A 72,089-nucleotide genomic window follows, 5' to 3' on the forward strand; every position below is an offset into this window, starting at 1 on the left:
TGTGAAGTTTTAGCAAATGAACTAAATAACTTAAGCATGTTTAGTCTGAAATTTTAGCAAATAAAATAAATAACTTAAGCATGTTTAGTGTGAAGTTTTAGCAAATGAATTAAAAAACTTAAGCATGTTTAATATGAAGTTTTAGCAAATGAACTAAATATTTAAGCATGTTTAGTCTGAAATTTTAGCAAATGAACTTAAATAACTTCAGCATGCATTAGCAAAAACTCATTAGAAAATTACAAACTGCAAGACAAAAACTTAAGCATGTTTAGTCTGAAATTTTAGCAAATGAACTAAAAAGCTTAAGCATGCTTAGTATGAAGTTTTCGCAAATGAACTAAATAACTTCAGCATGTTTAAACTGAAGTTTTAGCAAATGAACTAAATAACTTCAGCATGTTTAGACTGAAGTTTCGGATAAAACTCATGATAAAACTGTAGACTGCAGGATAAATAACTTTAGCATGCAGTGGCATGGAGTTTTAGCTTCAGTGTGAAACAACTTCATGCTATATTAGCATGGAGTTTTAGGTTCAACATGAAACAACTTCATGTTACATTAGCATGAAGTTTTAGCTTCAAGGTGAAACAACTTCATGCAAGTGTGATTCTGAAGATGAATCTGGACAAGTTTATATTTTTTTTGATAAAGCTGGTGAGAGGAGAGGAGGAGATCTTTTTTCACGAATGAGGTTGCAGATCACGCGATTAATCTTTTGTCAGGGGTGTAATTATCATATTATTACGAATTTTTTGTCAGCTGTCTACCAAATCAATAATTTTAAAAAATAAGGTACAGGTTAAAAGGTGACATAAATATAGGGTACGACTGCAAATGCCCCTTCATATTGGATGAGATTAGAAAGAAATCTGCCAAAGATGGGCTGAAAACTTTTGGAGATGGGCTGTGCTTTGGAGTCGTTTTTATAATTTGGGCCTGGGCTTACCATTGAGACAGTTGTTCTCCGCAGTGAGCCCATTTAACATGTTCAATAGTTGGGCCTGGTCTTAATCTGTCTTTTCTCTGGTAGCTCTTTTTACTTGGGCCTGTATTCTTTTATGCTTATTTCCATATTTTTGAGGTTCCCACTTTGTGCATGCATGTACTAAATAAAAAAGAAGAATTAACTCAAATCAGATACCACTTTACGTGCTAAAAACTCTAAGCTCTCTTTAAAAACTTTCTCAATTTCTTTTTTGACCAAATTATAATTCATGTATAATATGTAAATAATTTATGTATACCGGCTAGAAAAAATAAACATTAAATCTGACCGGCTATTTGTGTAGCAATCCCTGAAAGCGTGTGAAATTTGTTGCTTTTCTTTTAATTGTCTCAAACTTTAAATGGTTTTGTTTTATATATATATAAATTATGCATTTTGCCGGCTATTATTTTTTGGAGCAGTTACCGTGTAGTTTTTCCGATAAAATATGGCTAGAACTCATCAATCTAGAAATTGTTCACTATCTCCGGACATATTATTATATGTAATAAATTAACGTCAGTATTAGCTCTCTTGATTAGTATATTAAATAGTACTTTATTCATTCTTTATTAAAGCCAATACAATTTACACCACACAATGAACTTGATATAGTTTAAAAGTTCAGTGAAAGATTAGGTTAGCACTTTGACCACAAATTGAAGGACGATAATATGTGTATTCTAATTATTTTTGTCGCATCTAATTAAAATCTTTTTAATTTGCAGGCCTAATAACAAAAAATATATTAGATGGAAAAGCTAATTGAAAAGGCACCAACTCACCTTATTATATATGGTTTTCAAAGGCACAGTCTAGACCAGTGTAATTCCAAGTCCATAAATAATTTGAATTTATGCTATAGAAAACAAAGGGTATCGATCAAGTAATATATGCCTAATTAAAATTTTGTTTGATTAATGAATTCATTCTTTCTATCTAAGTAATTAAACCAGACATAATTAATATACCTAACTAAACATTAATTTGTAGAGAAGCTTGATAAGATTCCAAGTGTGACTATAGTATATTCCAAGTTGTGACTAGAGAAATATAGCTTTCTAAGAGCATATCTGAGTTATGCAATTAATAGTATACATAATTTTTACACCATTATTATTTGACGTATAATCAAAGGTAATTTTTCATAACATGCTTAATATGGTAGTCTTAAAAATAGTCTTTAAATTATATGTATCGCCAGTATAAATAATCATTTACATTATCAGATTATCCAAAAAATATGTATAGGTAAGTTTCCTTAAATTATGATACGTGTAATATTGAAAATAAAACGTATTACATGCTACAACAAGTAAAGGTGATATGTATATAATTTAAATCTAAAAATAAAGTAATAATAAACCTAGTCAATTAAAATTAATTACTGATAGGGTAAAAATTCTTTACGCTATTTATATATATATATATAACTTCAATCTTAGTTATTATGAATTGATAGTGTAACAAAATTTATATCATATGTATAATTTAATATAAAAATTATTATTTTTATATATTACCGATCAATGCTTGTTAAATATGATTACTTGTAATTATTTTTAAGTGATTTGATGGTACAAGTATAACTTATACCATAAAACGCAAGCGCGTAAAACATAAACTCTTTTAAATAATGGGAGTATTTAACGCTAAAATAATTGAAAAACTGACTGACAAAGTAATGAAAAGCTAGATTAACTTATCTATATGAAGAACAGCCTTCTAAAACAAGGGATATGAAAGATCTTGTCCCTCCTTCCCAAGTACATGTCTTCCACATGACATATTCACATGTATGAAGTCATTTTTTTCAATATTAGTTTTGGTATTTCGATTAATTTAAATTTATATTATGTAAAATTTATTAAAAGAAAAAATATTTCTTATTATAATATTATCTCTCTCTCTCTCTCTCTCTCTCTCTCTCTCTCTCTCTCTCTCTCTCTCTCTCTCTCTCTCTCTCTATCTCTTTCTCTCTTCGAGCAAAATAGGTCGAATCCTCTAGGGTTACTACAATTGAATCTCTCAGCTTCGTCGATCCTCTTAAGTTTCTTATCCTGTTGAAGGCTTATGAATACACTGAAATATAACAAAATATACGGAATACAACAATAATAATATATTTTAGGAATAACTAAAATACTATTAATACAAATACATTTGAATACACTGAATATAAAGTAGTGAATACAGTAAATACAAACATTGAATTTAGTGAATGCAACAGTAAAAAAAAAAGTTGAAACACACTAAATACAAAAGTAAAATACAACAGTTATATACAACTCAAAAATCTTTCTAATTAATTATGTTGATAATGAGCATGTTAGAATTGATTTTGTTGAGTTATATTAGGAGTGTATCACGTTAATTGATATTATTTTCGTTATTAGACAACTGGACAGACCTATTTTTAAGGTGATTGTCGTTACTGTATTCATGAATACATGCGCATATAGCTGGACTACCCTGATTTTAGGCGCTTTTTGCTACTGTATTCATGAATACAAAGACACGAATACAACTAATACACTGCCGTAACAACTGAATAGTAGCTATACATAGTAATTATGTATATGATAGCTATAGAAAGTTAATAGTCACTAAACAACAGTGGTTTCTGAAAATTTCTCTTAATAATTAGCCAGCCCCTATTAAATATGTCTATGGGTGCTAGAAGATTCACTTAATTTATAAGAGTGGTCAACTATAATCAGTTCTTTGCATCCAAATCTAAGGTTAATAAGGCGGTGGAAATAGGGGATCCATCTACCACGTGAGAATTGCCAACAACTGGTAATTCGAGTCGAATTGTTGTAAATGATCCGCTTCTGGTCGAATTGCTACGGATAATCTGCTTCCGATCAAATTACTATTTGATGGTTCGTCCGCTAAGAGGATATGGTGTAAGTCCTTTTACTAGTTTTATTACACCTATAAAATAAGAAATCCCAAAAAAATAATGGGTAAAGATCACCTTTAACCCACACCCAAAATTATTTATATTTGGTAGCCACAAAAGTATATATATATATATATATATATATATATTTTTTTGTATTGTATATAGCATAAAAATTATGTGTGTGTGTATATATATATATATATATATACGGTCGAAATAGATTTCGGCATTCGCACGTCTGCTCAAGTTCGAACGATAATCGATCGAAGTGAGACTTCGAGATGGTTTTCGAAGATGGAGCAAACAAGTCTCGAACCCGAGGGGCCGATCAATGTCGAGTTTGATATTGTTACTGAACTCGAATCCAAATCGGACTATGATGCAGAGTAAAGCTATCAAGCTTATGAGCCAGAGACCAACCAACATTGACCTCGAATCAATTGAAGGGTCCGAGTCAGAATCGAGCCTAAGCCAAAGATCGAGAGCTCGAGTTAGAATCGGGCTCAAGCCGAGATCAAAGCCCGAGTCAAATCGGACTCACAGACATAAGCCGTTGCAATCCCACTAGATGAGAGAATCTTAGCAAGAATTGTGTAAAAGCTGATTTATCATGGATCTCCCACTAAGTATTTTTTAATTATATTTAAAGTAAGGTCCCTCTACTATAGGAGGGGGGGAGGGGTGGGGGTATTGGAGGCTCACATTGTAATTGAAGTACCATATTCTCTTATATTCGAGAGTTATTTTTTTAAGCCTCATAAACTGATTCATTTTACTTAATCCCAAAAAATCACTTTCGTTACAACTGTGTTTATTTTGTCTTCTCTGCGGTCTATATTTGATATTTCCTTCTATCCTTACAGTTTGTATTGAGCTATATCACATATCCTTAGAACTACGAATTAATTCAACTATATCCGTTTTTCGGGTAAACAGTTTGGCGCCCACCGTGAGGCTAAGGATAACAATGGTTATTTGATACGAATCTGAAAAAATACGCTATTGTGTTTTACAAAAATATCTTGAATTTCGGATTAGCTACGATTAACCGTCAATCAAATGGCTTCACCGATCGATAACGGGCCCGGTCTTCAAGACGAAAACAACAACTTGATACCCAGTACTGAAAGACCACATGTGAATACCGTTGGAGCTCGAATCGGACCGCCAATTGATATCAATTCGCATGTAGCCATTGAGGCGAACCTACATGCTGAACCCGAGAATAGCATCCATGGTGGCACTCGGTCTGCGGCTCGAGATACCCATAACATCGAGGAAAACGGCGTTAGCTTGCGTATGATTTTCAAAATGTTGCAAGCCCAACATGTAGCAATAGCTCAGTTGCAGAGCCAAACCCAGCTACAAAGCAGGCCAGAGCCCAATCCACCCCGAGAAATCACTCACGGAACGGAACCAGCCATAGTAAAGTCAAATGAGCAAGAATTGGGGACTACTCCCGAAATTACTTAATTGCTCGAGGAACTCACAAAGTGAGTCGAAGCCAACGATAAAAAAGTAGAAACTTATAACTCTAGGGTCGATAAGATCCCGGGAGCTCCACTAATGATAAAAAGGGTTGGATTCGAAAAAATTCGTGCAAAAACCTTTTTCCTCGAGCGCAGCCCCGAAAACAATCCCTAAAAAATTCCGTATGCCCGAAATTCCCAAATATAACGGGACGACAGATCCTAACGAGCACGTCACTTATTACAAATGTGCCATCAATGGCAATAATTTAGAAGATGATGAAATCAAATCTGTGTTGCTAAAAACATTCGGAGAGACCCTCTCGAAGGGGGCAATGATTTGGTATCACAACCTACCGCCAAATTCCATCGACTCGTTCGCCATGTTAGCAGATACTTTTGTGAAAGCACATGCCGGCGCCATAAAAGTTTCAACAAGGAAATCGGACCTCTTCAAGGTAAGACAAAAGGATAACGAGATGCTGAGGGAGTTCGTATCTCGTTTTCAAATGGAACGAATGGACTTGCCACCAATCACAGACGATTGGGATGTTCAGGATTTCACTCAAGGTTTGAACGAGCGCAGTTCGACGGCTTCATGATGATTAAAGCATAACCTGATCGAATACCCAGCCATCACATGGGCCGACGTACACAATCGATACCAATCGAAAATTAGGGTCGAAGATGATCAATTGGGGTCTGAACCCGTTGTTCGAAGGGATACTAATCGGGAACGAGGTCCGATTGAGGATCGATACCAACTGTACAACGGAAGCCACAGAGTCAGTGAATCGAGACATAACCTCAAGAAAAATAACAAAAGAAGTGATAGAGGTCAAGGGTCCCAGGGGCTGATAAACAGAATTAGTTTCGATAGGTCTGCCGGATCTAAGGAAGCACCTCGGTTATTGGAATATAACTTAAGCGTTGATGCATCCGCCATCGTATCGGCTATCGGACGCATCAAAGACACTAAATGGCCTCGACCCATGCAGACCGATCCTGTCCAGAGGAATCCCAATCGAATGTGCGAATACCATGGCACCCATGGCCACAGAATGGAAGATTGCAGGCAACTAAGAGAGGAAGTAGTCCGGTTATTCAACAAAGGGCACCTTCGGGAATTTTTTAGTGATAGGGCGAAGAACCATTGTAAAACAGGGATTTCGGTAAGCAAAACGAACAGGAAGAACCATAGCACGTCATTCACATGATCTACCCCTCAGGGACCAGTTCTTAAACGCACTAAAACATCGATTGTGAGAGAAAAGCTATCTTGAACTCAGGATTACACACCCATAGGAACTTTGTCCTTCAAGGATGAAGATGCAGAAGGGGTCATACAACCTCATAACGATGCACTGGTAATATCCGTACTCATGAATAAAACTAAAGTTAAGCGTGTGTTGATTGATCCAGGTAGCTCGGCCAACATCATCAGATTGAAGGTCGAAGAACAGCTCGGCTTGCAGGACCAGATCGTACCCGCAACCCTGGTTCTAAACGGATTCAATATGGCATGTGAAACCACCAAAGGCGAGATAATTCTACCAATAAACGTGGCCGGAACCATCCAGGAAATGAAGTTTCACGTGATCGAAGGCGACATGAGATACAACACCCTTTTCGGAAGGCCATGGATCCACAACATGAGAGCTGTACCTTTGACCCTACACCAGGTCCTCAAATTCCCAACATCGAGAGGAGTCAAAATAGTGTACGGAGAACAGCCAGTCGCAAAAGAAATGTTCACCGTCAAGGAAGCGAAACCAATATCCCTGCCTTCGCCAATAAAGGGATCAGGCTAAGAAGGAGAACGAGACACCAAATAGCAATCACAGACATCGAATTCGACCCAACCAGATAACCAGAAGATCAAAGAAGATGATGATCAGGGGGTCCCTCGATCCTTCGTGATTCCCGATGACTCCGACGCTACCAAATTAACAATTGAGGAACTGGAGCAAGTCACACTAATCGAGCACTGGCCCGAACGAAAGGTATACCTGGGAACGGGGTTGAGCCCCAAACTCAGGAAGAAACTTGTTCAATTTCTTATCGATAACATTGATTGTTTTGCCTGGTCCCATTTAGATATAACAGGGATTCCACCGGACATAATGACGCATCGGCTAAGCTTGGACCCTAAGTTCAGACCGGTGAAGCAAAAGAGAAGACCTCAGTCTGAGGTAAAACACGTATTCATAAAAGACGAGGTAACCAAACTTCTCAAGATAGAGTCCATCCGAGAGGTGAAATATCCCGAATGGTTAGCCAATATAGTTGTAGTGCCTAAAAAAAGAAACAAACATAGAATGTGTGTGGACTATAAGGATTTAAACAAAGCATGCCCCAAAGATTCTTTTTCGCTACCCAACATCGATCTCATGATCGATGCCACGGCCGGTCATGAGATCCTCACTTTTCTCGATGCCTATTCCGCGTATAATCAAATCCAGATGAACCAGGAGGACCAGGAAAAGACTTTGTTTATCACCAAATATGGAACATATTGTTATAATGTGATGCCCTTCGGGCTAAAAAAATACAGGGGCTACTTACCAACGCTTAGTAAATAAAATATTCAAAGAACAAATAGGTAAATCAATGGAAGTTTATATTGATGTCATGATAGTTAAGTCCCTGCGCGCAGAGGACCATCTGACCCATTTGCAGGAAACGTTCCATATTTTGAGGAAATACAACATAAAGCTCAACCCCGAAAAATATGCTTTCGGGGTCGGTTCGGGCAAGTTCCTCGGCTTCATGGTGTCAAATCGGGGAATCGAGATTAACCCCGATAAAATCAAGGCCATCAAAGACATCACCATCGTGGACAGCGTGAAAGTTATACAAAGGCTAACTGGACGAATTGTGGCCTTAGGCCGATTCATTTCGAGATTATCAGATCGAAGTCACAAATTTTTCTCCCTACTCAAAAAGAAGAACGATTTCGCTTGAACCCCGAAATGCCAACACGCATTAAAGGAACTAAAACAATATCTGTCGAGCCCACCACTACTTCACAATCCAAAAACAGACGAAAAACTTTGCTTATACTTGGCAGTATTAGAAATCGCAGTAAGCAGTGTCCTAGTTCGGGAAGAGCAAGGTACGCAATTTTCCATTTATTATATAAGTCAAACCTTAGGAGAAGCAGAAGCTAGATATCCGCACATAGAAAAATTGGCACTTGCACTGAAAATCGCCTCTAGAAAGTTACGACCATACTTTCTATGTCACCCCATATGCGTATTAACGACTTACCCACTTCGTAATATTTTGCACAAGCCCGAACTATCAGGCCGATTGGCCAAATGTGCCGTCGAACTCAGTGGGTACGATATTGAATATCAACCCCGTACGCCCATCAAGTCTAAAATTTTAGCAGACTTCGTGGCCGATTTCATGCCAACCCTCGTACCCCGAAGTCGAAAAAGAACTCTTGTTAAAATCGGGTACGTCATCGAGGGTATGGACCCTTTTTTACGGACGGGTCTTCGAACGTAAAGGGGTCCGGGCTAGGCATAGTTTTAAAGCCACCCACGGGTAACACTATTAGGCAATCTATTAAAACTACCAGGTTGACTAACAACGAGGCCGAGTATGAGGCCATGATTGCAGGTCTCGAGCTAGCTAAAAACTTGGGAGAAGAAGCCATTGAAGCCAAATGTGACTCTTTGTTGGTGGTAAGTCAAGTAAACAAAACCTTCGAAGTTCGAGAAGATAGAATGCAAAGGTATTTGGACAAACTACATGTCACTTTGCACCATTTCAAACAATGGACTTTACAGCATATTCCACGAGAGCAAAATAGTGAGGCTGATGCACTTGCGAATTTGGGATCATCGGTCGAGGAAGGTGACTTGAGCTCGGGGACTGTCGTTCAACTCTCGAGATCCGTGATCGAAGAAGGTCACGCCGAGATAAATTCTACAAGCTTAACCTGGGATTGGAGAAATGCGTATATTGAATACTTAAAGAACGGAAAGCTCATATCGAACCCTAAAGATTCAAGGGCCCTACGGACTAAAGCTTCTCGATTCACGTTGGCTTCAGATGGAACGCTATACCGAAGGACATTCGATGGACCATTGGCAGTATGCTTGGGTCCAGGAGATACCGATTACATCTAACGTGAGGTGCACGAGGGCACTTGTGGGAATCACTCCGGTGCCGATCCATTAGTCCAAAAAATAATCAGGGCAGGGTATTATTGGATCGATATGGGCAAAGATGCGAAGGAATTTGTTCGAAAATGTGACAAATATCAAAGGTTTGCACAAATGATCCATCAACCCGTAGAACAACTTCACTCGGTCCTATCCTCATGGCCATTCATGAAATAGGGAATGGATATCGTCGGCCCTCTGCCATCGACCCCAGGTAAAGCTAAATTCATCTTATTTATGACTGACTATTTTTCTAAATGGGTTAAAGCACAGGCGTTCGAGAAAGTAAGAGAGAGAGAAGTTATATACTTTATCTGGTATCATATCATATGCCGATTCGGGATACCTGCCGAAATAGTATGTGACAATGGAAAACAATTTGTGGGCAGCAAAGTGACGAAATTCTTCGAAGATCACAAAATAAGAAAGATATTATCAACACCGTATCACCCCAGTGGGAACGGACAAGACGAATCAACGAACAAAACTATCATTCAGAACCTAAAGAAGAGGCTGAACGACGCTAAAGGAAAGTGGAGAGAAATCCTACCCGAAGTCCTTTGGGCATATCGAACGACGCCAAAATCCAGTATAGGGGCAACCCCGTTCTCCTTAGTATATGGGTCTGAAGCAGTGATACCAGTCGAAGTCGGCGAACCCAGTATCAGATTTTGATACATGACAGAAGAATCAAATAACGAGGCTATGAACACTAGCCTCGAATTATCGGATGAAAAACGAGAAGCTGCTCTCGTCCAATTGGCCGCCCAAAAGCAACAAATCGAAATATATTATAATCAAAGAACCAAGCTCCGCCATTTCAAACCCGGGGACTTAGTGCTAAGGAAAGTCACCCTTAATACCCGAAATCCGAACGAAGGAAAACTAGGACCGAACTGGGAAGGACCATATTAGGTTCTCGAGAACGTCGGAAAGGGATCATACAGGCTCGGTGTTATAAATGGCAAACAATTATCAAGCAATTAGAATGTGTCACATCTAAAACGATACTACTGCTAAGGTACGACCCTCCCATATTCATTTATATTTCAAAACTGACCCCTGCAGAAGTTCGATCAGGAGCTAAGATGGATCCTTCAATACGAAGCCTTAAGATCTGAAAGCACGCGTTACACTCTTCTTCCCTTAGACCGGTTTTATCCCAAATGGGTTTTTCGGCAAGGTTTTTAATGAGGCAACCAATAATCGTACTGCACTTACAACAGTATCGGAGGCCTCTTTACAATCGACCTCGAATACTGGGAGGGGCATTAGCCCTCGAATATATCAAATTCTGATGCAAGAAAGTTATTTCGCAACAACGGGTTTCCAATAGGAAAAGTTGTAAAAGCCAAATGGTCAAAACGATCCATGCTCATGTAGTTGGCCCGAACCCAGACACGAAACATAAACACATGTATAGTGACTTGCAAAGAAAGTTCTCCTCTTTGCCAACATCTTATATCCAAGAAAAATTCCTCTATTTGGAGATTTATTATGCAAACAGAATTAAGATAAACTCGACCACTAAGCCTACGGGCTACTTTTATTTCGAGTTCGAGCAAGCACTCACTCGACCATTACGCCTACGGGCGCTTACAACAGTATCTGAGGCCTCTTTACAATCGACCTCGAATACTGGGGGGGAGGGGGGCATTAGCCCTCGAATATATCAAATTCTGATGCAAGAAAGTTATTTCGCAACAACGGGTTTCCAATAGGAAAAGTTGTAAGAGCCAAATGGTCAAAACAAACCATGCTCATGTAGTTGGCCCGAACCCAGACACGAAACATAAACACATGTATAGTGACTTACAAAGAAAGTTCTCCTCTTTGCCAAAATATTATATCCGAGAAATATCCCTCTATTTGGAGATTTATTATGCAAACAGAATTAAGATAAACTCGACTACTAAGCCTACATGCTACTTTTATTTCGAGTTTGAGCAAGCACTCACTCGACCATTATGCCTACGGGCTACATTACTTCAAGTTCGAATCATTCACTCGACTACTAAGCCTATGGGCTACGTTTATTTCGAGTTCGAGCAAGCACTTACTCGACCATTACGCCTACGGGCTACATTACTTCGAGTTCGAATCATTCACTTGACTACTAAGTCTACATGCTACTTTTATTTCGAGTTCGAGCAAGCACTCACTCGACCATTACGCCTACGGGCTACATTACTTCTAGTTCGAATCATTCACTCGACTACTAAGCCTACGGGCTACTTTTATTTCGAGTTCGAGCAAGCACTCACTCGATCATTATGCCTACGGGCTACATTACTCCGAGTTCGAATCATTCACTCGAGTACTAAGCCTATGGGCTATTTTTATTTCGAGTTCGAGCAAGCACCCACTCGACCATTATGCCTACGGGCTAAATTACTCCGAGTTTGAATCATTCACTCGACTACTAAGCCTATGGGCTACTTTTATTTCGAGTTCGAGAAAGCACTCACTTGACCATTACGCCTACGGTCTACATTACTCCGAGTTCAAATCATTCACTCGACTAACTAAGCCTACGGGCTATTATTATTTCGAGTTCGAGCAAGCACTCACTCGACCATTACGCCTATGTGCTATATTCCTTCGAGATCAAATCATTGACTCAACTAATAAGCCTAAGGGCTACATCACTTCAAATTTGAATAAGCACTCGCTCGATTATAGAGGCTACGAAGTCCAAAATTTGATTAAGTTGTTTAAATCCTTCTGAAAACATTCATAAGGCATGTATAAAGTCTTCACAAAATAGAAGCAAGTCGGCAAAATTGTTTATATACAAAATTGTCTACATGATTGATTACAACGTAAAAATTAAGGACTAAGCTTCCTGGTCATCCTCAGGAGTGGTCTCTTCTCTATCGGGCTCCCCCCGTTCTCGGATCTGCTCCCATCATCATCATCATCATCATCATCATCATCATTTGTAATCATCATCATCATCGGAAACCAGGGCTTCAGCATCGACTTCGAGTTCTTTGGCCCTTTTTATCTCTTCATCGAGATCGAAACCACGAGCATGGATCTCCTCGAGGGTTTCCCTCCGAGATCGAAACTTAGCAAGTTCGGCGACCCAATGTGCTTGAGTATCGACGGTCTCGGCTGACTCTCTTGCTTGGACCTGGGCAGCTTCAGCATCGGTTCGATAGACGGCCACGAGTGCATCCGCATCGGCCTTTGCCTTTTCGGCATCAGATTCGGCCTTCGCAAGTACAAAGGCCAACCGAGCCTCGAGCTCCTTTATTCTTCTTGCTTGAACCAGGCTTTTATCCTTCATTCCCTGAAGTTGGGTTTCAGCCGATGATAACTGGGATCGAGCAGTTTCTTTCTCTGCAGCAAAGCGGTCCATACCTTCTTTCCACTGCAAATACTCTGCTTTTATCTCGTTGACCTCCTCATGAAGCTTCCCGATCATCTCAATTTTTTGCTGCAACTGTGAGATCGAAAATTTAGCCATCATTTCGGTATCAAGCCCATAGGCTTTTAAAAGTATCATTACCTACTCAGACAAGTCGGTCTGGTCTCGATAAGCCTTGGCCAACTCAGCTCGAAGGTCTTTTATTTCCTCTTCTCTCTGCCCTAAGAGAAGTGTTAGGGAGTTCCTCTCATTAGTAACCCGTTGAAGGTCGGCCTCGTATCGACGCAACTCGTTTTGGGACCGAGAACATGTTTCTCGATGAACTGCCGCTGCCTACAAAGAAACAAGAAATGAAGTTAATGAAAAGTAAACATAAAGATAGTACCGACAAAATAATTTACACAAAATACCTGATTTAAAGCCTGCTGCACCCCGTGAAAAAGATCCGATTCATCACCAGTACCGGCAACATCCTCGATACTGGTAAACATGTCACGAAAGGGGTCCTCTCCATCGTGAGGCCTGTCTAGATCGAGGGCCCCCAGAGCTTGGGCTTCCCGAATCATCCCTGTGGAAAAAGCGGGAAAGGTGGGCGAATCTTCGATTGCTGTTGCCCCAAATGAACCACTTGGAGCATTCTCTTCGGTTCGAAGGGATTCGAGGGCCCTTTCAGACATATCCCCCATCCACTGTCTCCGATGAGGTGCGTCTTCGATCTCCGATAATTCAAGGATTCCACCCGAATCTTTCTGCGGTATATCCTCAGTTCGAGGCGGAGCCTTATGAAGCATCATCGATCCAGCTGCCGATGGGGCATCGGTGGTTCTCTTCTTCTTCTTCTTCATCTTCATCCCTTAGACGCAGAAGTGATTCCACGGTCAAAGGAATGATATTCTTGTTTGGCTTACGAGCCGTCCTCTCCTTCGGTTTTGGATTTTCGAGAACGGTGGCTCTTTTCCTTTTATTTCCCTTCACCGGCTTTGGGACAAAAGCCAAAGTTTCTTCCTCGTTGGACAAGGGCCTCAAAACCGCATCTTTGCAAAAAACCTGCATATGGAAAGCTTTATTAAAATATTTGGAAACCACCTCGTTCGAATTACCAAAGAGTACGAGAAAGGGGCTTACCATGATTTTTTTCCTCCCACCGACCCTTTGACAAATCGCGCCATGTGTGCTCGGCGTATGTGGAGGTCGAAACAAGAGCTCATACCAAGTTCTTGAGATCGGGAACTGCTCCGGGCATCCAGGGAACCGCTACATCACAAAAAGAAGAGTGTCGATGAGAAAATAAATGAAAGAACAAAATAGAAGCAACAGCAGGATCACACTTACGTTTCATATTCCACTCCTCGGGAAAAAGGCATCTTTTCGGTCAGAATCAGGTCCGAAGTCCTCACTCGAACGAACCTGCCCATCCAGCCCCGATCCATGTCCTTGTCAATGCTCGAGAACAGAGTCTTGGTAGCCCGACGCTAAAGTTTTATTAACCCTCCTCGAAAAAATCGAGGACAGTACAAACAGATAATATGGTCGAGAGTTAACGACATCCCCTCGATTTTGCTCACAAAGTATCGAATCAAGATAACGATCTGCCAAAAAGAAGGATGGACCTGGCCTAGGGTTATTTGGTATTGACGACAGAAGTCAATAATAACGGAATCGAGAGGATCTAATGTAAAAGGATAAGTATACACATTCAAAAACCCTTTCACGTAAGAAGTGATATCTTCGTCAGAAGAAGGAATTATTATTTCTTTTTTATCCCAATTGCAATCTCTCTTTAGCTGTTTGAGGTGCTTCTCGATTATCGAACATATGTACCTCGATACTGGCTCACATCGGCCGGAGACCGATGAGCCTTTATCGACCTTAAAATCAGAAGTAAGAACACACGTCTCGGGAACGCACTACTCAGGCCGTGGTTCTGCCGGTATCTCATCGGCGGCACATTGTGAAGATGGAGTCTTCTCTTTCTGAGGAATGATTTGTGATGTTTTCGCCATTTTTGAATTCAAAGGTAAGGAATAGAAGAAAGTGATAAAGATTTGGTAGAATTGAAGAGGGGCTTTTGCAAAAGGAAATCACATATTTACGGGTAAGTCAGAGAATACAAAAAGGGACTTGGAAAATTTGGAAGATTAAAGATGTAAAAGTGGTAAATGATAAATGAAAGGGTTATTTATAGGTTCAAGCGATGGCGGTTCAGTATCAGCGGTGGCCGACCACCATCTGACATGCATTAAATGCCTTGAAAGACTAAACCGACGGGACAACTATCACATGCGTCATGATCGAGCCCGATGAAAATGTCAGGTTATAATCCGATCGAGTCGTTAAAAGATTATATCGTTTCTCACCACATTCTTTCTGAGAAACGAGGGGACTATCTGTATACGGTCGAAATAGATTTCGGCCTTCGCACGTCTGCTCAAGTTCGAACGATAATCTCTCGAAGTAAGACTTCGAGATGGTTTCCGAAGATGGAGCAAACAAGCCTCGAACCCGAGGGGCCGATCAATGTCGAGTTCGATATTGTTACTGAGCTCGAATCCAAATCGGACTATGATGTAGAGTAAAGCTATCAAGCTTATGAGTCAAAGACCAACCAACATTAACTTCGAATCAATTAAAGGGTCTGAGTCAGAATCGAGCCTAAGCCAAAGATCGAGAGCTCGAGTTCGGGCTCAAGCCGAGATCAAAGCCCGAGTCAGATCGGACTCACAGACATAAGCCGTTGCAATCCCACTTGATGAGAGATTCTTGGCAGAAATTATGAAAAAACTGATTTATCATGGATCTCCCACTTAGTATTTTTTTTAATTATATTTAAAGTAAGGACCCTCTATTCGAAGAGATTTTTTTGGGGGGGGGGGGTTATTGGTGGCTCACATTGTAATTGAAGTACCATATTCTCTTATATTCGAGAGTTATTCTTTTAAGCCTCATAAACTGATTCATTTTACTTAATCCCAAAAAAATTATTTCCGTTACAGCTATACTTATTTTGTCTTCTCTGCGGCTCATATTTGATATTTCCTTCTATCCTTACAGTTTGTATTGAGCTATATCACATATCTTTAGAACTACGAATAAATTCAACTCTATCCGTTTTTTCGGATAAACAATATATATATATATATATATGACGGGGCAAACGAGGCATCACATGCACAAGGTATCAAGAACATGGATTTTCAGAAGCTAACGTGATTCTATATTTGTTCTAACATGCTACACTGAAAAGTACATAAAAATAATTTTATGTACCTCAATTTTACCACCACCAAAATTACGATCAGATTCATTCAACCAATAACTAGGATCGCAATTTCAGAATACAAGATAAATGAATTCAGCATAAAGTAATATTAAATTTTTGTGTGCCTGTATTTAAGATTCTGATGGAATATTAAACATATATTCCTCGTGATGGAAATTATACAACTCAGAACACAGTCATGTGAGCCTCAATAACATATATAGAAGATCCTTTTTAATATATTACATTATAATTCAACCCTACATTATTTGGGTATAGTTCCCATATGTCGTCTGTTATTTTATTTGTTGGATGCGTGAACAAAGTCTTATATTAGTAGCTGAAAATATTGGAAGCCTACATATAAGGTGTAGGAATTTCTTAATAATATGAGGCATTTTGGGAAAAATCGTACAGGTTTGGCCTAAAACAGACAATGTTAATACGTGGCTCGATTTGCTTACCTTACGAGTTTGAAAACGCGCACACAAAAATAAATTAGTTGCGGGCTTGAGCTACCATAAATACTCTATCGATTTAACCCAACATTATCTTTTAACTATTATTATCCACTATCCACCAAAACTTCTTGTCACGACCCAACTGGAGGGTCATGACTAGCACCCGGGCCATACTTGCCGAGCACCAACGTACATTTTATCTAACCTTCCTTATTATCTTTAAGGGCCGACAAGATCAATATAAATAGTAGACATGGATCATGAACATCCAACAATGAAAGATAATGTCATGAACATACATAACATGGGACGACAAGACTGTCAAGAAACTATATATAAGGTACGAGCTACCATGAGTCGACACCTGTCTATGAGCCTCTAAAAGAACATAAGTGCTACAACATTGCCGGAACAGGGCCCCGACATACCCATAAGGTCTATAACAAAAATGCATACCAAGACCACGGCAAGTCCGGAGAAAGGATCTTGCCAATAACGCTGAACCGGATAGCCTACTGTGATGGGGGAGCTGCGTCTACCCGTCTATCAGGACCTGCAGCACGACATGCAGCGTCCACAAATAAAAAGGACGTCAGTACGAATAAAGTACTGAGTATGTAAGGCAGAATAGCATAAGTAAGAACAATAATGTAAACAGTGATAGGGAATATACAACCTGTGACATCTGGGTACCTCTGAGGGCTACTGACATGAAATACATGATACATACATATATATATATATATATACATAAACGTTTAAAACATATATATATATATATATACATAAACGTTTAAAACATATGCCTTTGTGGGCATCATCATCATCATATCGTACCCGGCCATAATAGGCTCGGTAAAACGTACCCGGCCATCATAGGGCTCGGTAGAATCGTACCCGGCCACATGGAGCTCGGTAAAACCCAACTGATCAGTGGTTGCACAATAGGTGCCATACCCGGCCTACTATAGCGCGGCTCGGTAGAGTAAAATAGATACATATATATGATGCATGCTGGACTCATTGGAATCACATTTTGAACCTTTCGGAGTGACGTAAGGTCGGTATCCTTCGTACATGTTATTAGGATTAACTCTTCATCAAGAATCTTATAAGAATAAGGAACTACCAACAACATTGATAATATAAGAATAAGAGAAGTAACATCAATATCAATCGTTTCATAAGAAGGGCAGCAATGTAAGTACTGCTAGCTTCTAAGAGTAGAGTATCTTTGGGAGCTCGTTCATTACATTATGTACAATCGGAGTCGTGCAAAAGAATGAAGGGGATAGCGTCACATACCTTGTATATACTGCCCAACCTCAAGCTATGCAAATATCACGACTCCTTAGTCTACAATAAGACAAATGACACTATCATTATCGTTTAAGCGTCGTAACTATTATGTATCGACCACAACCTATTTTACGATGAAACGGACAGCACCTCCCCTATTTATATGACTTCCCACAAGTCAATACAATCACCAAACAGCCCAAACAACATCATTAATAATCATATTGAGCCTCCAAAACAGTCCACCAACCAACAACATTACTACCAAGCTTTTCGATATATATTTCACAAGTTCTAGCTTCAACGACTTAGCTGCAACTTGGATAATCTTAAATATATATAGAGTAAGAGGTTTCTTACCTTTAAACAGAAAGAACAACTCCAATTTGACCTTAATTTTCTACGAAATATCCCTTCAATTCTGCCACAAGAACAAGGAAGCGAAACTAGCAATTAATTCGGGTTTTTCGGCACTAGAATTACTTTAGAAGACTTGAAATCACCTAGGGTTGATATTAAAAACTTGAAGGTGTATTTACAGGACATAAAACACTTAAAACAACCTCCCACACGAGCTGGAACAACACAAAAATCAGCAACAACAAGAAGAACAAGAAACTTACTAGCGCCACGGGATTCCCGACATTTGATTTGTGTTGTTTGCCCTTTGTTTGGGTCTTGGATCATGAGAGAACCTTGAGAGAATGTTTTTAGGGTTATAAGGTCTGAATATACTGAAAAATAATGACTTAAAACGGGGTTGAGTTATCTTATATATGTCCAAATGTCTTAAACCGCCTTTGTGGGCCCCATAGAGAGTAGCTTGGCGCACTCTCGCGAAAACGCGAATATCTCTCTATTCCGAGATCGTATCGACGAACGGTTTAATGCGTTGGAAACTAGACTCATAGATCTTCAATTTGATAGGTAGATCACCCCATAATTCCAAGCACATTGGGAGAAAAATGCAATAACATTTTACCTAAAGTTTAAGTAAAATTATAAACCTAAGTTGCGACAACTTTTATCAACTTTTGTTTCATAACTCGCTTGACTTCAAGACTTATGATGCGGATATTATATGATTCAAATACATTAAAACAAGACCTCTTGGGACAGTTAATCACCTCTAGTGTTATCCGAAAATACGGGTTACAACATCCTTGATTAGCTTAACTTCAAATACTTGTTAACCACTCTTATACACCCTTGTATCGTTTAAGACCAATAGGATTAACTTATTATCATCTCAAAGATAATATCTTCTTGGATTTACATCGACTAACTTACGACGTGATCTATGGTATGCGAATTTGGGTTGTAACACTTCTAAAGAAAAAAAAAGGGGTTTACGTTCGATTTAGAGCCAGTACATTCAAAATAAATATAATTTAATTATATGCATACATACATGTTATATTTTCTCCTATAATATTGGAACATATTATAGAGCAACTTTCTTATAGTTGGATTTAGATGGATCTTATGACTTAATTTTATGGTTAATTTTCCTCCTCGTATCTATCATTGATTAGATGAAGAATCTTCAAAACTTAATTAAGGTATTATGATTCCTTAATCATATATTAGTAATTTAGTATAACCGAGAAGAGTACTTATATATCCATAGCTTAAAAGGTCATAATAGTTGAGTGTGTAATCGAAAAAGGTAACTTATTATCTTTGACAAGCACAAGCTTTAGCTTTACACTTTTGTTGTGAGCTCATCAATATTTACACTTAATGCAAAACATAAACCTACTTTATAATCTAGCGTCTTGTGCTAATAATAAGATAATGCAGTAATTAATTTTATCCTCTAATAAAAAGTATAAGAGTTGACATCAAACTCATACCTTCTCCAAATAAACCCTTTTAAATCATAGAAGTGTACTTTTTTAGGAACCTAAGTAAAAGGTTGGAGCCATCGACAATTTGCATAAAGCTAAGGGAAATCAACAAAGAACGTTGTGGAGTGATAAATACTCATTTATCATTAATCAAAGGTCTCGATTCTCGAGCGAGGTCGGAGTTCGGGCAGGACCGAAACTAGCCCTTCAAATACTGGTTCAGCTAAACTCAATAACTTTTGTCCAAACCATGTATTTGTCATAAAAAATTATTAAATTCTGCATAAATTATCAATTTAGAACCTAGTAACTTAGAAGATTTAAAATACTAAACCCATAAGTTTTAAATCTTGGTTCTGCATCTGGTCTCGGGTTCAAGTCTTGATTATGGAATCACTTTTATTAAAAAATACTTTATACCACGACGTGAGAATTTCTTGTACGAATCCGGATTTAGTCGTAACGGTTCAATAATCAATACCAAGGGTACCACCAACATGTGATTGTCATAATAAAAAATGATTTCATAAGAGAATGTCAAGTCAAAATACAAAGTACACAAGTTGTACACACAAGGCGTTACTTCGTTATCATATAATTTTTTGGGCTCAAAAATCATTTTTACGTCACATTCAAGAAGATAATATGTCTTCACGTGGAAGGGTTCCGTAGCCATGTGGTTGTGAAGGGCAGTCGGCAGCACAAAACTTGGAAGTGCAGAGATAAGAAAAATAATTAAAGAAGAGAGAGAGAAAGACCACTAACTAAACGGGTGCGGTGAAATAATTGAGATCTCTTCAGTTTAATCAGATATCTCGAGATCGATCTATATGAATAAATAGAAAACTTTTTGACGGTAGGTATTTTACTCTCAAATCGGGCTTACACTGCATGCATAAATTCGAATTAGTCGGATCAGTAAGTTTCGAATATCGAAAAGCTAAAAATAAAATAAAGAAGAGACAGAGAAAGACCATGATTCAAAGGGTGCAGTGAAATGGTTGAGATCTCTTTAGTTTAATCAGATATCTCGGGATCGATTTATGTGAATAAGTAGAAAACTTCTTGACGGTAGGTGTTTTACTCTCATATAGGGCCTATATTGCATGTATAAATTCGAATTAGTCGGATTAGTGGGTTTCGAATATCGACAAGCTAAAAAGAAATAAAGCAGAGAGAGAGAGAGAGAGAGAGAAAGACCACGTTTCAAAGGGTGCGGTGAAATGATTGAGATTTCTTCAGTTTAATTAGATATCTCGGGATCGATTTATGTGAATAGTAAAAAATTTCTTGACGATAGGTGCTTAACTCTCATATCGGGCTTATATTACATACATAAATTCGAATTAGTCGGATAAGTGAACTTCGAATTTTTGACAAACTAAAAACAATAAAGAAGAGAGAGATGTGAGGATACATAAAAGCTTATCTATCGGATCTTGCCTGCCCTATTATGGCTCCCACACTATCCTTTTAAAATAGTGTAGTCTAGGTGAGATGTACATTCTATATAAACCCTTTTGTGTTCTTAGTAAATAGAGAGTTTGGACATATAACTCTTTTGTCAAAACAGAAAAATGACTTCGTGGGTCAAAACAATTACCACTCCTTTTAGAAAAGCTCGTACTTTTTTCAATAATCAACAATCACCAAGAGATTCACCAAGGGAAAAGAAGTCACAAGAAGAAGGTATGTACATACAATATTTGTGTATAATAATGCAATCTATATTGTGTTAATTCATAAGCGAGTCAAGAACGGATTCATACGTTCGACTAAACTCACTATTTTATGCTCGAAAAGAAATTTTAAAGTGTAAATATATGTATAATAGATCACATATGTTCAGACTCTAAATTTTGAATTCGCCTTAGCGTGTTGTATGATCTAGAGCGGATTGAGTAGGTTCTACTGAATCCACTATTTTTAGTTCGAATCCCTTATACATAGGCCAAAAAAGTTTAAAAAGAAAACATATAATCCATTACATTTATTCTGAATTCGTCGATTTTAAATCTTGAATTCGCCTTTGTGTCGATTTCTTGGCCTTGTTGTTTGATTTGTGCACATATTCTTTTGTGTTTGTAGGTTCAGAGAACCATGTAGTAGATTTGCAGGGTGAAGTAATGGCTTGTGCATATGAAGATGTTCAGGTGATGTGGTCAATTTTAGACAAGTCCAAAGCAATCAGAACCTGAATCTTTGTTTTTTCAAGCTAAATCAAGAACATATTGTACATATTTTCTCATTATCTTGTTGATGTGGTGGCTAAACTGACGCCCAAAAAAACAAGATTTTGAAAATTTTGATGCTATTCTATAGTTTGTACCCCCCCCCCCCCAATTCCACCCCCCCCCACCCCCACCCCCCCACCCCGAAAAAAAACCAAAAATATATTGAAGGAAAAAAAAGAAGAAGCACATAACAAGAACGAACAAGCTCTTCTGACCCCAATTTTTTTTTTCTTTTTTGTTATTCCCTCCCCATGATCAATGAAAATCATGGATATATTCACTGTACTGGGTTTGTAATTATCTCGATGCAGTAACAATTAATTATTTATTCATTTTATCTAGTCTGATACGTGTCTGAAAAGAATTTACCACATCCTATAATGTTTTAAAAAAAAATCGTTGACAAGTATCATGCATAACGACATAAGATGTCCAAAAGATACCAACGTGATAAGTATTTCTTTCATTCTTTGCTCTCCAAAATAGAATTTCGTGCGACTCCAAAATACCAACATGATAAGTATTAAGGTATGTCAAAATATATAAAAGTAAATATATAAAAAAAAATTATCTACTTGTATAGTGTATTTTTTTAATGAAGGGGTGTATCAGTTGACACCCCTCGTTATAAGGTGACTCTGTTACTAGTCCTAATGCGGATACCAGACACCGAATAATGCTGCAACATTTGCGATGCAACTTGGGTAAATAGAATCCAATTAACCCTGTCCGAAAGAGAAATTGAAAACTTTGCTAAAGTATGAGTTACAAGGTTTCAAGTCCTAGGAATATATATTATATACAATGTTGAAAAGGGTCAGAAATGCCCATAACATATTAGAAATAGCTCAAAAATGCCCTCCTTTCACCTATGGGTTCAAATGTGCCCTTAATGTTATTTTTAGGCTTAAAAATGCCCCTCTCTTAACGAAAAGATGACATGGCATTGATGGACATTTTAACATTAAGGGCAAATTTGAACACATAGGTGGAAGGAAGGTATTTTTGAGCTATTTCTAATAGGTTAAGGGCATTTCTGACCCTTTTCTGTTTTAATTAAACATGTAGCATTTATTTAGTCTGGAAAAAAGTGAATTTTTTTTTACTAAAAACTGAAAAAATGAAAATATTTTTTTTTTCTATTTTTTACAAAAAAACTGCTTTAAAAAAAGCTGAAAAATATTTTCTAAAATAATATTTTTGTAAAAACTGAAAAGAAAAACTAAAAAATAATTTTCTAAAATAATGTTTTTGTAAAAGCTGAAAAAAATACGTCCTCTTCTTTCCTTGTTTGTCAATATGCTTTATGAGTTCATTTTTTTATATATATTTTAGTTCTTCTAATGAGTCAGTATATCAAACCTGAAATATTTTCAGTTTTTAGTAAAACAAAATTCATTAGTCTCGAAAAATATAGCATTTATTTAGTTAAACGTATAGCATTTATTTAGGAATAGATTGACTTTCTGAGTTCTGGGAAAATGGCATTTTAATTAAACATGTAGCATTTATTTAGTCTGAAAAAAGTGATTTTGTTTACTAAAAACTGGAAAAAAAAATGAAAATATTTCAGTTTTGATGTACTAACTCATTAGAAGACCTAAAATATATAAAAAATGAACTCAGAAAGCATATGGACAAACAAGAAAGGAAGAAGAGGAAATGTTTTTTTTTTCAGTTTTTACAAAAATATTGTTTTAGAAAATATTTTTCAGCTTTTTAAAAGCAACTTTTATGTAAAAACTGGAAAAATAAATATTTTCATTTTTTTCAGTTTTTAGTTAAAAACAATTCACATTTTCCTAACTAAATAAATTCTACATGTTTAATTAAAACGAAAAAGGGTCAGAAATGCCCTTAACGTATTAGAAATGGCTCAAAAATGCCCTCCTTCCACCTATGTGTTCAAATTTGCCCTTAATGTTAAAATATCCATCAATGCCATATCATCTTTTTGTTAAGAGAGGGGCATTTTTAAGCCCAAAAATAATATTAAGGACAAATTTGGATACATAGGTGGAATGATGGCATTTTTGAGCCATTTCTAATATGCTAAGGGCATATTTCTAATATGTTAAGGGCATTTCTGACCCTTTTCCGTATTATCAAAGGAACTCATCGGCATCCAATGTCTTCACGTGTAGCATCTTATCTCCCATGAAACTTCCTTTTTTGGTTTTTTTATTTATCATTTGCACAATATTTTTTGAAGTATAAAAAGAATCAATATTCTGATCTTAAGAAAGAAGTTCCAAATGTCAAAGGCTTTACAAATCATAAATTTCAACTCCAATTCCTATATCTACTTCAATCATTAGTTTAACAACCAGAGAAAACTAAAGACACTAAAGAATAGAGGCAATCCACTTGAGAGGTTCAACTTTTAAGGCGATCAATTGAAGTTTTGAAATTACAGAGTCAGAATTTAATATTTGTTAAAATGTTAGTAGTAATTTTTTATATATGTATCTGTTTACCCAAAAAATCGAATAACGTTAAATTTAGATATGGTTCTAAGGGTATGCGAATCCCTTTGATACAAAATGACAATACAGGTATTTTTGCTATAAAATGGGAATGATGGACAGGAAGACTGAAATGAATTAGAAAAACAAGCACAATGAAATCTTAATATATCTTGGAGAACTTGCCTCTATTACAGTCTATCCCCTTTTTATAGTAGAGGATAACTGCTTTATCTATAACAACATAATAAAATAATACATATAGTGGAGGACCCATGATGATTTGTCTCTTCCTTGATTCTCGCCAAGATTCTCTCCCTCGGTGCGGTTGTAACGGCTCTTGTCTGCGAGCTTGGCACTCGCTCGAGCTCGATGTTAGGTCGAACCCCCAGTCTTGGTTCTGCCTTGGGGCATTGATATTCGGGGCCCGTATCGATCGGTGTTGCCCCGTAGTTCGATTCGAACACGGACTCGATAATGATATCGAGTTTTGCCGTTTATAGCGCGAAGCTCGACGTCCCTACTTCGGAATTCGTCTGAGCTTGTCATGTGGATACCCTTCGATTGAAACGTCATTGTCTCGACCGGCCATTATGACTGAGAATCGGTTTTGATCGTACACAGTATCTTTGCTCTACGTCAAAAATATAGTTCAGTTCAACCTATATTTAGCTATAACTTCTAACACTTTACTTACCACATCCGTGAAAAGCTTGTTAAGATGAGCCTTTTACAGCAATTCAAGCAACAAAACTCTGATACAAGAGTGGCCATGACTCAAGAGAATTACAACCCCATCAAATTACAATACTCTCCTCTGCAAAACTATATCCTTTTCAGCATGGGATTTAACTACTTCTGTCTGGAGGGAAGGGCACTAGTCTCCCAAAAGAAGGTCCAGAATTCAACCAATTTGAACCCCGAAACAGGAAATCACACCAGATCCTAATGAAATCTTCACTCAATGCAGCAAATGACAATCACACAGATATGCTTATGGAATAATAACTACCATAAATCACACGATCCTAAGCACGGGCAAGACCTCCACCACGAACATAGCAAGACACATGCAAAGCGAGATAGTATGAGTGATTATCACTCTTGCCATGCATTCAAACAATGGCTACCAAGACAGCAAATGCTTTTTATGAATGTGTTAAAAAGGGCAGAATTCATTCTACATGCTTTCATTTTTAAATTATCAACTAGTCATATGAATGGCACCTTACAATAGCTTATACTATGGTGCCTACCAAAACTACTTGCAGGGGAATCTGTTGGAAGTCTGAGATGTTCTTCATTATAGTTGATAGTCTCGAGACAAAGGCCGTGAGGTGGAACTTGCAAGGCATACTTCGCAAGTTCCTTCCTATCACGAGATTCCAAAATCCTAACAACAATATCAGGTGGAACTGCTTGTCTTCCAACTTGAAGCAGCAAGGCAACCTGCCAATGATTTTGAAAGAAAACACTATGTGTTATCTTCAGCGGCATTGCCCAAAAGCCTTTTTATTCAATTGAGATTTAATCATGAAACCATGACAAGTAACTGAAGTTTTATAAGCATTTGCCTATCACTCAAAAATCCTATTTTACATAGATAAATCATTAAAAAAGCAGAGGAAGTTTTATGAAACTCTGTCGCCAAAGTTATATCGACTATCACTTAATTTCAATTACCAAGGTAAGAATAAGCAAGTAACATACCATGTTCCGAACTTGTCTATATAGGAAACCAGATCCTTCAACTTCAAGCCGTAAAAGAGGTCCCTAAAAGCAAAGCATGGCAAAATTCAACTTAAAACTTCATTGATGGATGTATGACCCAAACTTTGGTTTCCCTCAAATGTTTCCTTATTTATGTCTTTGCTTTCCTTTTATGCCTTTTCTCGGCTCTGTGTGAGAAGAGAATCAAAATTGAATTACAGAAAACTGAAATAATAAAATCAATTTTGTTGGGATAAATTTGTGAGTTTGGAGGGCGAATGGAGGTTGGCTGATTTTGATGTCAGAAGCAGTGCTGGACAGTAAGCTTTTCCCTTCATTTTCACTTTAATATTTTGTTTCTCTAGCCCTTTGGTAAACTATCAGTGAAATTTGCAAAGTGCAGCCTGAGACATTTTTGTTAATCAGCACAGGAGTTAATGTTATATTGAAAACTGAAAATACTACAATTTGGTTCAGAAAATATGCACAGCAAAGAAACAAGTATGAATTGCAGTAAAGTGAATAAACAGTAAAGACGAAGACTGAGAAAGGTTGACCCTTCTCCTATCTTCTTTGATAAGTAGAAAAGAGTGTTTATTAGGCACCAAATATGTGCCAACTCTTTACACAACATAAAGTACAAAACTAAAGCAATGTATACAACCCGTAACTCCTGTAAGAAGTCAGCATTTATCAATGACTGTTAGGACTTTCACATTAGTGCCAACAAGATAAAGGAACAAAAATTCAAAACCTAAATGAGAGGTACTGAACTCTATCCCTTTAATGCCTTCTGTATCAAGAGCCAGTTTTCTATTCCTACTCATGATAACAATTGAATTAAATACTTAAATCTCCATAACTAGTCAAAATATACTAAATGAAATGGGATAGATGTGAGAATGTCATAAAGTTCCGTATTCCTTCAGTCTTGGAAATTGGTAGCATGAACTTAAAGAATAGATATATTCATTGAGCTTCTAAGCTCGAAGTAGTCCTCATGCACCTAATGACTGGAACTTAACATGAAAGCCACATGCATGTAACCTTGAGTAGTGAGCCAGCTCAAGTGTATTTTGTGTAGGCAAAGTGAAACCCACCCTCACTGCAAGCCATGTAAGCTAATTAATAATCTTATATTCACTAAAGGAATGAATATAGTACCTTTTCAACAACATCAAATCGAAAAATTGTCTTCACTGGATTTGGCACTCGGTCATTTCGTGATGTATTGGCAAAGGCAGAAAAGTCATGTTTCCCCAAAAAATGCCCTGCAGCCACTCTCATGACAGCAGCGTCGAGTTTATATGTGCTATGGTAAGCATAGTGCCTCGTAAATGGGTCCATGATAGTGGAATTATACACTTGGTAGCAATAAATCTTGCTTGTGACAGAGAAACGAGCATGAAATTCAGGCACCGCAGGGCTGATTTCTCTAACTCGGATATCAGAAGGAAGAAGACCATTTAAAGCTTGGTGAACGCCTTCTAGCGTTTCATAGTTGAAAGGCGTAATGAAGTGTCCCACCTGAAAGCCAAAGTTGGCTCTAAGTCTATTTTTTTTTTAAAATCATTTCCTTTGGTTAGTAGAATCCATTAGCAGGGAAAGCAGACCTGACCCAATGCATGAACGCCTGCATCTGTTCGACTTGCACCAACTGAGCAAAGATCTTTGCGGTTTAATTTTGTTATTGTAGTCAGAGCTTCTTCCAGAATGCACTGTATAGTAGGTGTTGACTGCTGATACTGCCATCCTACAGGATATTCATCATTCAGTATTGTGGACGCATAACAACCGCATCACAACATACACTCCCCAAATAATAAAAGAGGAGTAAAAATATTTAGCAGGTAAGCTCAACATCTAATTATCTAGCAATCATTGTGGCTGATAAAGAACAAAAAATAAGGACGATCTTAAAGAAATACAAACTCATATTACCTATGCACACACGCTAGAAAGAAATCCAGGAAAGGAGAATAAAAGATAAGGTGTTCCGATAACTAGTTTGTTCAAAATCTTACTACCACCGTCTGACTTGCCTTGTTCGCTTCATCAGGGTTGATTTGTCAACTTTTCAAAAATATAGGTATATATTTAGATACAACATCAAAAACACTACTAATTCCCAAGTTCTAAACTTCAAATTGATTGAAAAGATAATTATAAAAGTCAAGACCAAAGAGTGTTAGACTCTTTGAATAGTAAAAGAGCAGCCCAGTGCACTAAGCTCCTGCTATGTGCGGGGTTCGCAAAAGGACCAGACTACATTGGGTCTATTTGCGCAACCTTACCTTGCATTTCTGTAAGAAGTTATTTCCATAGCTTGAATGTGTGGCGACAACTCTTACCGTCGCGCCAAAGTCCACTTCAAAATGGGATGGACGGAGTACAATCAAAGCCCCCCCCCTCTCCCCAACCCCCCCCCCCCCCCCAAAAAAAAAAACCTTCAAAGATTACATGAAAGAACAATGTCCAGAAAAGAGTCAAACGCAGAAGTGCACATGATTTTGCAACGAATGTGAAGCCGAAAATGACATCTTAGACCACTAAACTAACTCTAAGCCATTAGTAATTGCTACAAATATCTAACATAAGAAGGCAAGGATAATTTATTGTGGTGACTTGTGAACAGAGACGGACCCAGGATTTGAGCGCAGCAGGGGCACCGCTATCTTTGACATAGATATGTCAGCTAATAACGACAAAATTTGGCGCACTAACTCCTTGAAAACTTAATGAATATGAGTCATGTTCAAAAATATAAAAAAACTTGGTTATATAAGATCAAGATTAAAGGTCTATTAAGCAATCTAAGCAGAGTCTCAGTCACTGTCGTTGAATCGATAAATATTTGCTACTTTGCCGTAAGTGATCCTTGAAAGCAGAAGGGTTTTTGGAGTTTTTAAGTATTATTTTTGGAAAATTTTTTGGTGAATTACTTAATTTTATACTTGTCAAGAAAGTGATAATGCTTATAAACTTAGATATAAGGATAAAGAAGGTGATTGACTTTTTGTTAATGGAATATTTTATCTCCTTCTATGTACTAGTTCTAAATTATTGTTCATTTGCTCAAAAAAGATAAAGAAAAAAAAATAAGTTGACCACTAAATACAGGAAAATTATTAAACCAATGAAAAAAGAGAACTGGTGTTGGGTCTCGAACCCAGGTCTTATCATCAGGGAGGACATAATGCAACTTATTAAACCAACGGAGCAGTTAAGCTTTTCTGCTTGAGGGGGCACATCAAAATTATTTGAGGGGTACTTGATGTATATACAAATATATATACACAGTTTTTGCCGAGACTAGCGGGTTCCGGTGACCCCTCTCATCTCCATGTAGGTCCGCCTCTGCTTGTGAATACAACAACAACAAACTCAGTATATTTACCACGGTGGGTTTGAGGAGGATAGTGTGTACGCAAATCATACTTCTACCCAGTGAAGGTAAAGAGGTCGACCGTGGTGACTTGTGAATATACCAACAAAATTAGCTGTTTAGAGTAACAATGAGAGAAGTAACCACCTCAACGTTATAGCATACTCCCTCCAACCTAACTTACGTGACACTATTTCCTTTAGTCTTTTCCTAACAAATTTCTATATTTACAAATAATTTAAATTTAAACTTTTCATCTATCCGTAACGAGAATCTTTTATAGACAATAACAAGTTTCAAAATCCATTATTTCTTTCTTATATATTCACGTTACATAAATTAAAAACGAAGGAGAAAAACGAAACCTGAAAATCTGGTACCGTCGTAAGCAATAACAAAGCGCCATTTATAAGCTGGTAATGACAATTTCACCGCTTGACTCTTATTTGGATCTTCGTCCTTTCCACTCCAATTCTGTTGGTATATTACAATTAAGCATCAATTTCGAAACACAAAAAAAAAAAAAAAAAAAAACAGTAGAGTAAAGTGACAATAGAATAGCAACATACAGAGGTAGAATTGGAAGAAGAAAGCTCGAGATTGGGAATTGATGGAAGTGCCAAAGCTGCTGAAAAACACATTTTTCATTCACATATATCAATCTACGAATTGAATTTTGCCAGGTTCTAATCAGAGTTCAGCTGCTTTGACTGTTAAATCCCAAAATGTCATTTCATTTATCTCTAGACTAGACTAGACTCTTTGTTTAAAAATTTGGGAAAAAATGACAAAACTGGTGTCTTATGTTTAGTGTTGGTTTAAAATAGTCCCTTAAATATACTCTTGTGTAAGTAGGGTACATTAAGTTTATTAAAAGTGAGATTGATCTATGTTAAATGATTAACAAGCTCTTGCTGTTGGATTTAACGGGAACTATAAAAAAAGATTTGACCAAAAATACTATCACTTCAAATCTTAGAAAATACATCAACAACTGCAAAAGACACTAGAAATAAACCAATTATAGTAGAAATTGCGCCTTAAAAATTGCTCAAGACACTAGAAATAGATTTTAAAAAATAGCTTAAATTGTAAAATTTGCACCTACAAATGTGTCTCATAATTTCTTTTCACATTTTTTGTTAAATCTTACAACTAAATTTTGTTAAATATTGAATTCATTTTGACAAACTTAAAAAAGCAAAAATACTCTGAATATATTTAAAGGACTATCTTAAACCTATCTCCAAGCATAAGGGACCATTTTTCTCATTTTCTCTCTAATTTCCTTTGCCGTTTGGAGCAAAAATTCGTCTATCTGTTAGTTAGATATTTGCACTTTTAATCCCTTAATTATTAGTAAATCTAAAATTTGGTCCTTGAAATAATTGACTACTCACGTTTAACTTACAACTAACTAAAATGTGTATTTTTGGGTTCCTGAGTGACTGAGCAAAGCAAAGCTATTAAAGTGTTAATCAAGCAAAAATGATGGAACATTAGCGAGTTGAGAAGAGTTAATTAGAGATAAGATATTCGATTTTCCATTTCCCTTAAGGATGATGTTTATCTTCTAAAGCTAATGAGGTGATAGAACATCAAAATTGTCGAGGCTTGATTTGGTCTATAAAGGGCAGCCTGATACATTAAGCTCTCGTTATGTGCGAGATTCGAGGAAGGATTAGAACCATAAGGGTCTATTATACACAGTCTTATCCTGAATTTCTATAAGAGGTTGTTTTCAAAATTCGAACCTGTGACCTCCTGGTCACATGACAATAACTTTACCAGTTAAGCCACGACTCAAACACGTGACTTGTCTATGATGTGATCAATCAAGCTAGAAGGTGCGTCCCGCCACACTGGTGTTTGGCATTGGATTGTTATTGGCCTTTGGTCCAAAGTCCAAATTAATTTTGACATGTTATTATCAATTTCAAAAACTGGGGTGAAAATTACGTATCACGAAATAGTAAAGGAAGATTGACAATTATTTGCAAAATTTAGGGTGCAAAATGTCATAAAATCAAGTAGCTCAAATTGCATTCACCTCCCATGGTATTTGGAAAGGGCCACAATTGCAGATTACCCTTCTATCTTTTCTCTTTGTGCCGTGAGAGAACAGATTTTATACTTGAAACGAAGCAAAAGAGAAATTAAAAGAATACCCCATCTTTAACAGGTAATTCCATTTTCTTCCCCTCTAAAAAGAGGAATCTAGAAACGCGATTTTGCACTTTGTTCCCACAAATTTCTCCGAATTATATTTCCTGTCTAAAACTGAGCTGATGAACCCTTTCGTTAGTTCGCCTTCTACAAATCTGCATGTGTTTTCTGTTCTTTCTAATTTTGTCTCTGTTTTTCTCATATTAATTTCTAATTTTTATGTACTTGATTAGTTTTTTTTCTTGGTAGCTTTTACATTTCGTGCTTCTTTTTTAATTATACCTAGCATTATTTACTTGTTATTTCTTATGTTAGTATGTTCCAAAAAGTTGTTATTTCTTATGTTACTATGTTCCAAAAAGAATAGAGTACAAGTATTGGTGAAGGGCCGCATCATCCCTAGTATGCGATGTAGATAACTTACTTATGATGCAAGCATTAGTGACTGCTTCTACGGCTCGAAATTACATGGAGTCAACTTTACCGTTGCTCCAATGACCCTTCAATTTGTTTCTTTATTTAGAATTAATTTAACTTTAAACTTTTCATTTTACGTCTATAGATTATTTATAGCTTCATTGAATTCACATACTCTTATCACTAAATCATAGTAGTTGTTAATTCAGAAGTCTTTCGTTACTTCTTAAACTTCGTGCCTAATCAGACGCTATACATAAATTGGAGTTGTTATTAATATTCTAAAGATTTCAACTATGATCTTTTGTGCAGGTTGATATTTTTGTCACGCAATTAGTTCTTAGCTAGTATACTAGTATAGGATTGTAACATCAGGGGCTCGTGTCAACACGATTGGTTCAGCACAATTTGTTAGACATTTTATGTCGCACTTATGATGGTGTAAATAAAGCAGTGAGGATTCATACAGCCGACTCAAAAATTTATTTGAGACTGAGGCATAGTTGTTGTTGTTGTTGTTGTTTATGTCGCCCTCGTGATGGAAGCAAAGAAAATCATTGCAATATGCCAATCTGGTGGTGAATTTGTGACCAATGAGGAAAATGGGACGTTGAGTTACACAGGAGGTGATGCATATGCTGTAGATATTGATGAGAAAATGAATGTGAATGCTTTTAAGCAAGAATTAGCTGACACATTTCAGTTTAGTACTGAGGAGATTACTATAAAGTATTTTCTACCTGGGAATAAAAAGACACTGATCACAGTATCCAAAGATAAGGACGTAAAACGTATGGTCAACTTTTTTAAGGATTCTGAGCAAGTGGAAGTCTTTGTTGTTGCTGAGGAAGTTGTTGTTGCACCAAATGTGTCCACGTTGCCTGCCAGTAGGTATTTTCTTTTCTTGACGTCGAGTGTAGTTTCTTTCTTTTGTACTCTTACTTGCACTGTTGCATACATAAATATGAGATTAAAAGTTATATACACTGTTAGTATGACAAAATTTTACACTATCAGATCACCTTATGTGGTATAGCAGGTAACTTGTCTTATTTTCAAGATTGGAAATTCACATTTTAAGGAAGCTTACTTGTTTATATCATTTTAGTGACCTGATAGTGTAAAGACGGTGTATATAACTTAAAGTCTAAATAGATATTCCCTCTGTCCTATTTTACGTAGTACTTTTTCCTTTTTAGTCTGTTACAAGAAGAATGACATTACTATATTTAGAAATAGTTTAACTTTAAACTTTCCATTTTACCCCTAATGAGATGATTTATTGTCATGCAAATGTTTATGATTTAATTTATACAAGTTTTAAAAGTCTTTCTTTCTTAAACTCCGTGCTTAATCAAAGAACGACACATAAATTGGGACAGATGGAGTAATAGTGCTCTCTCTCTAACCGTTTAAGATTTTAAGATTAGCGGATGGGGGTTCTCAAGCTTAGAAGAGGAGATAGTTTCAGTGTCACTAGATTGTGTGGCAAAGTAAGCAAGCAGTGCTAACTGCTAAAGCAAAGCACAAGGTTTGAATTATAAAAAGATAGAAGGGTTAATGATATTAGAACAGATAGCAATTTTGAGTTCAATTATCATTGTTATCCATTGGCCAAAAAAGAATCAAGCCTGCACGTGAGGAGGCATGTTGTGAACATAAATAAATAAAAGTGTTCCAATCTAACAACTTAAGCTTTCATATGAGGTAATTAGACATTTCAACACATGTATCTTGATTATGATTTTTTTACTTTTCCTTTTCTTTTTTCTTTAAATAGTTATTATTCCAAAAGTTTCAGTTCAATGCTGGTGTTATTGGTTTCTTGAACTCAACATGTGACAACCAGGACTTATCTTTACTGCACTCTGATTGCTAATGCATCTATGGCCTGCTGAATTATTCAGGTCCAGCAAGACAACTATGTCCGAGACAGCACTTTCTCCTACTACCCCTGTGGATATGACTCATCCCGATGATCGACTTATGGTTGATACGCCCATGGATACGACACCGTTAGGTACTTTTCCGAGTAGCAATGACGACAAGCACCGTAGGGCAGCTACACAGTGGGAAAACTCCATTACTGGTGTGGACCAAAGATTCAGTAGTTTTACTGAATTTCGTGAAGCCTTACATAAGTACTCGATTGCGCATGGATTTACATATAAATATAAGAAGAATGATAGTCACAGAGTAACGGTTAAATGCAAGTCTGAGGGTTGTCCTTGGCGTATATATGCGTCAAGGTTGGCTACTACCCAGCTGATATGTGTTAAGAAAATGAATAAAAACCATACATGTGAAGGAGCTGCCGTGAAAGCCGGATATCGAGCAACAAGGGGATGGGTGGGAAGTATAATTAAGGAAAAGTTGAAGTCTTCTCCTAATTACAAGCCTAAGGATATCGCCACTGACATCAAACGTGAATATGGCATTCAGTTGAACTATTCTCAAGCATGGCGTGCAAAAGAGATTGCAAGAGAGCAACTTCAGGGTTCTTATGAAGAAGCATACAGCCAAGTACCTTTATTCTGTGAGAGTATCATGGAAACTAATGCCGGTAGTCTTGCTACATTTGCCGCAAAGGAGGACTTGAGTTTCCACCGGCTATTTGTCTCGTTTCATGCTTCAATATATGGCTTTCAACAAGGCTGCCGCCCTCTTCTTTTCCTTGATAGCACTGTTCTCTATGCAAAATATCAAGGAACCCTATTGGCTGCCGTGGGTGCAGATGGGAATGATGGTGTCTTTCCAGTAGCCTTTGCAGTTGTAGATGAGGAGACAGACGACAACTGGCATTGGTTTCTTTCTGAACTTAAATCTGCTGTCTCAACTTCTCGACCAATAACATTTGTTTCTGATTTCCAAAATGGTATAAAAGAGTCATTATGTGATATATTCAGCAAAGATTGCTACCATGGTTATTGTCTTCGGTACCTTGGTGAGAAATTAAATAAGGATCTGCATGGGAGGTTTTCACATGAAGCAAGGCGTCTTATGATCCAAGATTTATATGCTGCTGCTTATGCTCCAAAGCTGGATGATTTTGAGCACTGCGTTGAGAACATAAAGGCCATCTCACCCGATGCTTACAGTTGGGTCGTACGAAGTGAGCCTGATCACTGGGCAAATGCCTTTTTCGGAGGGGCGAGGTATAACCACATGACTTCTAACTTTGGACAACTTTTTCGTGATTGGGTATCCGATGTGAGTGAGCTTCCAATTACTCAGATGGTCGATGCCTTACGTGGAAAGATGATGGAACTGATTTATACAAGGCGTGTTGATTCTAGTCAGTGGCTTACAAGATTGACGCCTTCTATGGAAGAAAAGCTTCAGAATGAGACGTTAAAGGCAAGATCACTTCAAGTATTACACTCACATGGGAGCACATTTGAAGTTCGTGGCGAAGCTGTTGATATAGTTGATATTGACAATTGGGATTGTAGTTGCAAAGCATGGCAGCTTAGTGGTTTGCCTTGCTGCCATGCTATTGCTATTCTCGAATGTCTGGGAAGGAGCCCGTATGATTATTGCTCCAGATATTTCACAACTGAGAGCTACTGTTTGACATACTCAGAATCAATCAACCCAGTACCCCTTCTGGAAAAGCCCGTAAAAGGTGAAGTAGACATGGCAATCGTTGTCAGTCCTCCTCCAACAAAACGTCCACCTGGCCGACCAAAGATGAAACAACCGGACTCTGTTGAGATAATTAAACGTCAACTTCAGTGTAGCAAATGCAAGGGCCTCGGCCACAATAAGAAGACATGCGAGTAGGTGCCTCTGACACTTCTCTTAATTAAATAGAAAATGATGTACATTCTATGGCTGTTATTTCATGAAATCATCTGTTTCTTGTGTCATTACACTTTTGATCCTAAAGTAGAATTTTTGTGGTGTGATTGTAGAGTTGCAAAAAGTGTAAGTATATGTTGATAAATCTTTTTCAGCTTTGATTTGTATATTCACCTGCTAACATATAAATACGGCAGTCTATGACCCAATCTCGTTGTTTTTGTTTTTATATTTTTCGGGAAGCAGGAAGGCAAATAAGATTTATGGATCTGATCCTCTACTTATCGCCATGGCAACTGAAGAACCTGAAGTCACTGCATGAGATTTGGTATCTTCTTCTCCTATGTATATAAGAAAGTCATTTCTAAAGTCTCTAGATACTAGTCTTAGACATCCCTTCGGGACAATAGCTGATTTAGGTAGACTTCTATTTATTAGTTTTTTGTAGTGACAATTTTATATTCAGAAGTTTTGCTGTAAGATTCATTATGAGAATCAACCTTGCCACCCTTTCTGCCCCTATGGAAATGGAAACAAAATTTGGGTTTTTTTTTTTTTTTTTGTGTGTGTGTGTGTTGTGGGGGGGGGGGGGGGGAAGATGTTACATCTCGCGTTTTACTTTACCCCAAAAGGAAAAACATCGTCGACATCTTTCACCAAGATCTGCTATTGTATGTACAAAGTTAACCTTAAATTCACTTCCTATGAAATATCATTCCTTATATGATGTTTGTTAGAGCAACTTTAATTCAAAGCTTGCGGCCCGTGGAGCAGCTATTCATCCCTATGTCCGGTGCACTAAGCTCCCGCTGTGTGCGGGGTCCTGAGAAGGGCCGGACCACAAGGGTCTATTATATGCAACTTTACCCTGCATTTCTGCAAGAGGCTGTTTCCACTGCTCGAACTTGTGACCTCCTGATCACATGGAAGCAGCTTTACCAGTCACAAGACTCCCCTTTATTCATCCCTATGGAGTGTCTTTATTTAACTAGTCACGTCATTGTAGTAATTGACTTTGTCAAGTTGTATATGTGATTATATTAGAATTAGGAGACTCATGCTCTAGGTGAAGTTGAGATGAATAGTGGACTCGAGATATGATAGTTCTGCCGGTTCAAGTTCAAGAATGACTTGTGGTCCAACCCCTTATAAAAGCAGTGGAAGCTCCTCCATCTTGATTGCTGCTTAGCCCCTCCTCTGTATTTGGAAGGTGGAGAAATAGGGTAAAGATTAATAAATAATGATTGGATTTCAGAATCTTTAGACAAGAGTGGGTTGCTCTAGTGGTAAGCACCCTCCACTTCCAACCAAGAGATTGTGAGTTCGAGTCATCCCAAGAGCAAGGTGGGGAGCCGAGGGTCTATCGGAAATAGCCTTTCTACTCCAGGGTAGGGGTAAGGTCTGCGTATACACTACCCTCCCCAGACCTCACTAGTTGGGATTATACTGGGTTGTTGTTGTTGTTGTTGTTGTTGTTGTTGTTGTTGATTGGATTTCAGAATCTGAGATGGGTTTAAATGGAGCGACATTGACAGTTTGAATTCATATAGCCGACCCTAGCTTACTTTGAGTATCTACCTTTGCATCGGGGCAAGCAGGAGAGCTTATTTGCGCGCATATTTTCTTGTTCTATGCTGTAACTCATGCATTCAGGAGAGAAAACAGATTGCCATAAACGTATTGAATGTTGTCTATATTACTACCCCTGTATTTCCCCTGTATTTTACTATCACATAACCAAGTGTGAGTAACTTAACTTTGAATGTCGTCAATATTATGCAGGTGAGATTGTGATAGGTAGCATAGAAACAGAGGATAATTGTATTTCTGGCTAAGCCTATTTGCTTTAAAATTAATAGAATTGTGCTTCTTTATATTTTAAAATTGTGGGTTTGATAATGATGATAATGATAATTTACTCAAGTCTACAATTAGTGTTAGAAGCTGTAATATACAACTTCAATACCAAGGAAAAATAGTGGCTGAGCCAGAATTTTCACTAAGGGGTGTCAAAATATAAAAAACTAGGTAATTTTTCATGAATGACGTCATTAATTCTCACTCCTTTCACTACATTATCATACAATCTAATCAAAATACAGAGACTCGTGTCAGCCATTGGACATGTAAAAATTAATTTGAATATAAGTTCTTTTAGAAGTAGGATCACACATGAAAACAAACTAAAAGATAAGAATTGTGTTAGAACTTGAGTAATTAATCAATGAACCTATTCGATAATTGTATACCAATTATACTTTCTGTGAATTCTTCCAATTCATTACAGTAAATACAAAAAAAATCAGCACAAGAGTAGAGCAATTTCTATATCAACACAACATCTACTGTCTATATACTGAAAAGCACAAAGGGACACAATTATTTTGTTTAACGTTACACAACATTAAAAGTTCCAAAACCAACAGATAAACACTCTACTTTTTTCTTCTTCTTTTTTTGTGTTTTGATCGCTAACTTCATCGTCATGTATGATTAGGTTCCTTCCCTTCCTAATCTTTCTTGATTAAGTTTTTTTCTTCCTATAGTTAACACCATCATTGACATGTAGATCTTCCTGAGAGTCTTCAAAGTTGTCCAAAGAGACATTAGTAGGTTCCTAAATAGTTTCCAGAAGAAATATTATTTACATATCTTTTGAATATATTAATTTTGTTAGTAGTAGGAAGTTTGCTAAATAAAACACTATAGAAAATTGCCTTCCCTTCAATAAGTCCTTATATTTCAATGTTATCCTGTACTTTGCTTTTCCCCTGCAGAAGCAATAAAAACAAAGCATATTTACAGTGTATACCTAAATCTGGATTACCATTTGAAACAATCTATATCACAATACCTTTTGTTCTTTCCTTTTTATATATTGCAATTCCAGATTTCTCATCCGGAATCAACAACTTTGATACCGTATAATTTTCAAGCCCCTCTTTAAGATAAAAATTGTTTAATCTTAGCTTGAAAACAAATTCTTTGTCGCAAAGGCTTTGAATTTGTGGTGGTACATTATTGCTATCCTACGACAACCTATTGAACAACTTGTGAGCGGATATATCAAGAAGCTTCTCCACAACAACATTAAATAAAATCATAGTAGTCTCCCCAGTTTTGTCTCTTATATTTATGTGTATTTAGTAACTATAGTTGTACAATCAGTTAGAATAAATGAGAATATAAATCATTACATTATTAGTTGCTTCCTTACTTCAACAAAGGAAACTTGCATTCTTTAGAGCAAATATGGCATGTATAAACATCGTTTGCGGATACAATCTTCTTGGAACATGAGTTGCATGAAATAACTACCAATCAAAATAGTTGTCTATTTCGGTAATGTTACCCCTCGCTATAACAATGTATTTCTAACATTAAAAAACTCTATTTAGTAGAAGCATCTTGAAGAATTGTGTTTTTAAAAGCGAAGAAGCAGAAATAGGAAAATACTAACATATATTTTCGGCATTCCAGTCAGACTCCAACAACTCAGTAATGTTCATCATGTTCAGAAATATCTCTTCCTCAATGGAAATGCTATTGACATTGGAGCTGCCGATAGTTTGTACCCCAAAAAACATGGTACTAAACTTTTGAATCAAAGTTGTTGTAATCTATTTCAAGATTTACATAAATTTTGCTTGCAAATGTGGGTAATGAAAGTAACCTCACCTGTTAACAGTGAATGCAATTTAAAAACCAACTTTAATATATCTTCATAATATTAGTAGTAAATTACATAGCAATAAACATAAAACATAAAACAATTACCACGGAATTGTTTTACTGTTATAGAAGTTACTATCATAATGTACGGATCAGAGTCATTGTATAACATGGTCCTTATAGATGAAGAGGTAATACATGTGTCTTGTTCTTTTTCAATATGCAATTTGTAATTATTAATTTTGAAAACACTCACTATTTTTCCTCTACCAGAAAATTTTGAATTGAGTAAAAATCCATATGATTGATCAAAAATGTAATGTAAAGATATATTCATAAACAACTTGGATAACAAAATAAAAGTACACAAAATTAATCCGGTTTTAGGAAGTTAACAAACTAAAGATACTTCAAATGAGATAAGTGGCTTGCTAATCAGTAACAACTTGGATGTTCCTTTTTTCTCCACTCGCATCCAACACTCTACAATATCAAATGAAAGAAATAGTTATTTCATAATTACATTAATATAACAAAAAATGTAGCAGCAAAAATTGATCGTAATCAGTATACCTGATAACACGGTGTTTGTTCAACCTTGAGTTGATCATTTCTGGTTTTATAAATTGATATTTGTTTATAGGAGTATTGTTAATATCTTCTCGTTGTTTCTGGAGCACAGTTGTCAGGAAAAAAGAAAGAAATTTTAAAAGTACTTGTCATTGGTCTAAATTCACCAGCAGTCTCAATAACTTTGAAGTTCTTAATAACATAGACGAATCTTCACCCGCAAATTCTTGTACTTATTAACTAAATTCTTTATTATTGTAGCATGTATTAAAGTTTCCTGGTAGAGGAAAAACAATAAGTATTTTCAAAATTTGGTGCAATGTGGGCTTTCATAGGGACAACCAAACATATAGAGTTGAGCTTTATTGGGCAAACGACATATTTGGGGTTCATTAAGCAGACGGGTTGTAGGGGTAAAAAGTTATATTTTTTTTGTATTTTTCTGATCATTAGGCTACAACTAATGTATTAAATGCATTATATGTGGATCTTCAAGCATAATACAAAAGAGTAGAGAAGGAAAATATAATAGCGCTAATATAGCATCAATCTATATTCAATCAAATGAAAATAATAAGGCAATACGATTTTTGCTGAGAAAAACTATATATTTTCATGATCATTACAATATTGCTGCTATGTTTAATGCATATGTCCGCTTCAAGCACATGAAAGTTTAGAGAGGAAAATAGTAGCAAAGGAGGAAGTTGAACAACTATCCAATATCAATTTCTGAGGCTATGATGAAAAATTTAACATAGTATAATCTTATTCTTTTTTTCCTTAGTTATTGATTGGGGAAAAAATTATAGTATTCCAGAATATTTGTGGGACTTTGTTCGGGAAAAATTATCAGTAATAAAACATTAAGTATCAGAATATCAGGGACACAGTTAGTATCAATTGTGAAAAAAACATAATAGTGAAGAACATTTGAATTTTGAAAGTGATTTAGAATCTTTACATCCTTATTTAGTGATTAGGTAATGAATTATGGTATCCCAGAATATTGACAGCATAAGTAGGTAAGAAATTATAGTATCCCAGAATATTGACAATATAAATATGAATTGTGGGAAAAAACATAATAGTGAAGAAAGTACCTCAAAAGATTGTGTTTTGGCATCCTTGTTTGTCTATACCTATATAATTAGATTAGGGTTCTTACAAGTTTGTAAGAGTCAAATATATAAGAATAAGGCATAAATGATAAATATTATTTTGAAAAGATTACAGACCGGCTATTATGAAGTGAATACCATTTTTTTCTGAAGCCGTGGGCGAGGATGAATTCTTCAGTGGCGTCGAAGTTAGTATATATATGGTGTGGGAAAGTATAGAGAGTAGCAGTGTGAGCAAACTATTTTTTTTTTCAGTTTTCCAAATTAATGAATAGCTCAAAGAAGGTTAGATGTAGGAATTAATAAAGTGAGAGTTATGAGGGAAATTTAGCAGGGAAAATGGAGATAGGTATGAGGGAGAGAGAGTAAAGTAGGTTTTTGTGATGTAAAGAAGCAGTGCGGGAAGAAGCAGTTGGGTGTGTGAAGCGTTTCGGTGGTGTAGTTTCAGGTTCAAATTACGAAAAAGCCTAGAGCCTAGAAAAATCAAATGTGCCTAAATGAGAATGCCACTTAACCGACGTAAGGCCCTCAATTATAAATATATATATATAGATTAGATACATCGAAAAGTTAAGGGGGTCAACGTATAGTAAATATACATAAATAAAAAAAAAATATCTAGCAATACTAAGTAATTTTTCGACGAAGGGATATCGGGTTGAGTGTGGCTCCGACGCTGAGAAAAAAAAGTACACGCTGTCAATAATTAGCGAGCCTTTTGATTTACTAATGGTAGGTAACTTACAATTGAATGAATATTAGTCCAAAGTAAAACTTACAATGTATATTTACATATTTGTACAAGAATAGTAAAATCAATGTTGTGATTGAATAATAAAATGGTCGTTCAACTTGAGATGAACATTTTGGTAAATTCAACTTTGTACATTGGAACTTCCTACTTCTCGAATAGAATAGATGATACAGTTTCTATCAAACATCAAAGTAAAGAAAAGGAATTTACAAAAGATAGAAAGCTGTCGTGACCTCTAAGCTTTTACAAACTCATACATTTATTTTATGTTTATTAGGTGGTAGAAAATAAAAGCTGATGAAGGGTGTGTTTGGTACGAAGGAAAATATTTTTTAATTTTTCCATGTTTGATTTGCTTAAATGTTTTGAAAAACAGAAAATATGGGGATTTGGGAGAAGGGGGTGAGGAGAGTAGCATAAAAAATTATTTTTTTAAAAAAAAATTTCTACTCTCTACATAAACACTAGAATATATTTTCCGGAAAGGCTTTTCACTCACCAACCAAACAAGGAAAAGTAAGTGATAAAGCCACTCATTTTTCAAGAAAATATTTTTTAGGAAAATATTTTCCTTCAAACCAAACACAACAGAAGTTTCTATTATATCTATCAATAAACCCAAAATCTTTGTAACCTTGGGGTTAGCTCAATTGGCAAAGGTTGGATTTGTGTCTTAGGTTATAGATTCGAGTCCCACGCCAAGCGAACTGACTTTAGTATTTAAGCAGAAAGATAAAGGTGCGTATCCATTATCCTTTGAGTTTCGAAGGTTGCAATTGACCTAAAGGATCCACTCCAAACGGATTTAGTAAAAAGTTTAGCCTAATATAATTTTTTTTATCGTGAAGGGTTAGAAGTAATTAACAATCCACTGAACCATAATACGTTACTTTTATAAATTTAATAAGTTTAATTCAATTGACAAGATTGACTAACACATCAACAATCTAAAAAGCTATTTATAGATTTTTGAGTTCAATTCTTCTATGTGATTGGAGTAACTTTTTCTAATCGTTCCCCATATTCTACTTATAATAGCTGATGTTACTAAACCTAATTACAATTTGACGTAATTATGGGTGAAAAAATGGTTAAAAGAAGACAGTTATCCACTCATATTATTCATTAAAAAATGGGTTGGATAATGAACTTTTTAAAAACGGGTCAAACATAGATAAGAACCATATTATCCACATAAAAAATGGATAACTAATGAGTTTAACTTTTATATTTGTAAAGTCTCAAATTAGGGGTTCCTCATGTTCGGGAGACTAGGAATTCTCCCCAAAGTGATCATACTCAAGAAGCCATGGATAATATGGATATCCATATTATACGACGGTTAACCCGTTTTTATCCGTATTAAATATGGATCGGGTCAAATAATTTATCCGTTTTGCATTATCCGTTTTTAACCCGCCATATTCGACCTGACTCGCCCGTTTGTCACTCCTAGACGATAGTTGTTTCAATTATGTTCCACCTTTAACTTAAATAAAGAAAGGTAAGAATTAGAACGATAATATAACTAAATTACCCTCATTTATTCTTTGATTTTAATTTAATACTACTCTTCCTTCCACCACATTAATTTCTCCCCACATTTATTAGGGTAAGGGTTAAGGTGGAAAAAATAAGTAATTCTATCTTAAATTTTAAAATGACAACTATTTTGAATTAAGTATTTTTAGTAACCACGACAATTAAAATGGACAGGAAGGAGATCAGTTGCGCCTCCCAATATAAGCATCTAAAAGAAATGAATTTAATATTTTCTAAATATAGATGTCACTTGATCTTCCTATTGTAGTTGAACAAAATAGATTTGAATTTTTTTCTCCGTGATCTTCTCACGATATGATCTCAACTATAATGCAACTATCTTTATTTTGGTAATTCTCATGTTAGGTAGGTATGTCATATCTTGGATATGGTTTGAGAGTTAAAGAGATTTCCTTATTATTAAATTCAAAGAATTTTCTTTTTCTTGTCGCTTTCTTCATAATGGTTTGACCAGTTCGTAATGAGATGGATAGAACCCCTCCATCTTAATAAGAGCTCTCGAGATCGAGCCTTGAGAATATATAAACAAACATTCGAATAAAAAGTGTTTTCCCCTTTAATGGACGCTATGCAATGTGAATTCGAATTACTCGAGATCCCAAAACGAATAACGGGCCTTTTCTTGATTTATTTTTATTAATCATATATATCCAAATTGTAAATGAGAAAATGAAAAAGTGGTAGGAACATGGAACATGGAACATGGGAAGTAGTGGCTAAGGTTTTCGGTCGTTTACATTGACTTCAACTTCTATTACTCACTTCTCAACGTCGCTATTGTAGTTTATTGATAAATCTTATGTGATGCATTAATTATATCTATTTAAACAATTTGAAAAGAAAATGTAATGTTGATTTCTGAAACATTAATTATCAATGTTGTTTTGTATGTTGCCATGTCAATTTCTTTATTTTGGCAAGAGAAGGGAAATTTGTCAAACTCGAGTCTTGTATTATTTTCAGGATTATAAATCTCACATTTTAATTAGGAAACTTATCTGTTGATTATAAACGATTTGATAGTATAGAAAAGTTACTTATGTACTGACTCTTATATAACTTAAACTCTTCCAATAATTGCTCACGCAAAGTAAACATTTAAACAACCAAACTACAGCACTGTGTGGTTACTGCTCACAACTCTTCAAAAAAAATGTAGAAGAGGAGGAAATTAAAAGAACAAAAGCATTAAAGTTTCTAAATTTCACAACAAATAAATAGCTAAATTAAGATCTCCCGAGTCCGTTGTACACCCAAATCACTCGATATCCTATTACACAACTGCATTAAAAAACAAAACTAGTTAGTTTCATATGTTTAATTTGAATGCATTACAACTTTGTTTCAACAAGGTATACGTACACGAGGATGTCGAAGTATATATACCTGTCTATATACTGTAGAATCCCCCGAAGACTTTTGTATCTCTACGACATACAAAGACGGGCTAATCTCGAATACCTGCAAATCGTGCATCAAGAAAAAATTATTAAATATTTTTTTATAATGTTAGTGTACAGAAATTAAACTACGTACTACGTATAGTACATGTCACCTACGTACCTGTGCGACTACCGAGAGAGTAGTTGGGCATTTTTGTCCTTTGCACTCTTGCAACACTTTCAACTGCAATATATGTGAATAAAAAACATAAGACATATGTGTATTATCAGTTGTATGTCTGAAAATATAATTAGAGTACATGAAAATTAATTCAATGTACAGATTTTCTGGTATAATCGCCCTCCAAAATAATAGCCGGCAAATGTATACTTCTATATATTAATATACGAAAAATATATATATTTTATACATTATCAGTGTATATTTTGTATATATTTGGCTAGCAGTTATAATTATTATTAAAAAGCCCATGCAAATATAGACTTCATTATATACTAACCCTTCCATGTCTTTTCTGGACTTGAAATCCCATTTGTGTCACTGTATTCTCAATTCTGTCCAGCAACTGTTTTGGTAAGAGATTTGATGTAAATCTGATTTTCCTCTCAGAAATGTCCTAAAATAATTCAAAATAAAATATAAGTCTAGGTTTTCTTATTTTTTCATTGCATAATATGGTAAGTAATTAAAATTAGAAGTTACCTCTTTCTCGAAAAATCCAGAAAGATCCAAACATGATGACATCCCTATTAGTTGAAAGGCATTGATAAGGGAATGTGATTCCGGATCTCTTTGCGTGTCAACTGGCTGTAAAACAAGTCATAAATATTTGTGCCGTTATAAATCATCTTATTAGAAGGAGAGTCTCGAAGTAATCGGTAAAGTTATTGTCATATGACCAGAAGGAGGTCACAGATTCGAGCCGTAGAAACAATCTCTTGCAAAAATGTAGGGTGTGATGTGGGCAGCCTACCTTGATGCATCTCGCGTTCGGGAAAGAGCCGCACCCCAAGGGGATGTGATGTAGACAGCCTACCTTGATACAAGTATCAGTGGCTGATTCTGTGGCTCGAACCCATGACCCTTATATAAAATGCAAAATACATACTGCTGCTAAAAAGGAAAGTGCGTCACATAAAATGAAAGTACGTACTGCTGATTCTTGTACTGTTAAGACTTGATTATCTGTTGATATATGATCACATTCCAAATCTTCTTCATAAGGATTTGCTGGAACATAATCTTGTTTGAACCATTCGTTTATTTTGATTTCTGCCATTGTTATACGAGTACGTGGATTGGGATCAAGAATCCTCTTTAAAAGGTTTTTTGCTCCTAAGGATAGCCACTTCGGTATATGAACATCCCCCTTAAATATCTGATTTCATATAAAAAAGATATATAGTTATAAACTATTTTATCTCTAGAGGGCATATAGAGCATGGAATATCATACACAAAGGGAAAAAGTACAAGAAATTTCTTTTACCTTTTTATAAAGTATTGCTAAATTTTTATCATCAAAGGGTAATTGACCGGTGAGAATTACATATAAGATGACACCACATGACCAAGTATCTGATGTCGCGCCATCATATCCTCTGTTAGATAGAATTTCAGGAGCAACATAGTTGGGACTACCGCACGTTGTATGCAATAAACCATCAGACTATAAATAAGCAAAGAAATCTCATTAAGCTTGACGAATAAAATTAGTGATTAAAATATATAATTAAATAAATAAAAGTGTGTTTCTTTAACAGTTTATAAAATAGCCACACATTTCAATATAGTATCAGAGCAGACAGATGTTCTGGATGAAGCTTCATACGTACCCTAAAATGTTGGGGTAAAGCACTGAGCCCAAAGTCCGTTATTTTTATGTTCCCTTTTGAATCAATGAGTACGTTTTCTAGCTGCATTTCAAAAATAACAAATGTTATTTGACAGAACATGCGACAACTTATAATGTTTGTGTGCTACACTATATAATTAGTTACCTTGAGTATATATATATATATATATATATATATATATATATATATATATATATATATATATATATATATATATATATATATATATATATATATATATATATATATATATATATATATATATATATATATATATATATATATATATATATATATAAATATTACAATAGTTACCTTGAGGTCTCTGTGGAAGACACCTTTATTGTGACAGTAACTAACACCATCAATCAATTGTTGAAAGAGTTTCCTACCCTGTGCCTCTTTGAGTTTTCCTTTGGAAGCCTATTAATTAATTATTTAATTAATTAGGATTATAGTCAAGTTAGAATTCAAGATTTGAGATGGTAATATGCAAAAACACAAGTTTATTACCAAAGTTACTTACAATTCTGTCAAATAATTCACCACCATTCACGTATTCCAGCACCATGTAAATCTTGCTTTTGCTTGCTAATACCTGTTTAATTATTAATGTCAGTAATTCATCATTAGTAAAAATACCAGACTTTAACCAAAGATATATATATAAACCTATTTATTATTATAATATTTATAACTTGAGATGTTGCATATAAGAATTCATAAACTTCAAATCCGATCCTAGAAGTTCCCAAAAGGCCAAAATGCAAGACAATGTTCTTTTTTGGCTCACGAATTTGCCGATTTGGGGGGGGGGGTGATGGAGGGAGGAAACTCGGCAGAAAATTATATAGTGGAATAAATGACAGAACATAACGTACTATAATACAAAGAACTATTCAGATGAAATTATATTGTAATTAAATTAATAATTACAAACACACTACGTGACATTTTTGGTAATATATAAACGTTTAGTGGGGACGTTATGATAATAAATTCAAATTAAAATAGCTGCAAATCATGTGGAACTTATTATTACTATACTACTTGCTTGCCAGCTTGAGTTAAAAGTCATCACAGACATTAATTACATCCTTTCCTAACTTTAGGAAGAAAAAGCAGTGGCGGAGCCAGAATTTATATTAAGGGGTGTTAAAATATATAAAAATAAATATATCAAGAGGAGTCAACACATAATATATATACATATAAATATTTTTTACCTACCTATACAATGTATTTTTCCCGCAAAGGAGTATCATTTGACACCCCTTCCTATAAGGTGGTTTCGCCACTGAGAAAAAGAAAAACTTTTTTGTGAGGAACCTAATTAAATTTAGATTGAAGTAAGTAGTTTTTATTGGGATAATATTAAAACTTTAGATGAAGATTATCATATCAAATTAATAAGAAAAAAAAACTACGGCGAAGGGCCAAATATACCCCTTTACTTTTGAAAATGGTCTAAAAATACCTATCGTTATACTATTGGGCTATATATACCCTTCCTGTCATACTTTGGTACAAATATACCCTTATTTTGGATGGAATGTCACGTGTCAGCACCAGATGAAAACGACCAATTTCTTTTTTTTACCCAATCCGTTTTAAAAAATCCATCACCCGACCCGTTTTAAAATTCAATTTTTTTAAAGCATATATTTTGTAAAAAATGGAATTTTTTTTTGTAAAAACTGAAAAAAAAAAAGAAAAAAAAAAGAATTTGCATAATATATATTTTTAAGTTTTTTCAGTTTTTTAAGGTATTTTTTTTGTAAAAACTGAAAAAAAAAAAAAATTTAAAAATGCTTTAAAAACTGAAAAATATATATTCTATAAAAACTGGAAAAAAAAAAGAAATTTACAAAATATATATTTTTCAGTTTTTTAAAGTATTTATTTTTTTGTAAAAACTAAATAGTGATTGTACTTGAATAGTGAATAGTGATTGTACTTGAATTTATGAGTGCCACAAATATTCTTCAGTCTTGCAGCTATCGGTCTACCAAACCAAGAGGCGAGCTGCGTGACAAAATTAACTTAGCAAGAGGATTATTTAATTTAGTAATGAAGCACTTAATGTCTAATGTAAAACCAAAACAATCTTGTCAACTACTAAGTTTTACGTAGGGGTAGAGTTAGAGTATTAGGTACGAGTTCAGACGCAATCGTAACGTTGGCTTAAATATTGTATTTGTATTAGAAAAATATATTAAATATATATAAATAATAAATTTTGAACCCAATAATTAAGACGAGCAACGAATTCAATGACAAATCAAAAATTCATAAATTTTAAATCCCGACTCGACGTTTTCGGGTCATTGGCTGAACCCATCTCTCCTACTCCGTGGTCCTGCAAACAAGCTAAGGTCCCATCTCCATTTCATACTCCCAAAAATCATTGATTTTGACTCTTATGGTAACGTCGAGAAAAATCTCATAATATGGCTTCAAATTTTTATTTTTCACCAACTAAAATTAATTATCACAATCCCCTCAACTTATATATATATATATATATATATATATATATATATATATATATATATATATATATATATATATTATAATACCATTGACTTTATATCCTTAATTATTGCGATATATCTTACATTTATACAACGGACAGAATTTACGTTAAGAAAACTGACTTTGGGTACGTATATTAATTCCAAATATTAGAAAACAATGCAAAGAAGATACACAAAGAGAAAATCTACGTACCTCATACAATCTTACAACGTTAGGATGTTTGAGGAGTTTTGAACTTCCAATCTCCCTCTTAATCTGCAATACAAACATGAAAACACATTATAAGCTTATTATTTCACAATATTTCAATTTTCAACTTTACAAGTCGTATTACTATATAGCGTCGAGTTCAATGGACAGAACGATCGATGTGAGGCCTAGATCAAGGCATGAAGTTAAAGTGTGACTTTTCCCATAGTTAGGAGTGGGGTTAAGCGTCCGATATAAAAGATGCAAATCAGTTTTCTCTAATTTCATCACTGAATCTTCCATTTTCGTTAGAAAAATCGTTAGTTTGAATTATATACAATCCAGTATAATGAAAACAAACCTGATTGATAAACTTGAGGTCCACGATTCGAGCCTTCTCCAAAATCTTAATGGCGAAAGATTGGCCAGAGTCAACATGCCTCGCGTACTTCACTTTGCCAAAATTGCCCTCACCAAGAGTCCTTCCAATTTCGTATTTTCCTACTCGCATTCCTTTCTTCTTTTCACCTTGCATTATTTCGTCCTCTTGTTGTACCAATACCATACCGAAATAAATTAATTCCAAGTTTAAATCCCCTATACAAATTGAAAAAAAGAGACAAATGAAAGATTGTTAAACTCTCAGTTCTTGACTTTTTGATGTAATATGTTGGGTACAAATGTAGAAGAGAAGATCATGAGCAGGTTTCGAGTTTCTTTGATTTCTCATCTATAATTTGGTGGCTATATATATAGGAAATAGACATGATTAAATAATAAAGTGGGGCCTATAACTTTCTTTATCTATAGTCTAGATCTCCCTATTTATCCAATATTTTAATCCTCGTTTTTTATTCACCTAATAAATAAATGAAACTTCATTGTTGCGCCGAGTAATTTAATTTTAATTAATAAGTTGGTCAAATGGGAACCGAGGATTGGTTTCACCTTCTCGGGAACCCCAACACACACGGAAACTAATAATTACACCAAAACAATAAATGTAATTTATGTGTTTTATTACTTTCTCATTTAACCATGATAAGTAATTATAGGGGTGACAAACGGACATGTGAGATTGGGTATGGGCGAGTTGAAAACGATTAATATAAAAACAAATAAAAAATCTGAACCGTCTATATTTAAAGATAGGAAATGAGCTAACCCGATGGATGATATGAATATTCATATTATCTATGACTTTTTGAATGTTAGGAGAATGTTTAGTCTCTCAGATATAAATAACCCTAATTTGAGTCGTTTCAAATATAAAAGTTAAACTCATTGATTGCTCATCAAGTATCTCCTATTTTTAAAAAGTTTATTATCCAACCCATTTTTAGTGGATAATATACATGAATAATTTTTTTAATCTTTTTTTCCATCACTAAATAATTATATATTAAATATTTTTTAATATTAAAGAAAATACCATTTTATTCTTAACTGTTACTCCCTTCATTTTTTACTAGTCCACTATTAAGTTTGCACTCCCCTTAAAAAATTATTTATTAAAAGTTTGTTTTATTAAATTAGCTTATTAATAGTAATTAAAATCTTATATTACGACAACAATGATTAGGAAGTATATGTACTTAATAATACGGATAACCTAAGAAGAAAATAATAAATTTCTCTTTATTTATATTGAACTAGTAAAAAAGAACGGAGGAAATGAAACAATATTACATCCCATTATTGGAATTTGGCCAATATATGAACGCAATAAGCAGAAAAAGCAATATGGACACATTTACGATGTCATCATTTTACAACTCTTCTTTTGATTTTTTTTCTCTTTTATTGGTCGGTTTTCTCAAATTTACGTGTGTAATGACTACTCACAAATTAATCTTTCATGTTTAAAATGTGTAACCAAAAAGTAAGAAAAGCACAAATATGAAAGGATTTTTTATGAAAATGAAGCCCAACATAAACAAAGGGTTTTGACTTACTTTTTGAAGAAATGTATGTCAGAAAATAATTTTGACAAAATATTTTTCAATTAGTTTTTGAGAAAATGCTTTATCACATAACGACATATATATTTGAGTTACGTTGTTTTTTTTAAAATTATCTTAATATGATCGTTGCAAATCTTGTTGAAAAAGTTGCTTGATGTACATATAGATTTTATTTTCGTAGTGTTAGAACTATTTTATCTATTTAAATATAATTTATAAGAATTTAACGTAACTAATTAGATAGTGATCATGCTAAACAAAAGAATAAATAATTATGTAATAACAACATAATTATATAAGATACTTTCTTGATCAAGCCATCAAGATAAAGCAACATGAAAAGATAAAATATCAAAACCTACTAGAAAGTTCATTATAGAAGAAATAACCTAAATAGTTGTCCTAAGTATTCTCTTCGCATGTAAAAATATACTGGGTATATTATTGTTGTTGTCGCCCACCTAACCTATTAACTTAAAACAATATGTGGATATATAATATACGTATAAGCCGTGTATAATATGAATATATTCATGTATAGTTAGTATATAATTTTTATATATATATATATATATATATATATATATATAATTATTGGTAAAACAAAAGTGGACTTATGATCCAAAATCCATAAACATTTTTTTTAACTCTTCCTCCGTAATAATTTTACAACAATAAAGAGACAGAAGGGGAGCCGTGGAGATACGGTAAAATTATTTTCGTGTGACATATAGATCACATGTTCGAGCCGTATGTATTATAAAAGTTTATCTATATCACACCTTTTAGGATGCGACTTTTTCCGGACCCTACAAAAATGCGAAGGAGAGGCACATGGGCGGATGGTTTATATTTGAAGATTGAGAATAGGTGACAGAACACGAAGCATGTGGGATGATTGCTGCTTAGAAATTTTTCCTTAATTCCTGGGTCAATCTTTTGCTTAATTTGGAATTAGCAAGAGTTTCTGCTTCTTTTGCTATTTTGTAAGCATTCGTATTCGGAATCTATTAGTTCGATTAATTTGATCCCGTACATAATACGCTATTAATTAGTACTTTTAACATACATTTAAAAGTATTAATGATTAAAATTTTTAGTTAAGGATGAAGAAATTCCAAGGATCTCACGGCACTGTTCGGTGATAGTATTTAGATTCAAACTCCATGCCTCCTCTAATATCATCTTTTCATGCCGCCTATTATTATATATTATAATTTTATTTATGTTATCTTATGCTAACTCTTTTACCCTTAGTCATAGGTATGTTCACTGGAAATGGCATAATATACTAATAATTATAACATTTCAAAATTATTTTTATAAGTCATAAAAATAAAAAAAAACTATCTCGAGGGGGGTGTCAAATGGAACAAATAGGAGTATTAGTTACCCACTTACCCTACCCAAACCACGAGCATCATGAGCCTAACGTTTGGTCCAAGGCTGCCCCTTTTTTCTGCGTAATACTTTTATAAAAGTTATAATATTTTAAATACATTTTTAAAAATTATAAATATATTTGTTTTATTTCGAGGCGGGGATATCAAAACGAAACAAAAAAAAAAAAGTATCAATTATCCTACCCAAACAACGAGCATCACGAGCCTAAGATTTGTCCAAGGCTAGCCCTTTATTGCGTAATACTTTAATAAAAATAGTATAACATTTCAAAAATATTTTTATAAGTTATTTGTATATGGTCGAAATCGAGCTCGCCTACGATACGTCAGATTAGGAACATGACAACCAAAGACTGAAGATCGATCCCGAAGCCCACCGAGCTAGAACCTAGGGTCATAACGCCTACCTTCGAGAACATTGAGTCCGTAGTCCCAGCGTCGACCTTAGCCCCGATCGAGCTCGAAGAAACGTTGTTAGCATAACCAACAGAAAATTAAAATATATGTGACCGGTCGAATATTAAGACGGAAATCTCGGCACGTATCAATAAGGAACCGAGAATCAACAAATCAAGAGATTTTTTACCTTTTATAGAATTGTACCTAAAGTAGGACTCCTCTACTATATAAAGGGGGTCATATAATTTATTGAACACATTGTAACACGCATCCCAAAATAATATTTCATTATTATTTTTCTTTAAACTCTTGTTCTTCTGTATCCTCACATCGATCGAAACGTACCTGGCTCGAGGGTGATTAACCTTCCAAAGCTAAGACTGTTTAATTCGTGGGGTTTGCATTTACTTTTTTATTATTTATTTAAATTGCAATCTGATTTATCATTTTGTGTCAAGTTAATCCACATATCCTTAAAATCACTTACAAATTCAATTGTTATCCGATTTTGGAGGTAAACAGTTTGGCGCCCACCGTGGGGCAAAGAATAATAGTGGTTATTTGATACAAATCTCCATAACACACTACTTTACACTAGTTCTTTGAAGTGTCTCTAATTTCAGATTAAAACTCGAAATGTCAAACTCTCAATCAGCACCCCTACATGTTGACAACGAGTCCGGTCATCATGGGAAAAATAACAATATAGCTCCCGGTGAAGAAGTACCGCCTGATGATCCCATCGAAATTTCGGTCGCAGACCCAATTGACGCTAATTCACATGTGGCTATCGAAGTAAACTTGCCTACCGACCCCGAGAATAACGTCCGTGGTGGACCCCGATCGGCAACTCAAAATACACAAAAAAAATTGGAGGAGACGGGATCAGTTTACAGGTGATCTTTGGAATGCTGCAGGCTCAACATGCGGAGATAGCTCAGTTACAGAACTAAAGCCGTGCACCGAGCAGGGTTGAACCCAATCCACCTCGGGAAGTCACCGACAAGGATGAACCGGTCACAGAAAGGTCAAATGAACATGAATCAGGGGCTAACCACGAGATCATAAAGATGCTCGAAGAGCTCACAAAATGGATAGAATCAGGGAAGAAGAAAATCAAAGCTAATGACAAAAAGGTGAAAACCTACAACTCCAGGGTAGACTAAATCCCAGGAGCACCGCCAATATTGAAAGGCCTGGATGACAAGAAGTTCGTGTAAAAACCTTTTCCTTCGAGCGCGGCTCCGAAGCCGATCCCTAAGAAATTCCGTATGCACGAGATTGCTAAATATAACAGAACGATCGACCCAAATGAGCATGTAACCTCTTACACATATTCCATCAAAGGGTACGACTTGGAGTATGATGAGATCGAGTATGTCCTGTTGAAGAAGTTCGGAGAGACCCTATCGAAAGGGGCTATGATATGGTATCACAACTTACCTCATAATTCTATTTACTATGATTGCATATTCCTTCGTGAAAGCACACACGGGGGTCATCAAGGCCGAAACCAGGAAATCAGACCTTATCAAAGTAAAACAAAAGGATAACGAGATGCTCAGAGAATTCATATCCCGGATTCAAATGGAACGAATGGACCTTCCACCGGTCGCTGATGATTGTGTTGTTCAGGATTTCACCCAAGGTCTGAATGTTCGAAGCTTGGTGGTCTCACAGTAGTTAAAACAAAACCTGATAGAATATTCGGCTGTTACTTGGGCCGACGTGCATAATCGGTACCAATCGAAGATCATAGTGGAAGATGATCAACTCGGGGGCCCTCCGGGGTCTGTTTATCTCGCCAGAACCATCGACAAAGTCAAGAGAGACATCGATCATGAACCGAGACCAAACAGGGATCAATATCATCCGTATAATGGAGATCGAAGAAGTAGTGGGTCCGAGCGGAACTCTATGAGAAACAAAAAGAGAAGTGACCGAGGTTAGAGCAACCGGGGACTCATGAGCAAAAATATCTTCGACATGACTATCGGGCCTAAAGAAGCACCGAGGTTATCGAAATACAACTTTAATGTCGATGTTGCCGCCACCGTATCAGCTATCACACACGTCAAAGATACCAAATGGACTCAACCTCTACAATCTGATCCAACCCAAAGGGATCCTAACCAGACATGTCAATATCACGGCACTCACGACCACATAACGGAGGATTGCCTACAGTTGAGAGAGGAAGTATCCCGACTATTCAACAGCGGGCATCTTCAAGAATTTCCTGAGCTATCAAGCCAAGAATCATTACAGGAATAAGGATTTTAACAAACATACCGAACAAGAAGAACCTCAGCCCGTCATTAACGTAATCATTGGTGGGTTCGATGTCCCTCAAGGGCCGATATTGAAGCGCACCAAAGTGTCCATCACGAGGGAGAAACGAACTCGAGATTACATATCGGAAGGGATCGTGCAACCACATAATGATGCACTAGTAATATCTGTACTCGTAAATAAATTCTGAGTTAAATGTGTGTTAATTGATCCAAGTAGCTCGATCGAGGGTCGTGGAGCAGCTCGGTCTACAAGATCAAATCGTGCCTTAAGTCCGAGTTCTAAACGAATTCAACATGATATGTGAAACCACTAAGGGTGTGATAACATTACCGGTAAACACCACCGGGATAATACAAGAAGCTAAGTTTTATGTAATAGAAGGAGACATGAGGTACAACGCTTTGTTCGGAAAGTCATGGATCCACAACATGAGGGCAATACCCTCAACTCTGCACCAAGTGTTAAAATTCTCAACACTAGGCGGAATTAAAACAATCAACGGAGAACAGCCAGCCGCAAAAGAGATGTTTGTGGTCGTAGAGGCGATTCCGATATCCGCACTTCCAACGACAAAGTGGTCGAGTTCGATCACAAAGCCAGATTCTAAATAGCAATTACCGACCCCAGCTTCGACCCAACCAGAGAAACAGGGGACTGATAAAGACGATGATTATGGGGTACCCAGGTCTTTTAAAGCCACCGATGATTCCGACGTAACTAAATCGACGTCGTGGAGCTGGAACAACTCATATTGGTCGAGCATATACCCGATCGAAAGGTATACCTGTGCACAGGGTTAAATCCCGAGCTCAGAATAAAACTCATTCAGTTTCTTATGACTAACATAGATTATTTTGCTTAGTCCCACCTTTGTCATACCTCCTTTTTCCCGAACGGGGAGAGGGAGTTTATCTAATTTAAGTGACATTAATCAAAATGAGATTATTTATTTATTTCAGAGTCGCCACTTGGGATAATTTATGGTGTCCCAAGTCACCGGTTTATTTTAAATCCCAAATCGAGGAAATTTGACTCTATTTATGGTCCGCGAACACAGAAGACTGGGTAAGAAATTCCGTTAACCCGGGAGAAGGTGTGAGGCACTCCCGAATTCCGTGGTTTTAGCACGGTCGCTCAACTATCAATAATCGGCCTAATTATCTGATTTAATACATGTTTAAAGCCTATTGTGCATTTTTACTTTTTAACCGCTTTTAATTATTTATGGAATTATTTCTGGAATAAGTCACGATGTCGTACACTTGTCATTTTGGTACACACCGCAAACCGTGCCACATGAAATGCACCCGCGATTTACAGCATGTTAAATTTTATTATTATTTGAAGTTATGGTCGAGTCGCGTGAAACGCGCACTCGAATTGGGGATTACGTATCATGACTATGCCATGGGAACCATGCCCATAGTCACGATGCTCTATTATTAATCGCGCCTAAAGCAAGCTACGATGTTCAAAATTGCTTAATTTTCTGATGCTTGAGATCATGTGGCAAGTCCAGAGTTATGGAAGATGGGTTACAAGACTTCTTAAACATTACCACAGAATCAATCAAATTTCGAAATTGTGACAGATTCATTGCAATAAAAATAAGAAATCATAATTCAACATACTTTGGATTTCCCTTCGAACTAGAAAGCCCGACCTTCGTTTTCAACATTACTAAGATAACTACAAAACAGACACTTACGACCATGTGTTCAACAGAGAAGCAAAGTAAGCAGGTCTGGTGGTTGGATCACAATTTAACTTTTGAGGATTTTTGTGTATAGCCGAAAACGAATTAATGGCCACTTTGGACATTCCAGTGATGGCCATTTTGAGTAACAGTCAATTTTAACCTTCATTTTTCGGCCAATCGATCAACTCAAATGCCAAGACTTACAATAACAGACATACACGACGAATCTGAAAACTAGAACAGACATACTGATTTCAGATCCTAACAAAACTCAACAATAGAATCATATTCATATTATAGCTACTAACTTTCATATACCAAACGTTTACAGGTTCTGCCACGAAGGGGAATCTAGTCTTAGTTCGAAGAGCGATCCAAACAACAGCAATTGAAAGTAACCATGTCTCAAATCTGAAAACATATATGATGTTATATTGAAAGGTGATATTCAATCAGTACTATGAACATTACATGGAGATTTAGGTACCAACTTCATAACTGGATTTGCTAATAAATAAGAAAGCGTGATACTAAAAAAAACAATTCACAAGAAAGAGAACTAGATAATTCCAACAGAGCACAAGAAATACAGGTAGAAAATGACTGATTCCATTAATTTCAAAGCATGCATATCTCTTCCACGTAGGCATATTTCATATCCGATTTACAGTCCAAGGTTCAAAAGAGGTACCTGGCCAACAAGATCAACAAAATAAGATAAGTCTCTGAAGTTGCAGCGAAACAATAGCAGTAAGAATAGCAGCAGCAGAAAACAGCGGAGCAGAGGAGATAAACCCAACTCCAAAAGAAACCCAGAACCAAATGAAGACCCAAGAACAGCACAGTCAAGCCAATTTTCTGTATTCTCCCTTTTAACTCGGGAGAGAACCCCAAAAAAATCTCCCTTTATGAAGAAAAGAATGCGTCCCTTTATAGAAGGTAAGCATGTGTTGTGTGTGAAGAATAGGGGGCCGGGAATCTTTTGCCAGCTCCTTGAAAATCAGGGAAATAGCATCTTTTGCAACTGAATATGGATAGCTGTCCGCTTCCAGAAGCAAACTATCTGCTTAAACTTGGGCTAGAGGCCATGACCTAGATGGCCCAAGGCCAAGCCCGGAAAACAGCCCAAAAAAAATGAAACAAACAAGTATCATATTTCAAATAAAATCAGAGATTTGACTAAGTGCTTAAACTTCAATTAATCTAAATCAATCCATTAGCTGAACTAGTTGAGCATGCGATTAACGACTAAGTTTAATTAACTGACTGAAAGAAAAGAAAAAGAAGGAAAAACAACAAAACAAAAACAAACAAAAAAACCAACCAGAAAAGCACAGAGCCGGAACAAATGAGGAGAAAAGAAAAGAGAAAAAGAAAGAACAGGAAAGAGAACAACAAAACAAGAAAAGAAAACAAAAATACTAATCTAAATGCTAAAGAAGAGAGTAAACGAAACAACCCGATGAGCAGTGAAAACGATGGATTCTAGCCGCGAATCGACGAAAGGACCCAAAATCTCCGGTAACTTCGAAATGGGTCGAGACCAGCCCAGAACAAATACTTTCAACGGGATTACTACATGCATGTGGGTATTGAACTAGAAATAAACAGAAACGAATAAGTAATTCCGAAATAAACCAGACTAGGGTTTTCTGGAATTTTTAGATCTAAGGTTCGCTAATTTTGGTAGGGTTTGTGATGAAACTGATAAGGGATTAGGGATTAGGAGGGTATGAGAGAATTTGGAGTGAGCCGTCGGCGTGGGGATTCTGGGCGGTTAGGGTTTGGAGTGAGTTTGAGAGAGAGAGACGAAGGGTTTGGGGGCGGCTAGGGTTTGGTGAGTGAAGGAGAGGGAGAGGAAAATGAGGGAGTCTCTGGGGTTTGGGGGGTGGATCCGACAGATATAAGGGTTAGGGAGGGGAGTTACGGGCCGCTAGATCAAAGGAGATCAACGGCCGAGATCGCCTGTTAACGAAACGACGTCGTTTCGGTTAAGTGACGAGGCTGGGCCGGGTGAGGGGTTGGGCTTAGGGGACTTGGGGCGATCGTTTGGGCCAGACATTGTTTTGGCCCAAATTCAGAACCAAACAGGTTTTTTCTTTCTTTTCTTTTTCTTGATTTTAAATCCTAATAAAAATTAATTAATTAAAAACCTAAATTAAGTGCTAAGTCAATCTAATTTGTTGAAATAAACCTAGCTATCTATTTTACCATTAATTAACTTAGACTAATGAAGGAAGAATTACTTAATTTGCGATTAAAAGTTAAAAATACAAAAATGACCCATATTTTGTGATTTTCTGTTTAATAATGCAATTAACTTATGTAATTAAATACTAAATGCAACTAAACCTAAAGTGTTATGCATGAAATACTTTTAGACATTTTGGTGTTTTTCTTATAATTTTTAGAATGTTAAATATGCAAATAAATGCAAGAAACAATTAACCGAAAATCCCTACAAATTCTGTAAAACCTAAAACAATTAAGAAAAAAAAAATCTATTTGTGAATTTTGTAGGAATATTTTAGTCGGGCAAAAATCACGTGCTCACAGCTGCCCCTCTTTGCTTAGAAACACGAAGAGTTTTCGGGCAAAGATACATTGAGCAAATACGAGCGATTTTGACCGTTTACATACTCCATGGAAGCATTTTGAAAACGTTTGACCGAACCGTGCTTCAGAGGTTGCCTACATATCCTTGGCTTTAAAGGAATCAGGTCAGTGTAGTTCTGGAAATTTTGGTAGCTGGAACTACCGAGAAGCTGTGATTTCACTGTTGTTGTTGCTGCTGCTGCTCTTTCTTGCTGAGCTCCTTATTACACCAAAGTCAAAAATGAAAAAGAAACTAACTAAGCCTATCAGCTACGAGTTACAAGATTCCTATCTATGAGTCTTCTGAAGCTTGATCTTGAGTCTTGAATGGTTCTTCACGCGGACTTTTGACTTGAACCTTGATGTTTGCTAGCTGCAGGTGCTAGTTCTTTCTTCTTCAGCTTTTCGGATCAAGACGGGACATGCAAAGCTTGTGACTTTAGCCATGTCTTGAGCAGTTCACATCTTTCATCGGCATTTGCATTTTGGATTCACCTTTTTTTTTTCTTTTATTCTGGATTGAGACTTCTTCCTTTGGTTATCTCGGACTGTCAGCTCGCATTCTCGAGGCGAACTTTTGCTACTTCTAACTTGAATTGAATTCTTAAGTGACTTCCCTCGTTCTCCAGGTGGGCGCCTGATGACTTTAAACTTAAATGAATTCCCTCGTTCTCCAGGTGGGCGTCTGATGACCTAAAAACTTTGAAATATATTCCCTCATTCTCCAGGTGGGCGCCTGATGACTTAAAAACTTGAAATAAATTCCCTCATTCTCCAGGTGGGCGCCTGATGACTTAAAAACTTGAAATAAATTCCCTCATTCTCCAGGTGGGCGCCTGATGACTTAAAAACTCGAAATAAATTCCCTCATTCTCCAGGTGGGCGCCTGATGACTTAAAAACTTAAAATAAATTCCCTCATTCTCCAGGTGGGCGCCTGATGACTTAAAAACTTGAAATAAATTCCCTCATTCTCCAGGTGGGCGCCTGATGACTTAAAAACTTGAAATAAATTCCCTCATTCTCCAGGTGGGCGCCTGATGACTTAAAAACTCGAAATAAATTCCCTCATTCTCCAGGTGGGCGCCTGATGACTTAAAAACTTAAAATAAATTCCCTCACTCTCCAGATGGGCACCTGATGTCTTAAAACTGAAATAAATTCCCTCGTTCTCCAGGTGGGCGCCTGTGCTGACTTAAAACAGAAATGAATTCCCTTCTTTTTCAGGTGGGCGCCTGCTGACTTAAAACTGAAATGAATTCCCTCGTTCTCCAGTGGGCGCCTGCAATCATGACAACACAGACAAAACAGAGAAAAGTTTTTGCCCCAGTTTGTACCAGGAACATTCATTGATTGTTAGTTGCATCCCATTATTCAGGAGGGTCCTAAAAATTCGAAATTAAATCCCATTATCCAGGAGGGTCCTGAAAAGTTGAAATTAACTCCCATTATCCAGGAGGGTCCCGGAAACTTAAAACTGAACTTATCTGGAACATGCTTTTTCATGGAGTATTCTTGGCAAAGCAAACAAGATTTCTTGCCCCTGCTTGAAACAAAGAAAATTTTGTCAGTTTGAAACTGTGGCGGTTAGTTTGTGGCATCCTTGCTGAAGGTGTCTGCTTCTGTCACTATCCTGCTTCATTCTGATTAGCTGCTTCGGGCTACAAAGAATTGTTTGACCTTTCAATCGGACCTCGAACACAAAACCTCTGAATGACTTGAATCCCTTACACTCAACTCGTCGTATGACACTTTCATTCTAACAACTGTTGAACCTTTGCATTTCCTATAAATTCACGAATCACTTGACCGCATGAACTTCAGTTATCACCGCATTGCTCATTCTAAATCATGTCCCTTGTGATGTGCCTGGCCGAATTTCGCTTGGTGCAAATAAAAAGCTGGTAATGAGCTTTGAAATCCTTTCTTGCTTGCTTAACTAAAGACTAATTTGACAGAGACTTAGAAAAATAGACCCAAAAGAAACGAAGCGAAGTGACTTCGAGAATTAGGAATAAAAAAGAAAAACTGAGATGACTATTTGAAGAAAAATGGAAAAGAGACTTATTTGAATGAATCAGCTGGCTCTAATGATCATGACATGCATCTCGGATTGATCAGCCTAATCCATCCAACTAATCATATTTCTGTTCATGTCATGTCTTCATACTTCAAAAAACGGGCTTTCAACGATCCAACTTTTCTATAAAGTCACCAACCTCTTTCGACTTGTAGTGCCCCGAAGGGTTTTCACCGACAAGCCTCTCTCATTTGTTCATCTCTCAACTCACCGCCGCCTTACGGTGCTCGTGAGGGTTTTCACCAATAAGACTCTCTCATTTTAAATTTTCCTCAGCTCACCATCGCCTTACGGTGCCCGTGAGGGTTTTCACCAATAAGACTCTCTCATTTTATTTATTTTCCTTGTACCCAATGAACAAAGTGTTACCCATGATGGAAATCATACCTCTATCTCACTTGACTTGGCATCCTCAAAGATTGATCGGAAGGTCTTTCTTTGGACCGTAGTGTAGGCTTTTGGAAAGGGTTAGAAAGAAAAGGTGGTATAAGGCTCAACATGACTTAAGATGAAAGGGTTCAAAATTACAACTTTTGGAATCAGACCTATTGCAAAACTAAAACTTCTGCCCCAGTTCTTTTTTGAATCTGGGAAATTTTGAATTTTATTTGATGGGACTGAACCTCAGAGTAAGGCTGCCTACGTATCCTTAAAAGGAATCAAGTCTAACGTAGTTCCAAAATAAGAGTTTTGTTTTTGTTACTTTGTTTTTCTTTTTCTCCTTTCTTTTCTTTTTCTTTCTTTGCTTTTCTCTTTTCCTTCTTTTTTTTTCTCTTTTTTTTTTTGTTCTTTTCTCTTTTTTATTCTTTTATATTTCTAACACTGCTTCTGATTCCAAAAGAGGGGTATGAAAGAAAATAAATAAGGCTCAAAAAGGGGTAACAAATGATAAAAGTGTTTGGGATAGCAGAATAAAATGCCTTCGTCATTCTAACTTTGAACGTGTCTAGTACAAAATGCGATTGAAGATAAGCAAAGAAATCATACATAATATCTCTTGACTGCATCAGAATTGATAGCCATATCCACACATTTACCTTCTATGTCTGTTAAATACAAAACACCATTGGGCAACACCTTTGTCACAATGAACGGCCCCTTCCAGTTTGGGCGAACTTGCCTTTAGCTTCAGCCTGATGTGGAAGGATGCATTTCAATACCAGCTGACCCACCTCAAATTTTCGGGGACGCACCTTCTTGTTGTATGCTCTTGCCATTCTTCTCTGATACAGTTGACCATGGCATACTGCTGCCAATCTTTTTTCATCAATCAAACTCAATTGCTCTAGCCGGGTTTTGACCCACTCATCATTATCAATTTCAGTTTCAACAATGACCCGCAGGGATGGAATCTCAACTTCCGCAGGTATCACTGCCTCGGTTCCATATACCAGCAAATAGGGGGTTGCACCTATTGAAGTGCGGCCAGTAGTGCGATAACCTAACAAAGCAAACGGTAACTTTTCATGCCATTGCCTCGAACCTTGCACCATTTTACGAAGTATCTTCTTTATGTTCTTGTTAGCAGCCTCAACAGCTCCGTTTGCCTTAGGACGATATGGAGTGGAGTTTCGATGCATAATCTTGAACTGTTGGCATACCTCTTTCATCAAATGACTGTTGAGGTTAGCAACATTATCTGTGATGATTATCTTGGGAATTCCAAACCGGCAAATGATGTTTGAATGAACAAAATCTACCACTGCCTTCTTGGTCACGGACTTGAATGTTACAGCTTCGACCCACTTGGTAAAGTAATCAATGGCCACCAGAATAAACCTATGCCCGTTTGACGCTGCCGGCTCAATCGGTCCAATGACATCCATGCCCCAAGCAACAAAGGGCCAAGGCACCGACATTGTGTGTAGCTCAGATGGCGGGGAATGAATCAAATCACCGTGCACCTGGCATTGATGACATTTGCAAACAAAGCTGATGCAATCACGTTCCATGGTGAGCCAATAATAACCTGCTCGAAGAATCTTCTTCGTCAAGACATACCCACTCATATGTGGCCCGCAAACCCCGGAATGCACTTCAGCCATGATAGTCGAGGCTTGTTTAGCATCTATTCACCTTAGTAAACCTAGATCTGGAGTTCTCTTATACAATATTCCCCCACTTAAGAAAAATCCGCTAGCCAGACGTCGAATGGTTCTCTTTTGATCGCCTGTGGCATGTGCCGGATATACCCCTAATTTGATGTATTCCTCAACGTCGTGGAACCAAGGCTCGCCATCGATTTCCTCCTCGACCACATTGCAATAGGCATGCTGATCACGGATTTGGATATGCAGAGGGTCGACATAAATTTTATCCGGATGGTGTAACATTGACGCCAAAGTGGCCAAGGCGTCGGCAATCTCATTATGAATCCTGGGAATATGCCTGAATTCTACCGACCTGAATCGTTGACAAAGATCATGCAGACATTGTCGATACGGTATGAGCTTCAAATCACGGGTCTCCCATTCTCCCTGAATCTGGTGAACCAACAAATCTGAGTCTCCCAAAACCAATATTTCTTGAACTCCCATGTCTATAGCTAACCTCAAACCCAGGATGCATGCCTCGTATTCAGCCATGTTGTTAGTGCAATAAAATCGAAGTCGAGCTGTTACGGGATAGTGATGCCTTGTTTCAGAAATGAGTACAGCCCCTATTCCGACACCTTTCATATTGGCAGCTCCATCAAAGAAAAGTTTCCAACCTGGCTTTTCATCATGATCAGCCTCGTCAACATACATCGCTTCCTCATCAGGAAAATAAGTCTTCAATGGCTCATATGCTTCATCCACCGGATTTTCGGCCAAGTGATCGGCTAGGGCTTGGGCTTTCATCACGGTTCGAGTCACATAGATGATGTCAAATTCTGTGAGTAAAATCTGCCACTTTGCCAACCTCCCTGTGGGCATAGGCTTCTGAAAGATATACCTTAGAGGATCCATGCGAGAAATGAGGTAAGTAGTGTAGGATGACAGATAATGCTTCAACTTTTGCGCCACCCAAGTCAGGGCGCAACATGTCCTTTCAAGAAGAGTATACTTAACCTCATAAGGAGTGAACTTCTTGCTGAGGTAATAAATGGCTTGCTCTTTCTTGCCCGTGATGTCGTGTTGACCCAACACACAACCAAAAGAATTATCCGTGACTGTAAAATAGAGGATTAAAGGTCTCCTAGGTTCTGGCAGGACCAACACAGGGGGGTTCAGCAGGTAATTCTTGATCTTATCAAATGCTTCCTGACACTCATCGGTCCACTTAACCGCATCATTCTTCTTTAGTAACTTAAAGATGGGCTCACAAGTTGTCGTGAGTTGAGCAATAAACCTGCTGATGTAGTTTAACCTCCCGAGCAGGCTCATCACCTCAGTTTTATTCTTTGGTGGTGGTAGTTCTTGGATGGCCTTAATCTTTGACGGATCCAACTCGATGCCGCGTCGACTAACTATGAATCCCAACAGTTTCCTCGACGGGACACCAAATGCACATTTCACCGGATTGAGCTTGAGGTTATACCTGCGGAGCCTTTGGAAAAACTTTCTCAAATCCCCAACATGGTTGGACTGCTTCTTTGACTTTGTGATCACATCATCTACATAAACCTCAATCTCCTTGTGTATCATGTCATGAAATATAGTAGTCATTGCCCTCATGTAAGTTGCCCCAGCATTCTTTAAACCGAATGGCATTACCCGGTAGCAATACGTCCCCCATGGCATGATGAATGCTGTCTTTTCTGCGTCTTCCTCGTCCATCAGGATCTGATGATATCCCGCATAACAATCCACGAAAGACCCGATCTCGTGCTTGGCACAATTATCAATCAGAATGTGGATATTCGGCAATGGAAAGTTATCCCTTGGACTTGCCTTGTTGAGATCACGATAATCAATACACACCCTCGTCTTACCATCCTTCTTTGGTACTGGTACCACATTAGCTAACCAAGTGGGATACTGAGTGACCCAAATGACCTTTGCCTCCAGTTGCTTTGTGATTTCTTCTTTAATCTTCACACTCATATCAGTCTTGAACTTTCTTAACTTTTGCTTGACAGGAGGGAATGTAGGGTCGGTTGGCAATTTATAAGCTACCAAATTAGTACTCAAGCCCGGCATGTCGTCATACGACCATGCAAAGACATCTTTGTATGCAAATAGTGTTTTGATTATTTCTTCCTTGATTTGCGGTTCCAGATGCACACTTATCTTGGTTTCTCTGACATTATTTTGATCCCCTAAATTGATTGCTTCGGTTTCATTCAAATTAGGCTTGGGTTTTTCTTCGAAGTGTTTTAGTTCTCTACTGACTTCCTCAAATGCCGCCTCTTCATCGTATTCTGTTTCATCATCACCCTCTACTTCTTGGATCGTTATTTCAGAATTAGATTGGCTTTTAAGATTTGGCTGAAAATTCCTCATGCATGTCATGTTATTGAAACCAACATAAAAGGAACTGTACAGAAATAAAAGCAAAAACAAAAATGAAACGCTATCAGGATTAATGGAAAATGGGAAATTGTATTTCATTGAAAATAAAAAGGATAGGAGGGTTTGTACATCAAAACAAGCAAAAATAAAAAATCTGGATTACAACCCTGGAATAACCCAGATAGCAGAAAGGAAAACAAAGCAAACTACCAAAAATCCTTCCGGGCGGGGAGAGGAGTAGCTTTCCAATTGCTAAGCTTCGCATTTGGCCCAACGAGCTGCACATCGGCATTACTGGAACCTTCCCCGATTTCTACCATATTAACCTCATCAAACAAACTCTGGAACCTTTTGATCAACTCTTCATCAAAGTCGACCACAGGTTTTGGGACCGCTGATATTGGGCGTTTTGCGACCCCTGGCTTGACAAAAGACTTGGAGATATGTGGAACAGGCTTAGGAAGTGACCATGCCTTTCCTTTCAAACTTTTAGCCTTTTTCACGTCCTTCCCTGTAAGTGTGAATCCCAAACCAAATGTACCAAAACTTTCACGTGGACACACCGGATGCACAATACCCTGCAGAGATGAACCCAGACCTTTGCCCGGCAGAAACCCATTCTTCAACATTTCATTTGCTATCATGACAGATGCGGATGGTATCTTCGAACCTAGGATGCATTCTCCTTCGGGAATTTTCCCGACAGACACTGTTTCGAACATTTGGTAAACCCAAGGCCCTTTATCATCTTCAACTTCAATAAATGGAACGATTGTGTCATTGTAAGCATATAAGTTCTCATCACCGTGCACAACTATTTCCTGTCTGTCCCATTCGAACTTTACCATTTGATGCAGAGAGGACGGGATTGCCTTGGCAGTATGGATCCAGGGCCTGCCCAACAACAAGTTATAAGAGGCAGCCACATCTAGCACTTGGAACTCCATAGTGAACTCAACCGGCCCTATTGACAAATTTAGCATTATATCACCGACAAAATCTTTCCCTCCTCCATCGAAGCCTCGAACGCATACATTATTAATGTGGATCCTTTCGGTGCCAATCTTCAACTTTTGCAAAGTGGACAGAGGGCAAATATTCACACTAGAACCGTTATCCACCAGTACCCTTGAGACAGCAAAATCCTCGCACTTCACTGTGAGATAAAGAGCTCGATTGTGTTCTGTACCCTCTATAGGGAGTTCATCATCTGAGAAAGTGATCCTGTTCGCTTCGAAAATCTTGTTAGCAATCTTTTCCAAGTGGTTCACCGTGATCTTATCAGGAACATGGGCCTCGTTTAAAATCTTCATCAGGGCTTTGCGGTGTTCATCTGAATGTATCAGCAAAGACAGAAGAGAGATCTGAGCCGGTGTTTTCCTCAGCTGTTCTACAATGGAATAGTCTTGCATTTTCATCTTTTTCAGGAATTCCTCAGCCTCTTCTTCGGTGACCGGCTTTTTTACTGGGATGTGGCCGTCCTTGAATGGCTTGGTTTTCCTCAGTTCTTCTGGGGTAAAACATCTCCCAGAACGAGTCAGTCCTCCGGTTTCATTGACTTCTTCCTCTACTTCTTTCCCTTTGTATGTTACTATCACTTGTTTGTAATTCCATGGGACGGCCTTTGTGTCAACCATCGGTAACTGGGTTACTGGCTTAATGATAACGGGGGTAACACGAACCCCTTCCACGATTATGACCGGCTTGCCCGGGACCCCTGGCACGATCACTTTTTGCCTTTCCTGGTTCGCTTCAACATCAACCGGAGGCCCTTTCACAACCAATACAGAAGGCTTCACATTGAGTGTGCTTGGCTTCTCCGACACCCCTTTAATCGTCAAGGATATTGCTTTTGCAGAATCTAGAGCTTTGATTGGATTACTCTCGCTAGCCTGGATCATCATGACAGACTTGGAAGAGTTTTTGGGCTCCCCATCCTTATGAACTATCTCGATCATGTGTGTCTCTGCATGGGCCGGCAAAGGATTTTGGTTGATGTTTGGCGCCTCCGGGCTCTGGACCACAATTTGATTTGTATCAATGAGCTCTTGGATCGCCCTCTTCAAATGCCAGCACTTCTCTGTGTCGTGCCCCGGGGCATCAGAACAATATGCGCATCTGAGGGAATAGTCAAGGTTCCTTGGAGGCGGATTTGGTATCTTGGGCTCAATCGGCCTCAAAACGTCCAACTGCCTCAACCTCTGAAACAAACTGGTATAGGACTCTCCAAGAGGGGTGAAGGTTTCTTTTCGTTGTTGCCTCTCTTTTCTGTAATCTGGCTTTGGTCGAAAACTTGGACCAGTAGGGTTTTGGTATGGTTGTGGGGGTGTATAAAGATTTTGTGGAGTTGGAGCACGCCATTGCGGGTAAGGAGGGGGTTGAGCATATGACTGTGCGTGGTGAACATGGTATTGGGGTAGCTCGACAGAATATCGAGGGTCCTGTGGCGGGAGATAGTGCTGAGATGGATTATATGGAGCTTGGGTGTAGGCTTGAGGTTGGGGTCGAGTTTGGGTGTACTGGTGAGGCGGACCCCTTGGGCCACGCCACGATCCAGAGACAAACATAGCGACATCTTCTTTCTTCTTTTTGCCTAACAGGCTTCCGGTGCCACTTTGAATTGCCTGTGTGGTCGCTTTTATGGCAGAGTAGCTCATGATCTTGCTTGACTTGAGTCCCTCTTCCACCATTCCTCCCATCTTTACCACATCGTTGAAGGACTTACCTATGGCTGAGATCAAATGGCCAAAGTAAGTGGGCTCTAGGGCTTGAAGAAAGTACTCGACCATCTCATCTTCCTCCATTGGAGGGTAGACTCGTGCAGCTTGTTCTCTCCATCTGAAACCATATTCCCTAAAGCTTTCATTGGGCCTCTTCTCTACCTTGGTCAAAGATAGGCGATCCGGGACGATGTCTATATTGTACTGAAAGTGCCGAGCAAAGGCCTGAGCCAAGTCATCCCATGTGTACCACCTGCTAGTGTCTTGGCGGGTGTACCACTCTAAAGCTACCCTACTCAGACTCTGACTGAAATATGCCATTAATAATTCATCTTTCCCACCGGCGCCTCTCATATTGCTGCAGAAGCCTCTCAAATGGGCCACGGGATCTCCATGTCCATCGTACGGGTCAAACTTGGGCATCTTGAACCCAGCGGGCAGTTGAACATCCGAAAATAAGCATAAATCCTTGTAAGCCACACTTACTTGGCTTCCTATCCCTTGCATGTTCTTCAAAGATTGCTCTAGGCTCTTCACTTTCCTGAACATCTCGTCCTGCTCCACATTCCGGGATGGTTTCTCAGTTTCGACACGAGGTTCAAAGTGAGGGGCATGGGAATAAGGATCCGCGACTTTGAAAGTTGGTTCCGGGACATAATATTGGGTATCTGGAGCTTGGAACGCGGGTTCACTAGAAGATCTGTGAAGGGTAGCTCGCGGAGGGGCTACGAAAACAGGAGCGGATATCGGAGCAGGGTATGCAGTTGTTTTGGCTGGTGGAGCATGAAAGGTTTGGGACGAGGTGCCAGGGTAGTGGCGATAAGGGGTAAAGCTTGGTGCGTGCTGAGGGGAAAGATCAATGGTAACGGGATCTTGGGCTTGTGACAGTGGTGGGATGAAAGCGGGATTTTCTGGGTAGTTAGCGGGGAATGAAGGTGGAGGATGCCCCCTGACCCAGGCTTGATATATTTCTGCCATTTGATGCTTCAACCTGTAGACCTCCTCTTTCAATTCAGACTCCGATTCTACAATCTCCCTTGGCGGGTCGACAACACCCGTGTCCAATTCTTTGCTAGTCATGACTGCCTTGCACTTTGATCTGGTGTTATAAGGGTGACTTGCCAGGATGCCAACAAACTAACCACCTAAAATAAAACCTGTCTATGTGCACACAAAAACTTGGTCAGTTTTAAAAGCAATTTATAGATAGTTAATCGCACATTGGGTATGCAATGCACCTGAGCAGTTAACGTTCCTAAATGCTTTGCGACGGCTCGTATGTTTCATCCCGGCTTTTCCAAATTCTCCAATCCTGATTTTCCCTCTCTCCTTTGCTATGTTTCGCTCTTTTAATACTTATTCTTTCCTCTTTTCTTTAGTTCGACCCTTCTTTTCTTTCTTCCCTCATTTTCTCTCTTTTTCTCTCTCTTCTTTTCTATTTTCTTTTCTATTTTCTTTTAAGAATATGATCGAATCCTATGGGGATTGCCTACGTATCATGACGCCGCATGAATCAGATCATTACGTAGTTTAGAGAAATAGATACGAAATAATTTATTTCATCAATAAAAGACATCTTTTTGGATTTTCTATTACAAGGACTAAAAGTAGCGATGACTGCAAAAGGAAAATCTACAGACTCGAAATAAAGTAATAGAGAACCTTGACAAAGACAAACAAGACTCGGAGAAAGTAAAATACAGACTACTAAAGGAAATCAAAAATACATAAGAGCCTCCACTGGTACTACAGAGGCTTGCGGGACATCAGCCGGTCTCCGCACGGGCCTGCGGGCAATATCTTCTTGAAGGCGGTCTAGGTCAACCATCACCTGTCAGACAAATGTCATTACAGAAGCAAAAAACATAGACTTGGTCATATCTTCACATTCATGGCATTTCATTACAACATAATCAGCTATCTCTTTAATCCTCATTTTGATGACACCCTTTTCTTAAAGCAAACGTCCAATCTGCTGGGCCCGAGCCTCTAACACTTGTGTATCTATGTTGCTTTGGTCTTGTAACTGCTTCAGGCTTTCTTGTAGTTGGTAAATCAGTGCATAGCAATGTTCTCTTTCTGTCTTGAAATCCTTTGTTTGCTTGATCATTTTATTTTCCAGGGCAACCAGCTTTTTCTGTAAAATTGCTACTTCTTTGTCATATTTCTGCTTCAACTGGTGGGCTAATCTAGCGTGTTCTTCCGCACCTTTCGCCAGCCTTGCCTGAGCATTGAACAAGTCCCTTTCGGCCTTTGTCAAGTCAAAACTGTAATCATGCACTTTCCGCCTCAGGTTGGTTATAATTTTCTCATCTCTCTCACTTCTTGCTGGTGTCTCGGCGGCTATTTTCATTCTCTGGATCTGGGCTCGAAGGGCTTCATTTTCCTTGGCCAACCTCTTCTTTTCCCCTTCATCTTCAGCTGCCTGCAAACTACTATCAAATTTGATTTTTTCAATTTGTTCTTCTAGCTTGTTTATAGTAGTTCGGTATTCCTTTTCTTTAGCCAACCAAACCCATTGCTCTCGTGCTCCATCGGTGAATTGTTGGACATGGGGCCTTTTGGCGGGCTGTTCTGGCTCTTGACCGACCCAACTTCTTTTCCTGTACCACGTGGCGTAGTTGGATCCTACTTCACCTATGGACAAATCTCGTACTTGAGTCTGTGGTTCCAGGAACCTGCATTGGTGCCAAATCTGGCGAACCCTTTCTTCTGGAAACGTGGCTTTCAGGCATATTTCAATAACATGTAGACTCAAATCTTCGTCATAGGGGATTGTTTGGTATCTGCCCAACTGGCGTAGGACCCGATGTGGGGCATATGGCTGAATACTCCGAAGACCCATTAATAAAAGAAAGCACACTCCGGCGGACAT

General features: G+C 37.2%; 4 protein-coding genes and 1 long non-coding RNA gene across 7 annotated transcripts; 2 read left to right on the forward strand and 3 right to left on the reverse strand.

Moving 5' to 3' along the window:
- Positions 1-21,243: 21,243 nt before the first annotated feature.
- On the forward strand, positions 21,244-22,131 carry LOC107827269 (uncharacterized). The gene is made up of 2 exons (XM_016654362.2): positions 21,244-21,472; positions 21,872-22,131. Exons 1-2 carry the CDS (start codon positions 21,361-21,363, stop codon positions 21,979-21,981), a joined length of 222 nt encoding a protein of 73 aa, XP_016509848.2. The 5' UTR covers positions 21,244-21,360; the 3' UTR covers positions 21,982-22,131.
- Positions 22,132-25,605: 3,474 nt separating this feature from the next.
- LOC107827274 (uncharacterized) lies at positions 25,606-30,325 on the reverse strand. Its single transcript, XM_016654368.2, has 6 exons — positions 30,147-30,325; positions 29,943-30,051; positions 27,806-27,945; positions 27,357-27,719; positions 26,193-26,255; positions 25,606-25,931 (listed from the first exon to the last, which is right to left on the reverse strand). The coding sequence occupies exons 1-6, from the start codon at positions 30,216-30,218 to the stop codon at positions 25,695-25,697; spliced, it is 984 nt and encodes a 327-aa protein (XP_016509854.1). The 5' UTR covers positions 30,219-30,325; the 3' UTR covers positions 25,606-25,694.
- A 1,324-nt stretch (positions 30,326-31,649) lies between these two features.
- On the forward strand, positions 31,650-36,508 carry LOC107827272 (uncharacterized). 3 transcript variants are annotated; one of them, XM_016654364.2, is made up of 4 exons: positions 31,650-31,759; positions 32,473-33,051; positions 34,068-35,939; positions 36,208-36,508. In XM_016654364.2, the coding sequence occupies exons 2-4, from the start codon at positions 32,699-32,701 to the stop codon at positions 36,281-36,283; spliced, it is 2,301 nt and encodes a 766-aa protein (XP_016509850.2). In that variant the 5' UTR covers positions 31,650-31,759; positions 32,473-32,698; the 3' UTR covers positions 36,284-36,508. The 3 variants fall into 3 exon arrangements, with proteins under 3 accessions (XP_016509850.2, XP_016509853.2, XP_016509851.2); XM_016654367.2 differs by having other exon boundaries at positions 32,473-33,047; XM_016654365.2 differs by lacking the exon at positions 31,650-31,759 and having other exon boundaries at positions 31,818-33,051.
- A 3,442-nt stretch (positions 36,509-39,950) lies between these two features.
- On the reverse strand, positions 39,951-41,812 carry LOC107827271 (uncharacterized). Its single transcript, XR_012697889.1, has 3 exons — positions 41,442-41,812; positions 40,207-41,345; positions 39,951-40,116 (listed from the first exon to the last, which is right to left on the reverse strand). It is a non-coding gene; the product is annotated as an uncharacterized LOC107827271 (long non-coding RNA).
- A 2,920-nt stretch (positions 41,813-44,732) lies between these two features.
- On the reverse strand, positions 44,733-50,341 carry LOC107827270 (CBL-interacting serine/threonine-protein kinase 1-like). Its single transcript, XM_016654363.2, has 12 exons — positions 49,989-50,341; positions 49,631-49,693; positions 47,427-47,498; positions 47,216-47,323; positions 46,880-46,960; positions 46,534-46,713; positions 46,199-46,423; positions 45,748-45,852; positions 45,545-45,661; positions 45,205-45,267; positions 45,028-45,102; positions 44,733-44,922 (listed from the first exon to the last, which is right to left on the reverse strand). The coding sequence occupies exons 1-12, from the start codon at positions 50,190-50,192 to the stop codon at positions 44,863-44,865; spliced, it is 1,353 nt and encodes a 450-aa protein (XP_016509849.2). The 5' UTR covers positions 50,193-50,341; the 3' UTR covers positions 44,733-44,862.
- Between the last annotated feature and the right edge of the window lie 21,748 nt (positions 50,342-72,089).

Source organism: Nicotiana tabacum, chromosome 13 (genome assembly GCF_000715075.1).
Source record: "Nicotiana tabacum cultivar K326 chromosome 13, ASM71507v2, whole genome shotgun sequence".
In the NCBI taxonomy this organism is placed as follows: domain Eukaryota; kingdom Viridiplantae; phylum Streptophyta; class Magnoliopsida; order Solanales; family Solanaceae; genus Nicotiana; species Nicotiana tabacum.

Coding starts and splice junctions, on each gene's coding strand:
- LOC107827269 (XM_016654362.2), top strand. CDS start 21,361: ATGACTTCGTGGGTCAAAACAATTACCACTCCTTTTAGAAAAGCTCGT. Junction 21,473..21,871: donor AAAGAAGTCACAAGAAGAAG/GTATGTACATAC, acceptor TTGTGTTTGTAG/GTTCAGAGAACCATGTAGTA.
- LOC107827274 (XM_016654368.2), bottom strand. CDS start 30,218: ATGTGTTTTTCAGCAGCTTTGGCACTTCCATCAATTCCCAATCTCGAG. Junction 30,052..30,146: donor CTTCTTCCAATTCTACCTCT/GTATGTTGCTAT, acceptor ATATACCAACAG/AATTGGAGTGGAAAGGACGA. Junction 27,946..29,942: donor CGACGGTACCAGATTTTCAG/GTTTCGTTTTTC, acceptor AATATCCTGTAG/GATGGCAGTATCAGCAGTCA.
- LOC107827272 (XM_016654364.2), top strand. CDS start 32,699: ATGGAAGCAAAGAAAATCATTGCAATATGCCAATCTGGTGGTGAATTT. Junction 33,052..34,067: donor TCCACGTTGCCTGCCAGTAG/GTATTTTCTTTT, acceptor TGAATTATTCAG/GTCCAGCAAGACAACTATGT. Junction 35,940..36,207: donor CACAATAAGAAGACATGCGA/GTAGGTGCCTCT, acceptor TTCGGGAAGCAG/GAAGGCAAATAAGATTTATG.
- LOC107827270 (XM_016654363.2), bottom strand. CDS start 50,192: ATGGTATTGGTACAACAAGAGGACGAAATAATGCAAGGTGAAAAGAAG. Junction 49,694..49,988: donor ACCTCAAGTTTATCAATCAG/GTTTGTTTTCAT, acceptor TTTGTATTGCAG/ATTAAGAGGGAGATTGGAAG. Junction 45,662..45,747: donor CTGGATTTTTCGAGAAAGAG/GTAACTTCTAAT, acceptor GAATTATTTTAG/GACATTTCTGAGAGGAAAAT.